This window comes from Leptodactylus fuscus, chromosome 8 (assembly GCF_031893055.1).
Source record: "Leptodactylus fuscus isolate aLepFus1 chromosome 8, aLepFus1.hap2, whole genome shotgun sequence".
In the NCBI taxonomy this organism is placed as follows: domain Eukaryota; kingdom Metazoa; phylum Chordata; class Amphibia; order Anura; family Leptodactylidae; genus Leptodactylus; species Leptodactylus fuscus.
This window is the reverse complement of record NC_134272.1, coordinates 81526054-81598142: the sequence shown is the minus strand read 5'-3', so window position 1 is coordinate 81598142 and position 72089 is coordinate 81526054. Positions and strand designations below refer to the sequence as shown.

General features: G+C 42.0%; 1 protein-coding gene across 1 annotated transcript; it reads left to right on the top strand.

Moving 5' to 3' along the window:
* Positions 1 to 29551: 29551 nt before the first annotated feature.
* LYPD6 (LY6/PLAUR domain containing 6) lies at positions 29552 to 69043 on the top strand. The gene is made up of 6 exons (XM_075284536.1): positions 29552 to 29675; positions 48078 to 48220; positions 51665 to 51832; positions 52952 to 53050; positions 64987 to 65117; positions 66238 to 69043. The coding sequence occupies exons 3-6, from the start codon at positions 51715 to 51717 to the stop codon at positions 66406 to 66408; spliced, it is 519 nt and encodes a 172-aa protein (XP_075140637.1). The 5' UTR covers positions 29552 to 29675; positions 48078 to 48220; positions 51665 to 51714; the 3' UTR covers positions 66409 to 69043.
* Positions 69044 to 72089: the final 3046 nt, after the last annotated feature.

Here is a 72089-nt window from a genome sequence, read left to right as displayed (position 1 = left end):
CAAATTTCACGATCGGGATCAGCTGGAAAATAATCAGAAATCGGATTTTAAAATTGATCCTGAAATCTCAAGATCGGCTCAACCTTAGTCCTGCGCTATACTTGAATGTAAATAACTTAGCTAGTATTCAGCACCCCACATGGGCCCACTACATATATGGCAAGGGCCTAAAGTATACAGCTCACCAAATGCAATATGGTGCAAAATTGAGATTGATGGCCATTATAGGGAGTTTCGTTGGCCTGCTTACTTGCTGTAATGGGGCTCAGGTACGGTGGTGGCCACGTTGCCATAAGAATTGGGTCTCACGTAACAGGTGACTTCATACATGCCTCTTGGATTCCATTGGGGTCATTCAGGCCAGACCTCACCAATCCATTAAAATAGGTAGATATCTACTATTTGGAGAAATATTCTGCTAAGTACTTTGCCTATAATCACTCACATAGCCATCAGCCCGATATCTGCCATTTGTCCGCTCTACAAGCAGTGTTATCTATACGACATAGAGCTGAGAGCCAACAAAATGGTCTGGATATAGAAACCACAAAGGTCATCGTGTTAAACAACTATTTGCTAAATCTGTGCAACACTGGCTAAATCTCGTTCCCATGAAATCCCATTGACTCCTGTAGCATCGTGTTGACACCATTGCTGGTGACTTTGCAGCAATTTGCACCATTTACTTTAACAGGACAACCCACGCTATTGGAAAAATGTAAGCACAAGCCTGCAGTCATGGCAGACCTGGATGATAACAGCTTTAGGTATGTTTCTATGATGAGGAGACACATTATTGATCCACACGTAATTTGTGATTTCCATGACGCCAGGTGCTAGTCCCAGCCTCATCCGGACACCGGAGCGCTGTCTGTCTCCAGCCATTAACCAGGCGTAGCTGCAATTACAGGTGCTAAATCAATTTAGGAAACAGATTTGGAGCGCTGGAGGAGGATCAATAAATCATAAAGATAATGCTAAGGTGCAGCCATATCTTTATATCCACTAGACACTTAAGATCTGTCTCTCCTTCCTCCATCACAGGGAATTTCCACCTTGGTATTTCCTGCTCTTGTCCGGGCCAACAATGTAAAGCTGATTGCACAAAGGACATAAACTATACAATGGTAATGGTAAATATTTATCCAGGGTGGACGTGGGTTTGGAAGGCGCCCCCCCCCCCCCCTTACTAGAATGGCCCCCATTTTCATAATAATGCAGTGCTATCTTTTTTATTTTTTAATGTAATGTAGATTGTGAGCCACATAACATGGGGAGAACATACAAACTCCTTGCAGATGTCGTTCCTGGTGGGATTCAAACCCAGGACTCCAGCGCTGCAAGGCTGCAGTGCCAACCACTGAGCCACCGTGTTGCCCCCATACTGCGCTATCTTGCCTAGTAAAATGCCAGACCCCTATGCTGCATCCCTGCAGATTTAACACGGGACAGCTCCGCACAGTGCAATGCCATCTTAATTGGCCCACACACAGAATAACGCATACTTTAGTGGCCCCCATACAGCATAATGCCCCCTTTACTTGCCCCCATATAGTATAAAGCCCTCTTTATTGGCCCACTCAGCATATTTCCCCCATACTGGACCCCACACAATATATTCTCCCTTCTTATCCCCTCCTCACACAGTATCATGTCCTTTTTATTGGCTTCCACACACTATATTGCCCCATTACTGGCCTATACAATATATTGTCAATTTTTATGCCCCCCACAGTATAATGCCCCCTTTACTGCCTCCAACTCAGTATAATGCCCCCTTTACTGCCTCCAACTCAGTATAATGCCCCCTTTGCTGGCCCCTACACAATATAACACCACCATTGGCAATTTGGGAGGTCCCAATAAATCTGAAACCTTGTAGATCCAAGAGCTCCCAGTCATTTGAGGAGGAATAGTTCTCATTTTGGCCAAATGAACACGAGGAGTTAATGAAACCAACCCTTGAAAAAATGCTCTATATGACCTGGGCAGCTCAGGGGTCAGATCTTAGGTACGAATCCAACCAAGGACAAGGGCTGCAAGGAGTTTGTATGTTCTCCCCGTGTTTGCGTGGGTTTCCTCCGGGTACTCCGGTTTCCTCCCACACGCCAAAGACATACTGATAGGGACTGTAGATTGTGAGCCCTATATGGGAAAGTGACCATCAATGTCTGTAAAGTGCTGCGGAATATGACGGCGCAAAGTAATTGAAATAAATAAATACATAATAATCCTATGGAGAGTGACATATTAGCTCTTCAGACCAGCATTGTATCCCATATATCTCATTATAAGTACTGTACATACATGTATCACATCTACATAAATATGTGGGAAAACGTCTGAGTGCTGATAGATGACCCCGCAGGACTGATGGGAGTCAATCACTTGATATAATTACACTCACATTAAGACTTCTTCTACCCTGCAGCTACTCCTTGTGTTACCTGTATGACGCCGGCCGGTACGTAGTAAGGAACCATACCTGGATGTAACATGATATACATTATAACTACATGCACTGTATGGAACATTATGTACAGTCAGACAAAATCCTCGGCATGTATCACATTCCATCCATTCATGGTTTATTTTTCTGTTAGCAGGATGGCTTAGTGGTTAATGCAGTGACTTGGTGGTTAGCAGGATGACTCGGTGGTTAGCAGGATGGCTCAGTGGATAGCAGGGTGGCTCAGTGGTTAGCAGGATGTCTCAGTGGTTAGGGCGGTTTCTTAGTGGTTAGTAAGATGACTCAGTGGTTAGCAAGATGACTCAGTGGTTAGCAGAGTGGCTCAGTGGTTAACAGGATGACTCAGTGGTTAGCAGGGTGTCTCAGTGGTTAACAGGATGACTCAGTGGTTAGCAGGGTGGCTCAGTGGTTAGCAGAGTGGCTCGGTGGTTAGCAGGGTGGCTTGGTGGTTAGCAGGATGACTCGGTGGTTAGCAGGGTGGCTCAGTGGTTAGCAGAGTGGCTCGGTGGTTAGCAGGGTGGCTTGGTGGTTAGTAGGATGACTCGGTGGTTAGCAGGAGGTCTCAGTGTTTAGCAGGATGGCTCAGTGGTTATCAGGATGGCTCAGTGGTTAGTGTGGTGGCTCAGTGGTTATCAGGATGACTCGGTGGTTATCAGGATGACTCGGTGGTTAGCAGGATGACTCAGTGTTTAGCACAGTGGCTCAGTGGTTAAGTTCTAATCTAGTCAATTAATCACTTAATTGCTTTCACTGACAAAAATCAACTATTATCTATTTATTTACTTCTCTTCCTTATATAGCGCCATCATATCCCGCAGTGCTTTTACAGAGCTATAGTCAACACTGTCCCAAGTAGTGCGCACAATTCCTATTAGTGTGTCTTTGGAGTATTGGAGGAAACCAGAGTACCCGGTGGAAACCCAGGCAAACACGGGGAGAACATACCATTAACCCTTCTATTCCTGCAAGCATTCTTACTGCCTAAACCTTTTGCACCGTTCTGTATTTTCGTGTATAGTCACCTTTAGGGCTAGTTCACACGTGGGCAAAGGGGAGGTTTTTGACAGCGGAATTCGCTTCAAAAACCTCTCCTTTAACATGGTGGTCTATGTAGACCACTAGCTTTTTTTTTCCTCCTAGCGTTTTCCGCCTGAAGAAGCAACATGACCTTTCTTCAGGCGGAAAACGCCTGAAGAATTGCATAGAAGTGAATGGGAGGCGAAAACACCGCGCGGTTTTCGCCTGCAGTTTCTATAGCACATATAGGAAAAAAAAACCCTAGCGAAAACCGCTAGCGAAAACCGCGTCAAAAACCTCGTCAAAAACCGCGTGGAATGCAAAAAACAGCGTCAAAAAAACTCCTTGAGGTTTTTTACCTCGCACAAATAAGCTAGGTGGTTTTCACGTGTGAACTGACCCTTACTCTTGTACTTTTGGGTCACTCAACATTTCTATTAATGTCTTTCGGAACAGGAAATGTGATCTATATTATTACAGCTGGGACAGAACAAGAGGTGACACCGCAGCGATCTCATTACGGTTACGGCTTCCTTAATTACGGGACAAGTTGTAGAAGTTGTAGAACTATAATTACAGCTATCCCCGCCATTGTCTTCATCAACTCAAGTTTTATTCACTTTTTTCAGTTAATTGTTGGACTTTCCGTTCTTTAACTTTATGCCAAGAATCACTAAGGAACAGGAACAAAAGCTGCGACTCCATTCTTATCAAATGGGCGCAGGGAAATACAGAAAATAATAGTTTTTTTTTCTTTCTCTCTACATATATATGTCTGCATATTCAAGATATCATTCAGTGATATAGCTGAATAAATTATCTTCCAGCTCCAAACAGTATTACTCCATGGCTATCTTCTTCTGCTAGAATGTGGTCTTGAATGGTTCCCTTTTTCAATGGCTTTTGATGATTCCCTACCAGTATTCCTCTATGGCTCTCATACAGTACAGTTCTTATCCATTCCCTACCAGTATTCCTTTATGGGTCTCAGCCACTCTCTATCTGTATTTCTCTACCATTGTCTTCCATTCCCTTCCAGTATTCATCTACAACTCTCATCCATTCCCTACCAGTATTCCTCTATGATTTTCATCTATTCACTTCCAGCATTCCTCTATGAACCTTAACCATTCCCTACCAGTATTCCTCTATGAACCTTAACCATTCCCTACCAGTATTCCTCTATGGATCTCATCCATTCCCTACCAGTATTCCTCTATGGCTCTCATCCAATCCCTACCAGTATTCCTCTATGACTGTCATCCATTCCCTACCAATATTCCTCTACCCCTCTCATCCATTCCCTACTAGTATTCCTATACAACTTTCATCCATTCCCTACCAGTATTCCTCTATAATGCTCATCCATTCCCTACCAGCATTCCTCTATCCCTGTCATCCATTCCCTACCAGTATTCCTCTATGGCTCTCATCCATTCCCTATCAGTATTCCTCTACCACTCTCATCCATTCCCTACCAGTATTCCTCTATGACTTTCATCCATTCCCTACCAGTTTTCCTCTATGGCTCTCATCCATTCCCTACCAGTATTCCTCTATGACTCTCATCCATTCCCTACCAGTTTTCCTCTATGGCTCTCATCCATTCCCTACCAGTATTCCTCTATGACTCTCATCCATTCCCTACCAGTATTCCTCTATGGCTCTCATCCATTCCCTATCAGTATTCCTCTACCACTCTCATCCATTCCCTACCAGTATTCCTCTATGACTTTCATCCATTCCCTACCAGTTTTCCTCTATGGCTCTCATCCATTCCCTACCAGTATTCCTCTATGACTCTCATCCATTCCCTTCCAGTATTCCTCTATGACTCTCATCCATTCCCTACCAGTATTCCTCTATGGCTCTCATCCATTCCCTACCAGTATTCCTCTATGGCTCTCATCCATTCCCTACCAGTATTCCTCTATGGCTCTCATCCATTCCCTACCAGTATTCCTCTATGGCTCTCATCCATTCCCTACCAGTATTCCTCTATGACTCTCATCCATTCCCTACCAGTATTCCTCTATGACTCTCATCCATTCCCTTCCAGTATTCCTCTACCATTCTCTTCTATTCCTTACCAGTATTCCTCCCATTAGTCACATGATGGCGCTTTCATTGTGATATGGTTCGGTTAATACTTGCAGATCAAACAGGAAAGTGACAAAGACAAGTATGATTCTATTTCAGATGTAAGAACAAATGCAGGCAGCAAAAGCATCGCAGCAATGATACATTTCTGTAAAATCCTATTTATAAGCCTGTAGTACAAGAACAATATTGACTAAGTTGAAAGAATATACATTGATGTCAATGAGATGAAATATAAGTAACTTGTCCAGGACCACACACCACGGAGGAAGACTATGCCAGGGATGACTATAGGGACGACTATAGGGGAGCACAAATGACTTCAGATCCGGAAGTGTCTTTGTGAACGAAACCTTAAAGCATGATTGTTTTTCTTACACGCATTCACACATGGATCCAGTAATAACAGCCTGTCACATGGCGTAGTCACTGACTAATGTGCTAAATGGTGAGGGTGCAGTATGGGATACACTATTGTCTTCATGTGTCTGCTTCTCTTCAGCTCCTTTTGTTGTTTTGTGTTGTGTTTCTTTGCATTGTTTCACCTTTGCACATCTGTCACCCATCTTCATGATCACAGTCCATATACTCTAGGCATTCCATGTCATCTGATGTACATGGGGGTGTACCCACTCCCCCCTACAGATTATATTGGGGAAATAAGGATTAGACATTTTGAACTTTACATGATTGATCCTGTTGTTGAGATAAGACATCAGCAGCACCACACATTATGTTGATGAATCGGTTGCAAGGATACATAGCCGTAAAGAACAACTTGGTTTTCCTTAAGGAACATTGTGTTGCCACTTTAAATAGATCAGACACTGGTAACTTCTGGTTTCTGTTGAAGTCATTCCTTCTTTTCTTTCCTACTAATTACAGCTAAGTATAAGGCAAGGTGCGGAGATCTGTGATCATAAGGCCATTGTCTAGGTTGGTATATTGAACAGTACTGCCCTTTGTCAGAGGTGGTAGCGAGGCATCCCCTTCCCCAGGCTTAATATGCAGTTTCTTCCCCTCCATCTTTGACACCAATTTTCCCCCAAACCAAGTACATTAAAGTTCCTCCCTCGTGGTAGGGCTGAGGCACGGTCACATGTTCTGGAATCAAATAGTCAGGAGTGATGCTATGCAAGAAAGAAGTAAGAAACTGTGAGGGGCTGTAGGACCCTTAGGCACCTAAAAGGGGTATAACATATCAACCTTTCACAGGTGATAAGAGAATACCTGTCTCTATGGCCGGGATTAGGAAGACAACCTAGCAGTCTGTCATAAAAGGAGTATGTCACCAGAACCAGCATATCACCCCAGCCCTGCAGATAGATAGGTTACTGTCACCAGAACCAGCACATCACTCCAGCCCTGCAGATAGATAGGTTACTGTCACCAGACCCAGCATATCACCCCAGTCCTGCAGATAGATAGGTTAGTGTCACCAGGACCAGCATATCACCCCAGCCCTGCAGATAGATAGGTTAGTGTCACCAGAACCAGCATATCACCCCAGCCCTGCAGATAGATAGGTTACTGTCACCAGAACCAGCATATCTCCCCAGCCCTGCAGATAGATAGGTTAGTGTCACCAGAACCAGCATATCACCCCAGCCCTGCAGATAGATAGGTTACTGTCACCAGAACCAGCATATCACCCCAGCCCTGCAGATAGATAGGTTACTGTCACCAGAACCAGCATATCTCCCCAGCCCTGCAGATAGATAGGTTAGTGTCACCAGAACCAGCATATCACCCCAGCCCTGCAGATAGATAGGTTACTGTCACCAGACCCAGTATATCACCTCAGTCCTGCAGATAGATAGGTTACTGTCACCAGAACCAGCACATCACTCCAGCCCTGCAGATAGATAGGTTACTGTCACCAGAACCAGCATATCACCCCAGCCCTGCAGATAGATAGGTTACTGTCACCAGACCCAGTATATCACCTCAGTCCTGCAGATAGATAGGTTACTGTCACCAGAACCAGCATATCACCTCAGTCCTGCAGATAGATAGGTTACTGTCACCAGAACCAGCATATCACCCCAGCCCTGCAGATAGATAGGTTACTGTCACCAGACCCAGCATATCACCCCAGCCCTGCAGATAGATAGGTTAGTGTCACCTGAATCAAACTGTGTTTTTCCCTTGTAAATTTCTCCGTTGATTAAATATCACTGTTTTTCTCAGTCTGCAAATAAGCTCTGTGGAGCAACATGGGTTTGTAACATTGCTCCAAAGAGATGAATGACGATACCATAATTTTTCAAAAGAACAAAGTTGTATATTGAAAAAGAGAGAGTCTGCAGTGCCCTTCAAACAGCTGATCGACCAGGGGCCCGGGTGTCATCACCCTGCCAATCTTTAATTTGATGACCTAAGTTATAGTGGAATCATTTGTTTCCATAACTCCTTTTCACTTGTATGGGGGTTTACAGAAACAGTGTAAAAAAGACGCTCAGCTAGTTCTGTAATCCGGGTCTTCAAGCGTTCATAGAATAGATATGTACATATCCACCATTAAAGGTTGACATGGTAATACCCCTTTAACTCCCAGGGCAGGACCCGCACCTATTAGAAAATGATGACGTATGGGAATATATAGGAATACCTCTGCCCTGTGACACCCGCAGCAGACTTGTCATGTGTGGCCTTAGCCTAAAAGTGATAAAAACAGGAGTGAAAAGCCAACTTCAATAACAAACTAGTAACAGACAAAACAAGAAAAGCAAAGATACAATAATAGATACAATAATAGATACAATAATGGATACAATAATAGATGCAATAAAGGATACAATAATAGATACAATAATAGATATAATAGTAGATACAATACTAGATATGATAGTAGATCAGTAGTAGATACAATAATAGACACAATATTAGATAGAGTCCTGTTCACATGAACTTCTGATCTAAGAAGCAGAAAAGTCGAATGATTTTGGACGTCCCTGCCTCCTCTTCCAACCTCATCCGCCATGTTACCATAAACATAGTTACAGCCAAATGATTGTTTTACAAAATTCTATCTGTCTCGTTGTCAATCCCTCAACTTTACAGAGAGCCCTATTTGCACCCGGGGCTACATCAGCAATGTCCACAGGGGCGCAGGTTATCTGTGGGGTAACCAGTATAAGCTAAACAAGCTATTATGGGACAAGAGGGTGAAACTGATATGTCAGATCTTTCTACATGTTGCATTTGGGAAGTCTGCACCTGTGTGACCCCTGGGAGACAGATTGTAACAGAGGATGAGTGGAGACTTTGAGCTAGGACTGAATTCTGCCCTCATGCTGATTTTGGAGGGTGTGAAGCAGCAATTTACACTGAGAGGTGAATGGTATCAAAGAATAGTCAGTGAGTGCATGCTGCGTGGCTGGAGTGTCCCCGGCAGGGAATCTGCCAATGGCTGCCCTCATCTATTCAGTGGTCTCACTTTACCTCCAGTGAGTGGCAGGGGGTCCGCCTGTTGAGGCAGAATGTCCATAGACCCCCGCTGGGAGGCGTCTTCTGACACATGTAGACTGGATGCTCATCTTATGTCTCTGCTTTTCTCATTTGTCATGAAAAGAGATTTAGTGCTGATGCACATGGCAGAACGTGTAGGATGGCTCATAAAGTCTGTATGGCTCCGCACCCCACAAAGTCACCAGTCAATATACAGTGGCCTAAAAATTATTGGAGGGTTATCCAGCAATTTATAAAGATTACCGATACATTCCCTGCAATGGTTAAGCTTTATTAATAATAAACATAATATACACCCTGGTTCCTCGAAACCCCATTTATTACCTTTTTAGAAGGCAGCAGGGGAGGCCGAAGTTGGTTATGTGACTGAGAGTAGGAGAGGAACAGGGCATTGTATGGGAGCCAGTAAAGGGGGCATGATACCATGTGGGGGAATCAGTAAAGGGGGCATGATACCATGTGGGGGAATCAGTAAAGGGGGCATGATACCATGTGGGGGAATCAGTAAAGGGGGCGTGATACCATGTGGGGGAATCAGTAAAGGGGGCATGATACCATGTGGGGGAATCAGTAAAGGGGGCATGATACCATGTGGGGGAATCAGTAAAGGGGGCGTGATACCATGTGGGGGAATCAGTAAAGGGGGCGTGATACCATGTGGGGGAATCAGTAAAGGGGCATTATACCATGTGGGGGAATCAGTAAAGGGGGCGTGATACCATGTGGGGGAATCAGTAAAGGGGCATTATACCATGTGGGGGAATCAGTAAAGGGGGCATTATACCATGTGGGGGAATCAGAAAGGGACATTATATTAGCACAGTTTACTAGCCCATTCTCAGCATTAGTTAAAGAGGACCTTTCACCATATCTGGGCACAGGCAGTGTTATATACTGCCAGAAAGCTGACAGTGCGCTGAATTCAGCGCACTGTCGGCTTTCCCGATCTGTGCCCGGTGTAAAGCGCTATCGGTCCCGGTACCGTAGCGCTTTACAGTCAGAAGGGCGTTTCTGACCATTAGCCAGAGACGTCCTTCTGCCTCGCGGCGCCAATCGCGCTGTGCTGTGGAGTCGGGAGGAACGCCCCCTCCCTCTCCTGATAATACTTGTCTACGGACAAGCTGTGTGAGCAGATGGAGGGCGCGTTCCTCCCCGCTCCACAGCACAGCGCGATTGGCGCCGCGAGGCAGAAGGACGTCTCTGGCTAAAGGTCAGAAACGCCCTTCTGACCATAGAAGAGCTACGGTACCGGGCCGTAAGCTCTTCACACCGGGCACAGATCGGGAAAGCTGACAGTGCGCTGAATTCAGCGCACTGTCAGCTTTCTGGCAGTATATAACACTGCCTGTGCCCGGATATGGTGAAAGGTCCTCTTTAAGCTTTATTACTAATACCCTGGGTCCCTGTTTATTACCTTTATGGGGGGCTGCTGGGGAGGCTGGGACGGCTGGGACACTTGTTACTCTGCCTGAGATGCTTCTTTTATTCTCAGTCACATGACCAAGTCCGGCCTCCCCCACTGCCCTCCGCACAGGTAGTAAATGGGGAACCAGGGTGAATATTACTACTAAAGCTTAACCAGTGCAGGGAATGGACTAGGAAACTTTTGTAATCTCCAATTAACCCCTTTAAGACTGCAAGGGATTCTGGGAGATTTAAGCTGATAGCACTAAACAAAACAGATAATGCCGGGCCCACCAGAGTAGCAGTAGCAGTATTTGGTGGGCCCAAGTATCCTCAGCCTGACACTATGTGTTTCCATAACTGTTATTATGAGGACCCAATGGAGTGTCCTACAGTGGTCCTAGAATGAGGACTGAGTACATATCGGAAACTTATAAGGTCATGCATTACCCTACGATACCTTAGACCCTTATATACTGCGGACAGTGGTGATTGTATTTGCAAAAAGACCCCTTTGTGGGTCAATTATACATGTCAGAGTAAAGGCTCCAAAACACTTTATTGAGGAAGATGATGCTTGTTGTAGGCCTTGACCTGTAGACTGGGTCTTTGGTCTTGGACATCATCAGGAAGGAATTTGCGGTGTTGTTTGGTGTCAATTCCTCAAGAACCTTTAGAATATGGTTTCCTTGCTTATCATTAAATAGCCAAGGAGATTTGGGGCAAACGTCTTGGTCTTGTACTTGGAAAACGGGTCTAAGGACTACAAGAGAAAGAACATTTTTGGAATATTCCGTTTACATCAGCACCTGACTCTATGGAGCTTGCAACCCATCGTTGAACCAAGGCCATGCCGAAATACCGAAGGAATCCATGAATACATTTATATAATGACAGTAGATGCACAGAAATGGATCCGACCCTCCTTTTATGCCCATTACACTTTCATCGTGCGCTGCCCTTAAATGATACAAAAAAATGTAAATGGCCCCCGAACTGTTATCTATGGAGGGCTCTGTTACCACCATGTATAGGATTTCACAATTCTGTGTAGTGCTTTTGTGAATCTTCCTTCTGTTGCCATCATCCTTTATCTGAGACGTCCATCATCGAGGACCTTGTTCCCTCTAGACCCGTCCTTTAATTGCTTGTTGTTTCAGTGATAATACTGGGAACATTGTGTGTCCGGAGCATTATGGCCTTGCTACCATTTCCTCCTGAAGACCCATGTGATACTTACCGCAATTATACCGACAAAAAAAGATACAAGAAGAACAATATCTCAAATTCCTGATAAAAAACAATCTGAATGTAAGAGGAGCTGGACAAAAAAATGACACAGTGGGGGATGTCTTGGTAATAATATCGCCATCCTCTGCTATGAGGATTGGAAAGGGAGCAGAATAGTCTTCTGTCCTATCAAGGGGTCATAAGGGGTTCCATTTTGGTTTTTGGGTAACCCTGCAAATCTGTAAAAGCTTCGCTGTTTCTCAACTTTTTGTTTTCTAAAAAGTTTCAATGTTAATCTTTTACACTGGGACACTTGAGAATTTCCGAAGATACTGCCTAGACTGCAGAGACTGAACTGAAGCACATAATCCCATGTATTTCACCCCATATGGCGTGATCATTTGTTTATAATCTAGGACGTAGCACATGGGCTTGGCAGCCTGTTACATATTTTGCATTGGGGCTCAGGAGGTTTAAGTAGTTTTTGGATTGAAACCCTTATGGTTTGGCAGAACCTACAGACTACGAGTGCCCATGTGCCCACTATATTTCATCGGATTTTTTTTGCCTTGGAGTTGTCTTAGGCCAGGGCCCCACGGGACGTAAACGCCGTGATTTGCCCGCTGCGGGAAAAATTGCTGCGTTTTACAGTGCAAACAAAGGGGATGGGATTCATGTGAATCCCATGCCCACTTTGCGGAAAAAAACGCAGTGCGGACATGCTGCGATTTGCAAAGCCGTTGCAGCTTTGCAAATCGCAGCATGTCAATTATATCTACGAAAACGCCGGCGGCTTTCCCGTAGATATAATGGGAAGAGAAAGTCCGTGGAGGAAAACTCTGTGAACGTTCTCTTCAAAGCGCTGCGGAAAGAACCGCAAGGCCAAAAACCGCTCCAGAAAATGCTCCAAAAAATGCTCCAAAAAATGCTCCAAAAAACGCGTCAAGGTCCAAAAACCATTTTTGTGCATAGTATACTTTGATCCCATAGACAGAGACGTAACATAATGCACCGGTGATTTACAAAGCACGTAAATCTCTCCTTCACCAAACATACGTCCACCTGTGATTTGTAGGACCAGGTCTGGAATTTGCTGTCCCGGGGCCGCTGCACCTTCGCTCTGACTGACCAGTCTGTAAACCTGGCAGGTAGAGATGCTGAAGTGACTGAATTATAGGTTGTGAGATCGGCAAGAAAGTCATTCATCATGTAAGTGAGTCGACAATTACAGCAAAGCTCGGACTCCCCACCTGCTGCAATAGTCTGTGTGTGAACAGGACTCTAATTAACTACTTCGCACCTGTATAGTCTGCAATTAGGGAAACCATCAAGGGGCATAAAACAATCATTTGGCTTCAATAAGGAACCGCAGGACAGAAATGGATTTGGCTGGAAGGGGTGATCGGTTGCAATTAAAGGGAAATACCATATACGAAGAGTTTTCAAAAACTTTCTGCACTTTTATATTTTCATTGGTGAGGACGGGACAAGGAGTATTTGGTCGTGTCTGATAGTGTCATGTGACCAGACTGTCCGGCGCGCCGACTGATGTATGTAGAAAAGAAATGACATTTAAAAAAAAAAAAGTGCAGAAACTTTTTGGCGACCCCTCGTAGTCATAATATGATTTATTTGCCAACTTTAATAATGTTTTACAGCTATAATCATAAAAATATATTTAGAATGATTCATGGGAAATTAGAAACAGCGCCACTCAAATCCATAGGCACTGTCTGGTATTGCATCAACTTGAGCCGCAGTGCCAGGTACAACCTATGGACAAGAGTGGCGCTGTTTCTGAAAAAAGAGGGGTTATTTGGATTCCAATGGCTGACTATAGAATACAGGCATTTGTGGGGAGATGGTGTGCCAAGTACATGGATCGTGTATGGCCAGTCCCCCCCGGCTCGGATACCCCCTTGCAATCATCTAAACCATTATAATGTGACTGCAGCCTCGGTGTAGACAAGGATCTGTCTTGTCTCGGCAGGTCAAGGTCCACAAATCATCCAGTGATCTTCTCTCGCACCTTGACAATGACTTATGAATTTTCCTGCACTTGAAAGAAAAATTGTAACCTGAATAACATTGACTTTATTAACCGGGGAAGTGACTGCAAGACAAGGAGTGATAAATGTCTGCTAAGTATTTCTTCCAAGGGTAGCAATTTCCTGATCCGCGGCTCCATGGAGCAGACACAATAAGAAGTAAAGGAAGTTGTTTTTGATATTTTAATTTACGATTTAATTTTTTTTTCTTGCGCATTTTTTATTTATTTATAGGGAACCTGTCAGCTCGACCCCCCCAAAATCACCATCAGTATCTGACGGGGCATCTCCTCTATTGAACAGATCTATAATATAGCTTTGTGCATGAACTCGTAGGGTTAAAAAATATTATGGTCAATTTGATTTTGAAGTGGTTACCTGGAATAGAAAGCCCAATTTCAGGTGCCCCTTTAGGGTTTTTTTCAGTAACTAGAAGGTAAAACCCCCATCTATTAGCTAGCACAACAAAGAGCCTCTTCTTCTAGCTCTGGAGGACCCAACGTGCACTCAAGGACAGTAATGAGTAACAATTCTGTAATACCTCATTTCCCCTGCGGTGGTGCTGTAGGGAAATTGAACACTTGTTACTGGGTCTCTCTATAGCCATTGGCTGAGCAATAAAGCTGAGGAGCACCAGAGATGAGGCCTCTGACACATCTGATACTCACTGAGGATGAGTTAAGACCCAGGTAGGATTGGTCTAAGAATACTGAGCACACTAAACCACCAGCAGGTCTAGTAATACAAGGATTTCACCATAGACTGCAAGACAGTAGTACTGTAGTCTATGGTGTAAGTGATGTAATGATTGTAGGGTTTTTTTGGGGGGGAAGGGGCTAAATAAAAAAGAAGCAATCATTTAAAAAAAAAAAGTTTTAAAGAATTTAGAAAAAAATTAAAAATGTATAAAAGTTCAAAAAAAAAAAAAGAACATGACCACATTAGGCATCCCTTACTCTTAGTTTACATCAGCGTCAGGTGGTTGCTTTTTTGGTCCTTTGGAGGAGAACTACGAAAAGTCCTATTTATGGGAACTGTTGATATTCCCAAGTTCTTAGACCCCGTCCTTACCCATGTGGTTTCTCATCCCACGACTGATCCTGGCCGATCTACGGCATTGTTCACCGCCCTTACTGGGTAATTCCGTAATTTTTCAGGATTTCTGGGGATTATAGTGTAATAGATGGAAAAAATTAATCGAGTAATGCGGTCAGTCCGCCCCATATTCCTGCGAGTCGCCGAACCTGCGCCTCCAGTTTCCCAGTTCATTACAGTTAATTGTGCACCAGATCTGAGTCCATGTTGCTTGCCTTGCCTGGAGCTGAGGATTAGTCAGGAGGGTAAACTTGGAGATCCATCCGATTATGTGGGATTTAGGGGAGTAATTACACCAGTGCCTTTAGTTTGTGAAGAATAGGATAATGACTCGGAGTTTACATGTTATGCTCTAATACATAGGCAGAGATTGTGGTTTACTTAGCTAATGTGAATAGTGCCCTCTGGTCATCCATAATACTCTGAGCTTTATATTCTAATAGACACAATGTGTGTGATCTGCGGTTACTCTATGGCAATCCCTCCTAGTCCCAGGGGAAATGTACCAGGCGGGTTAAGGGTTTGTTTGTAGAGGTCGGGCGTGAAAAATTTTGCAACATCCTAATTTTAACCAATAAATACAAGGGATGTTCCTGTCTTAAGAATTTATGGTATATCCACCGCACCCCCAAAGGGTTCACAAACATCGAGGATTGGGAGTCTTAAATCTAACATTGGTGGCCGACCCTAAGATCTTATCTTGTATCCCCGATTCCCCTCATTGTATTTTATCTTCTTCTGCATGCGTTTAGCTTGCATTATGCCTACAGCTGTATTCACAATATTATAGGCTTCAGAGCTGAAATCTGTGAGCATTTGTTTTATCGGCTCATTGTCTATATACAGCTTGCCCTGGTGGTTTGGATTTTTGGAAATGTGGGTTCCATACATGGCAATGGTCAGTAATCTGATATAATAAAAACTTAGCTCTGGAGTATAATACAGGATAAGTAATGTAATGTATGTACACAGTGACTGCACCAGCAGAATAGTGAGCACAGCTCTGGAGTATAATACAGGATAAGTAATGTAATGTATGTACACAGTGTCTGTACCAGCAGAATAGTGAGCGCAGCTCTGGAGTATAATACAGGATAAGTAATGTAATGACGTACACAGTGTCTGTACCAGCAGAATAGTGAGTGCAGCTCTGGAGTATAATACAGGATAAGTAATGTAATGTATGTACACAATGACTGCCCCCGCAGAATAGTGAGCGCAGCACTGGAGTATAATACAGGATAAGTAATGTAATGTATGTACACAGTGTCTGTACCAGCAGAATAGTGAGTGCAGCTCTGGAGTATAATACAGGATAAGTAATGTAATGTATGTACACAGTGACTGCACCAGCAGAATAGTGAGCGCAGCTCTGGAGTATAATACAGGATAAGTAATGTAATGTATGTACACAGTGACTGCACCAGCAGAATAGTGAGCGCAGCTCTGGAGTATAATATAGGATAAGTAATGTAATGTATGTACACAATGACTGCACCAGCAGAATAGTGAGCGCAGCTCTGGAGTATAATACAGGATAAGTAATGTAATGTATGTACACAGCGACTGCATCATCAGAATAGTGAGCGCTGCTCTGGAGTATAATACAGGATAAGTAATGTAATGTATGTACACAGCGACTGCACCAGCAGAATAGTGAGCGCAGCTCTGGAGTATAATACAGGATAAGTAATGTAATGTATGTACACAGTGACTGCACCAGCAGAATAGTGAGCGCAGCTTTGGAGTATAATACAGGATAAGTAATGTAATGTATGTACACAGTGACTGCACCAGCAGAATAGTGAGCGCAGCTCTGGAGTATAATACAGGATAAGTAATGTAATGTATGTACACAGTGACTGTACCAGCAGAATAGTGAGCGCAGCTCTGGAGTATAATACAGGATAAGTAATGTAATGTATGTACACAGTGACTGTACCAGCAGAATAGTGAGCGCAGCTCTGCAGTATAATACAGGATAAGTAATGTAATGCATGTACACAGTGACTGTACCAGCAGAATAGTGAGTGCAGCTCTGGAGTATAATACAGGATAAGTAATGTAATGTATGTACACAGTGACTGTACCAGCAGAATAGTGAGCGCAGCTGATACAGGATAAGTAATGTAATGACGTACACAGTGTCTGTACCAGCAGAATAGTGAGTGCAGCTCTGGAGTATAATACAGGATAAGTAATGTAATGTATGTACACAGTGACTGCACCAGCAGAATAGTGAGCGCAGCTCTGGAGTATAATACAGGATAAGTAATGTAATGTATGTACACAGCGACTGCACCAGCAGAATAGTGAGCGCTGCTCTGGAGTATAATACAGGATAAGTAATGTAATGTATGTACACAGCGACTGCACCAGCAGAATAGTGAGCGCAGCTCTGGAGTATAATACAGGATAAGTAATGTAATGTATGTACACAGCGACTGCACCAGCAGAATAGTGAGCGCAGCTCTGGAGTATAATACAGGATAAGTAATGTAATGTATGTACACAGTGACTGCACCAGCAGAATAGTGAGCGCAGCTCTGGAGTATAATACAGGATAAGTAATGTAATGTATGTACACAGTGACTGTACCAGCAGAATAGTGAGCGCAGCTCTGGAGTATAATACAGGATAAGTAATGTAATGTATGTACACAGTGACTGTACCAGCAGAATAGTGAGCGCAGCTCTGGGGTATAATACAGGATAAGTAATGTAATGTATGTACACAGTGACTGTACCAGCAGAATAGTGAGCGCAGCTCTGGGGTATAATACAGGATAAGTAATGTAATGTATGTACACAGTGACTGTACCAGCAGAATAGTAAGCGCAGCTCTGGAGTATAATACAGGATAAGTAATGTAATGTATGTACACAGTGACTGTACCAGCAGAATAGTGAGTGCAGCTCTGGAGTATAATACAGGATAAGTAATGTAATGTATGTACACAGTGACTGTACCAGCAGAATAGTGAGCGCAGCTCTGGAGTATAATACAGGATAAGTAATGTAATGTATGTACACAGTGACTGCACCAGCAGAATAGTGAGCGCAGCTCTGGAGAATCAGGATCAGTACAGGATAAGTAATGTAAAGTATTTGCAAAGTCCCTTGCCTGTGTATGTAATATATGATAGATCTGTAGGATTAATTCCCTGGTAAACCGAATATGTTTTCTCTTTTCCCCGGAGTAACGGGTGAGCTGTGTTATTTCCAGGTGACTTCAGTAGATTCCTGGCTGTGATGTTGCTCTCAGGTCTGTCTCATGATGGAATAAATCACCTTATCTGATTTCAGATAAAACTACTTATACTATGACCATATGTGAGGATCACTGAATACACAACCTGTTAGAGATTACCGGGCTAATTTATCAAAGTCTGAACAGAGGCGTAGCAAAGGGAGAGGATAAAGGATTTTTCTATTCTTCCAGTGTCTTGCCCTATAGTAAGTATTACTCCAGGCTGAAATAGCTGATAACAGAGAGCAATACACTGCATTACCTACACCATGATGGCGATTGTACCTGCGAACGTCTTAGAGCAGTTTACAAATAACTTCCCACAAGATGGAAATCCTGGAAGGGAAAACAATAAAAGTCACTTTAGGTAAAGGCTTATTACATAGGATAGTGTGTGATAACATTCGGTAAATTCCAGCCCTGTATGTCAGTAATGTCAGGACGTATGGCAGCCGACGTGTCAGAGCAGGAAGATGATCGACTAGTTAGAGGAGAAATGTAAGGTATGTTAGATTGGTATCTCAGGAGATGGAACCGGCTTCATATCAGATTGTCTAGTATTCTAAGTGGCCAAATCTGGCTAGATATCAGGTCATTGCACCCCAATGCAGATTTCAGGGCAGATTTTTTGCAAGTATATCCTGGTTGTGTGAATGTAGCCTGGTTATCATCTATCCACAAGTGTGTACTTGTTGGGGACTTACCCTCCACCGATCATAAGAACAGGGGCGCCCATTTGAACAGAGTGGTGGACGGCCATGCAAATAACTGCAAGCAACATTAAGTTTTAATGTCTATTGTCTCTGATGGCTTCAGATTTTGCATTCAGTGGGACAGTCAGCTACCATAGAGGAAGACAATAACACCGCTTGGACCGGGACTGCATTGACCCTGCCACTTCCCATTACTGCTGCAAGGTTAAATGTTAAAATCCTGCTTATCTGCAGCTGCCACCAGAGGGCGCTCACTGTATACAGCCCAATATTTACTGTATAAATCCATAATATTGCACCTATGGTCTTCATCACTTCTGGGGTCCCCTTAGAATTTGCCTCTGGATTGTGCAATATAGGCCTCATTTTCATGCTTCAGCCACCGGCAATGTCAAGAACTGCAAACAGTGAGAAGAAGATTAAAAATCACTTACAAATTTTTGGCAGAAAAGGTAAAAGGGTTTGCAAACGTTTAGGAAAATATCAATTGAGAGACACAGAGGCGGCGTGACAGACTGTAAAGCAAACCCAACCTGCTGTGAAATATTATCTGATCCATCAGTGTTGCTGTCAGCTCTAATCTGTGTGGTCTCCTGCAAGGGGGGTGGAATTTTACAAAACCTTTCTGGTCCCTTTAAAAATTTCACATAAATCTCCCAACACAAGATGTTTAATAAGATAAGACTAACAGGAGGTGAAAAATCATTCGAGGTGATAATTTCTGTCTTGTCGGAATCCGGGGAAAAGCAAAAGAAACAACTTCAAATAATCAGACGCTTCTGTTATCTGTCATGGCGGAATGATATGTACATTTTTAAATTTTTTATTTTTTTTAAAGAATTTTTGGTCATGTTGTTATTTTTAATTTTCCATAATATTATTATTATTTTTTTTACAATCTCAAAATCTTGCAATTCCAACTCTTACTACTAAGCCTAAGTCTGTGACTTCCTGTCTCCTGGAGATGGACCATAGGCCATAGCCAGAATGGTCTGGAGCAGACCCTATAGACTTCTATGGGAAAGATTTCTAGGCCTGCTCGAGTGGATAAGATGTGACATCACCTATTGAGACTGGTGGGTTCTTTGTCTTATCTACCTATACATGATCACTGTGATCATCATTGTGCTGTAAGTGAGGTGACTGCTGCAAAGAAATCTCCTACAGAAAACAGGAAGTCTCAGCCTATTATTCAGATTAGCAGTCAGAGTCAGAACTGCAGGATGTTACGAAATTTTTAAAAAATTTAGTTAATAATATGGAAAATTTTTAGAAACCTCCCCCGCAAATTCTTAAGGAAGTAGATATGAAGACCTCACACGTGACAAGTTTCATCGCTCAGAGATTCTTATGTTCACCATCAGACGGGCCACAGACGGGAGAGGGACATCGTCTGTGGGAACTGCATTGCTAGAGGGAGCGTAACGGAGCGGCTGCTGCCTACTGGAAAATCAGGATTTTCTCACTTTGGTAGCAGAATATCCTAGGGATGAAGAAGACAAGACCAGACAGTTTCCAGCCCTAGGGTGTTTGCATATCTTCAAAATTAAAAACCCGGGTAAGATGGTAACCACATGGCAACCAGATGGGGTATTATGGGAACAAATGCAGATATTAGGTGTCTTGTCCCATGATGCATTATGCGCTGCCCTACTGTAAGTCTTGGGGGGTATCTGAGTAGTGGGAGACACAGGGGTTTGCTATAGGTGAAGCCAGGTCTGATGTCTTCTCTCCAGCTCCATCTTTATCAAGAGGACCATAAGTACAAGCAAGATCACGAAAGATGGTGACAGTGGCCGGTTTACCGCTGACCTCTCCAGATTTTTTTAATGTAGATTGCACCCCCATATAGCCCCATATAGGGATCACAATGTACATTTTTTCCTATCAGTATGTCTTTGTAAAATGGGAGGAAATCCAGGCAAACATGGGGAGAACATACAAACTCCTTGCAGATGTTGTTCCTGGCGGGATTCGAAGCCAGGACTCCAGCGCTGCAAGGCTGCAATGCTAACCACTGAGCCACCGTGTTTCCCCCGCTGACCTCTCCAGTTTTGATGCTTTCAGGTTCTTCTCCACATTATTCTTCACAGTTTTCTGTTTTCTATCCCCTATTCTATCACCTTGTTGAATACGATTTACAGCCATCTCTCAGCATTGAACGTGGCTCTCAAGGTAAGAAAGGAGCGGCCCCCTAGACTACGGTATCCTCTGTGTATATAGAACCTATCAGTCCGTCACTGTCAGTCCATTTGTGTAGAAGGTTTCCTGATGTTCTGTAGCAAAATGTTGTAGCAAAATCCTAAGATCTAAGGGTCAATGGTTAGAGGTCACATGATGTGAGAAGAGGATCCCTCCGGCTGGAGTACCGGGAAAGAACTCCAGATATAGGAGAACCTGCTCAGGAGACACAAAATACATATGGCCGCAGTGATACAGTAAAAACTAAGATCCTAGATGAGGAGTAGGCCAAGATTAAAGAGGACCCATCACCAGACCTGAAAAACCCAATAAAATAACCCATTTGATCAGCGCTGTCACCCTAAGCAATTTAATGTTTTGCTTCTCTAAATCTGTTCAGCTATTCCACAGATATAAGCCCTGTTATTGTTGATATAAATCAGGCCGTGTGGGCATGACATACAGCACATAGAGGCCCCACCCTGACCCGCAGTGTTACCTCCCACTTGGCTAATAGACCTTAATCTGCATCAACACTACCAGGACTTATATCTTTGGAATAACTGAACGGATTTAGATACACAAAACACCACAATGCTCAGGATGAGAGTGCCAATCAGGTAATGGAGTTCATTGGGCTTTTCACATCTGGTTTGAGGTCCTGTTTATAGGCTCATGCACATAACTGTAATCCCATCACCTATAGATTACATGCTGTAGACTGGTTATGTCATCTTCGGGTGCCTCGAAATTCATGACATCATTGCAGTATTTGTTTTTTTTGAGGACTTGCACTGGCACAGATCTATTAAAGGTGCATGTGATGATGTCATAATCAGAAGTGACATTGCCTGTAGCGTTCTTTCTTAATTTCACGACAGGTGTTGATGTAATAGGCAATGATGTCATATGACGGTCATGAGGTCACAAGGGTTGCCAGTCCTATTAATAGAGCATTAGAAATGACAGCTATTAGACAGTATGGCGGCTGCACCTGGGAGCATTGGTGGTCCATGACAGTGGTGCATTGGGTCCCTTTTAAGGTTTTATTACAGTTGGGGGCCACAGGAACTCATAATAATAATCATGGTTGTCCGGGATGTGAGCTGTATCATTATAGCACGTCATGATGTCACAGGAACCGCTATGTCATGGGATGTGACATCATAGGGGGGAAGCCATAATAAGAAATATGACAATGCCTGATTTTTGTCCCCTTTAAGGTCCTAGAAGGGAGGTGTTATTACAGGTTGGGGAGGGTGATGACATCAATATAACGTCAATGTAACAATGTAGCTGGTGGGCAGGGGCATAACTAGAGAGGGTGCAGATGCACCTTGGCCCATGATCCTCGGGTCCCCATGAGGGGGAGACAAGTTGTATAAGTCACACATTATAGTTGGGGAGTCTGATAAAGTTTTTGCATTGGGGTGCAGGAGCTTGATGCTACATCCATGTGTGCATCATGCCAAACCTGGAGTTATTGGGGAACCCCAAAAGGAACTTTCTCTGCACCATGAACATCTCAGAATCCTCATTTCCATTATATTTGCTTGATTATCATTGAAACCACTCGATACAATTCACATTGAGGTACTAATGTTTCCGCGTGAGCAGGCCCTTTGTCAGTGACCGGCTATCGGTCCTTTATGTTTTTATGCTTAATCTGTTGATAATGATTCAAAGAAAGCAGCGGCCATAACCCCGGCAGCTGGTGCACCCAATACTGGAGCCGGGATTGTGAGAAACTGGCATCTAGGCCCCAAACAGCCCAGGTTCAGCTACACCCCACAAGTCCCAGGTTCATCTACACCCCATACATCTTAGGTTTATCTAGACTCCATACATCTTAGATTCATCTACACCCCAAACATCTCAGGTTCATCCAAACTCCATACATCTTAGATTCATCTGACTCCATACATCTTAGATTCATCTAGACTCCATACATCTTAGGTTCATTTAGACCCCTTACATCTTAGGTTTATGTTGTGTCATTTTGTGTACCATCAAAAAAACATATAACTATGTCTTGAATTTGGAAAAAAAATTATATTTGATTTATCACTAAAGAAGGGTTCGGTGAATGTGCATATGAAACTGGGGTTCGGTACCTCAAACAAGGTTAAGAACCACTGATCTAGACCCTATGCATCTTAGATTGATCTAGACTCCATACATCTTAGGTTCATCTAGACTCCATACATCTTAGGTTCATCTAGACTCTATACATCTTAGGTTCATCTAGACTCCATACATCTTAGGTTCATCTAGACCCCATACATCTTAGGTTCATCTAGACTCCATACATCTTAGGTTCATCTAGACTCCATACATCTTAGGTTCATCTAGACTCCATACATCTTAGGTTCATCTAGACCCCATACATCTTAGGTTCATCTACACTCTATACGTCTTGCATATAGAAAACATTAAGAAGATTCTGGCAGATTTGTGGTGTTTGGTGCGGGTGTGACATCACTGTCTGTAGTCTTTGCTTATTGACAAGGAGTTGGTGAAACTGAACGGATTGTTTTTCTGCAGTGAACACATTGGCCCAGCCCGTCGCACCTGCCATGGTTCATCTGGCATCAGGAGTGGCCTGTGCTTGTAGTAACCATCTGCTACACATTACCCTCCAAGCACGTCCGCCGCCGCCGCCGCTTCTTGTGTTTGTCAAAGTAAAACATAATTTCTACAATTCGGGGAAACCACATTTCTGAGTGTTTGGCTCTATGATTAAGAATAATGAGCCATGTAATAAATTCTGCAGTGCAAAAATTTTAGGCAGGTTTTGGAAAAAAAATAGAAAATATATTATTTTGGTCAATGAACAAAATGACGTGAAGAAAAGAGAAATGTAAATCCCATCAATATTTGGGGTGACCTTTCCCCTTTGGAGGAGGGGTCCTGGAAGTGATGATACGGCCCCCATAGACATAGCCCTGATCTTATCATTCTCCAGTCTGTCTGGGATGACATAAAGAAACAGATGGATTGGAGCAAGCAACATCCACAGAAGATCTGGGCTTAGTTCTCCAAGATGGCGGCGGGAACAACCTCCCTGCCCAGGTCTGCCAAAAACTGTCTGCAAGTACCGAGAAGAACTGATGGAAGGAAGAAACTAAATATATTTTGCTAATTGCCCAGGATGAAAGCGAATGCCCTTAAGAATGGAGAAAAATTAAGCAATAATTTTTGCAAAATAATGTGAAACTAGTGGGCGCAGAATTACCGGGGGCGTATAATGGCGCTCTGCGCGCCCGCCTCTTACTCTATAAATGACCTGTAATGACATGAATGTCTGCCTTTAATCTATTGTCGTTTATTGCACCGCAGCGCTCAACAACAAGTGCAGGAGGTTTAATAGCACGGTGGCGGCGGCGGCCATGAGCCCCGGCCAGGTCCTGGGATAACATTCACACCCAGCTAGAAGAATGATTTTGGCAGCTAATCCGTGGGCCGGGCAGACTCCTCTGTGATTTTCTGCCTGACTGTGCTGAGAGCCCGGAGCCCCTCTTTAGGACCCTCATTAGCTTCCTCATTACTTGTCACTCCGGTAAATAAACCAATGGACTCCACCAGCAGTTAATAATGAGGCGACAAGTCCCCCTTTCATGTCCGTCATGTCCTCCCTTTGATAAAAAGCAGCTTGTGGAAAAAATTTCAAAATTCTTTCTACTCTTAAATCTTCTGCTAAATCCCCTGCCCGCCCGCCCGCCCTGGGGCTGGAATCCCTTTGTGGTTTGCATTGATCCAGTTGGGCCCAGGCTTAACAAACCTTTACCAGTCATTATCTAAAACACAAGTTCTCTGTATAGGGGGGCCGGCTCTTGCTTCATGGGCATTTGTTATGAGCCCAAATTTTTATGGCATCGTACATGAAAAGGTTAAATGTAGTGCCCATAGCCCATAGCTAAACAGAAAAAAATCAGGTATGATATTGGTTACTGCCACTGTACAAGGAGAACATGGGCTTATGGACTCTAGATTTTAAGGACACGTTGACCCAGGGAAGGAATTTCCCGACTCCAATGGGGCGATTGGCATGAGCCTCATGGGGTTTTTTGCCTTCCCCTGGATCAACACTGTAGGGATTGTAGAGTTATAGGTTGGACTTTGATGGGTTGATGTCTTCATCCAACCTCATCTACTATGTAACTATGTAATACAGGAGCCCTGAAAACAGAGGGTGTAGGGGATAAAGATTGGGTTTAGCTATAGGGGGTGCCGAGGTAGCAATCACTACCGGGCCCTGAAACCTAGGGGGGCCCCAAAGGGTCACATAGAATGTGCCACTATGCTTTATGCCGAGGGCACAATAGTACGTGCAGGAATGTGGGAGAAGGGGGAGGTGTCGGTCAATCGGGGGTCTTCGGGGGGAAAGGGGGTTAGTCGGTCATGGTCTTTGGCGGAAGGGGGGGGGGGGGGGTCCTAATGTCAAAAGTTAGCCATGGAGCCCTGTCATTCCTAGTTATGCCACTGACCTGAAGCACCTGCACATGGTGTGATATACTGTTGTAGCACCATGGCGGGATGTCTGGATGGGGGGTCCTCAAATGATGGAACTCACTTGCAGTGCTACAGTATATAAAAGAGACATCTCATCACTAGGAAATAGACATCAATGACAAGACTCGCGCCATAGTTCGCCCTCAGAGCATCGATCCCCTTACTATCCATATTTTCAGTACAAGTACCTCTTCGACATGTCAGCACCTCCAAATGTCACTTTCTTTTCGGTTCTGCACCCTTCCCCCTCCACACTGACTGGTGTTATTGTCATGAAGCAAAAAGTGACAATAGCTTCACATGTGTGGAGACAGGCGATGTCACGGGTCACTGTGCACAAGTGGATACACCTGCGCAACGTGCAAGATTTACTTGGCTTGCAAAGCAAGATCCAAGACGTAACTTGTATTCTGCTTCTAACTATAGCGATGTGCAAAAAAATTAGGCAGAGTAAAGCCCCATGCGCACGAACAAACTTGTTTCAGGCCTTGTGGTCGTTTTCTTCATCCCCGGGTGAGAGCATTCTCCCCGCAGGCAAACAGTGGGTTAAGTGTGGGACTGAGCCGGCCAGTTTTTGTCATGTCCTTGAATCCTGATTTTCCAGATGATGGGAAAATCCTTTTGTTTTTGTTAATGACTCATTTATCTAATTGCAGAGATTTCATTTCACTCTTTGTTTGGGTCTTTCTTGGGAAATCTTCACTTACCACCAGTTTATCTACCTGTGCTCGGCTGCAGATAAGACGCCCATTCTTAAAGGGACCTGGAGTAATGGAGGACTGTGTGGAGGAGGGATAAGGGGTCTTTATCAGGTAGGAGAAGATAACGTCCATGTTCTCTGAGGCCATTAGTCAGGACATGCTGACACCTGTCCTAGCAATGAAGGAATGCAAAACCATTGATAGTTGGGGAGCAGAGGGAACCCCGGGACAATACCCATATGGGGACCTTACAAGGCGCTACCCAAACCCAAACTCCTTCCGGTCAGCTGTCAAAAAGCTACGTTCCAGTTGTGTGTTCCCTACTTGCGTGAGTTGGGGCCCCACCTATTAGAGGTCCCATTATTGCTGTATAGTAAACTATTGGTCATGTTACAATTTGGGCACCACTTAATACATCTCATCTTGGATTTTCCCTGATATTACAAATGTTGATACTTATGTAATAAGGGGACATGGACTTGTGTGCCGTGTTATTAGGACGTCGCTGTCACATCTGTCACCCTGCACTGGGCATAGAATTATCCATTGCACAGCTGAACCTGAACACATCTGCCCCGGGCCATCACCCCGCTCTCGTCTTCCAGTAAGAACAAGCTATTTTCTCTCTTCGATCATCAGTTCTGACACAATGGTTTTCAGATGACAAATATTCTGTTGTACTTGGCAGGATCCAGCTGTTCTCGCAGGGTGTGCCTCCAAATCTCAAGTGCGGATACAAACCTTACAAGACGTTCCAGCCATAGGTTAATATGACGTGACTTATCTGTAGGGAACAAGTCTGGATTATCTGATGCCAGATTAAAGGAATGTTACTCCTATTCTGTATACATGATCAGAAATTACATATATAACCAATGTATTGCCTTGACGGCTGGTCGTGATGATCTGGGACATTGGTGGCAAAATCATCACTGGGTCTTTGATGGTGATCACATGATCTGGGACGTTGATGGCCTGATCATCAGAGGACTCCCTTTCTCTAGAGCGATGTGGATGCCGGAGGTGGCTGTCCAGGGGAGAGGGGACTATAAGTGATTATTATTACACTGTCCCTAGGCTTCCACTTATTATAGTCCAGGGTCTGAAGAGGAACAATTGTATTATAGGGGTTCATGAGTGGCAAGCCCCAGAAGTTTTGGGTTTGTGCTGAAAATCTGGGACGAATCTGATTTCTCATCTCTAGTATTATGTCGCTTTGGTTCCTGAACAAGTTTTCATGAAATACACAATGACTTGTATGAGGCTACAGCTAATAATAACCCGCCATGTCTGGGTGTGACTGCTAACAATAACCAGATAACAATGCAATAAAGTAAATAACAGCAAGGTAGTGATCCGTGCACGCCGCGCCTGCCGACTGTGCAGTGCATGCTGGGAGCAGAGGTGTACTATGGGTATAGCCAGAGGCCAGTCACTAATATAACAAATGATCATATACACAGTGCACACATCATATACACTGTACACACATAATATACACATCATATCCACAGCGCAAACATCATGTACATCATATACATATCATATACACAGTGCACACATCATATACACATCATACACTGTACACACATAATATACACATCATAAACACAGTGCACACATCATATACACTGTACGCACATAATATACACATCATATACACTGTACGCACATAATATACACATCATATACACTGTACGCACATAATATACACATCATAAACACAGTGCACACATCATATATACTGTACATCATATACACAATATCCCTCCAAGCCATAGAAAACAACAACTTGTAAGTGTCATATTCACACTGACACCAGCACAAACCAGACTCAACAGAGTTTTTACAGAAGACATATTGGATTGTTACTTGAAAGTGTAAGAATTTATGTCTAGGTCACAATAAGAAGATTTATTACCTCCTGTCTGGACCCTCAGTAAGTCGCCTCAATATATCACTGTCATCCCCTGCCGGGACTCGGCTCCATCAATGTCACCTGTCACTGTAGATACTCAGGAGGGAACCAAACCAGGGCTCAGATGGGATACAGATGTGGTGGCCGCCATGTAGGAGACTGGCGTATATAATGGTTATAGCAGTATGAGAGAGACTAGGGAACAGAATGGAATGGAAAGACAGAGATAGATATAATAGATACAGAGATAGATAGATAGATAGATAGATAGATAGATAGATAGATAGATAGATATGATTGATATATAGATACAATATATCAATATTACAGACATGATAAAAGATCAAAATAATATGAACAGAGAGAGAGATATGATAGATATAAAAATAAATATTATTAGTATTAATGTTAATAATAATAATAATAATAATTAATAATAATAGTTACATTTGGGAGGGGTGTATATATTTATATATATAGTACAAATGCAACTATAAGTAAAATAAACACAAAACTAATAAGATGACCAACCTGATACAAGTAGGAAGGAGGTCCCTGCCTGCAATAGATAGTTACATAGTAGAAGATGTTAGATGAAGACATCAGTCCATCAAGTCCAACCTATAACCCTACAATCCCTACAGTGTTGATCCAGGGGAAGGCAAAAAAACCCATGAGGACTATGCCAATTGCATAGACAGACATTAATATTATTTTATCAGTGTCAAATAGATAATAGATAATTATTTACTTATTTCTCTTAGCTGTATAGAGCCGACACATTCTGCAGTGCTTTATATAGAACAAAGTAATATGAACAGATAGAAAGGGATGATAGATAGATAGATAGATAGATAGATAGATAGATAGATAGATAGGAGATAGATAGATAGATAGATGATAGATAGATAGATAGATAGATAGATAGGAGATAGATAGATAGATAGATAGATAGATAGATAGATAGATGATAGATAGATAGATAGATAGATAGATAGATAGATAGATAGGAGATAGATAGATAGATAGGAGATAGATAGATAGATAGATAGATAGATAGATAGATAGATAGATAGGAGATAGATAGATAGATAGATAGATAGATAGATAGATAGATAGATAGATAGATAGATAAATGTTGGATGCAGATAGGACACATAATAGATACACAAGCAGTAAGTATCACCCAGGCGGTGTACATATAATAACAGACAGCGGATAATTCTATGTGTGTTTATCTTTGTGTCTTGTAAACTTTCCATGAGCCGTGTCCTGCAGTTGAACATGAAATTGATCACCCCCCCTCCTCTCGCCTCTCTGCCAGATCACACAGGGAAGGGCAGACAGGCATTGTCACTGAGCCAATGGCCTGGTCCTGTGATCCTGAGCGCCTCCCTGTGGGCGGTGATGCTGGACTCTTCTGAGCAGGTTCCCTTGTTGTGTCTGCACTAATGTATTCAGTGCTCCAGAGCTGCAGAGCGCTGCTCACACATTATACAATACACAGAGTGGGGATTCATTCCTGCTGGATACTGTATCGTGACGGAGCAGCCTATGGAGTAACAAGGTGGGTGAGGGGGGCACAGGAGGGCTCCTAGGTTGGGTATGTCATTGCCTGACTTCGGCGATAATCTCTTTCTAAGTAATTTCTCCTACTTGTTGGTGTCAACGCAGAACTTTCTATGACTGTACGTTACTGTAACCTGTCTGTCCTCGTATAATACACTATGACGTGGTTGTGTACCTGCACTGCCCAGTCTCTGCACCTTCTAAAGTTATACGGACAGGTAGGCCCAAGACATACTGATGAGTCGGACTACATTATCACTTGTCCTCGTAACCTGCTTCTCTGCGATGACAAAAGAATTGTTCAATTCGTTCTTTTGATCTGGAAAGTGTATTGGATTTGCGTAAAACTTCTTCTCCGTCATTGTCGCATTTATTGGAGCGTTTAATCAAAGTTGACTTTGTATTTATCGTGCAAAAAACTTTTAACCCGGTTGATTTGTTCAACAGTCGTAATAGTTGTCCTTGGAGGTTGTTTAGAGATCTCTGCCAAGACTTCCTCGCTCTATGTCAGGGTTGTGGGTGTAGGGCGGTCGCAGAATGGGCACCATGGGTCAATGGACTAAGATTATGTCTAAATCAGAAAGAATTTTAGGGTTATTAAGTAGCAAAGCAGAGAGTTCTAGGGTTGTTAGGTGGCCAGCCTTGTGGGTGTAGGGTGGTGCGTTGAGCGGGCATCATGGGTCAATGTAATAAGATTATTTCTAAATCTAATAGAATTTTAGGGTTTTTATGTATCCGGCCTGGCGGGTGTAGGGTGTTATGTGAATGGGCACCATGGGTCCATGTACTAAGATTATGTCTAGTTATTTAGGGTTATTAGGTGACCTTTACTATGTGACTTCACCTCAATGCCAGGCTGCCGTCCATAAAGGTATTAAAGTGTTGCCTGCGACTTAACCACTGTCAGGACATTCTGGGAGTTTTAGTCCCCTTAAATTGCCGACAACAATTGACCTATTGAGTACTGGAGTGTTAACTATATAATCCCCGCACTTAATTGTATAATTATGTGTTAATAAACTGCAGGGCTTTGCTTTTTAATTACCTTGGATGGTAGTGATGTTAACCCCTTGTACTCTGATGGCCCATTGTATGCCAATGGCAATGTTATATCATAAAGGGCCCCCTAGTCCTGTAATGCACCCCTCTCCTTTATTCTAATGTAGGGGAATCCTTGTAGGGCCCTGATATTCTAATATGTATGTTCTCGTATTCGAATAAATGGCCCCTTGTAGTGAAATGCAGAGGGCCCTATTGTATAGCAAATACTGAGCCCCTATACTCTAATGCAGAGGGCCCTATTGTATAGCAAATACTGAGCCCCTATACTCTAATGCAGAGGGCCCTATTGTATAGCAAATACTGAGCCGCTATACTCTAATGCAGAGGGCCCTATTGTATAGCAAATACTGAGCCGCTATACTCTAATGCAGAGGGCCCTATTGTATAGCAAATACTGAGCCGCTATACTCTAATGCAGAGGGCCCTATTGTATAGCAAATACTGAGCCCCTATACTCTAATGCAGAGGGCCCTATTGTATAGCAAATACTGAGCCGCTATACTCTAATGCAGAGGGCCCTATTGTATAGCAAATACTGAGCCCCTATACTCTAATGCAGAGGGCCCTATTGTATAGCACATACTGAGCCCCTATACTCTAATGCAGAGGGCCCTATTGTATAGCAATATAACAATATATGGACAAAGTTCCTAAATACTGAGCCCCTATACTCTAATGTAGAGGGCCCCTTTGCCTTTCTGGTCCCTTACATTAGGTTGCACCAGGCCCCTTGATTTGCAGCCCAGCCATGACCATGTTAGAATAACATTTACAGACTGTTTATACAATGACCCTGCACTATGATATATAGACAGTATATACCTGTAGGAGATCTCAGAGTCTCTTTCATATACAGTCTGGGGCTAAGTTTTTGGGATTCGATCTTCCCCTTTGTTGCTCCTGTTTAGGTTGGCTGTATATTGTACAAGTACTGAGCACAGCTCACTATAGTGTAGGCGGACGTACAGGACTATTACGGAATAAGGACATGGTGTGTTTTTTTAGGACTCAAAAATTTGCCCGAAGTCAGTGAGAAATCTGATATTGTTTACTAAAGGTTCTTCAATGGAGATTCTCCAAATATCTCTCCTCTGCCTCGTTCTTTATGGGTATACTCTAATACCTATATGGTGAATATTAGAAGATACCAATAATTTTTTAGGGGGTCAGATGGACATTTTAAGGTGATGAAATATTTTTCTTCTAAGCCTTTAGCTGTAGACTTAAAGACAGAATGAGTGAGGGTCGGAGCACCGATGATGTCATCAGAATGATAGTTGGTGTAGTAGTCGTGTACTCTCCTATGGGCCTGGCCCTGCTCATTCTGGAGGACATCAAGGTGATAATCCAGAACTGGAAGGAACCAGAGACTCTATGCCACAACATATATTACGTATTAATATAGAGGATGCCTGGAATGTCCACATTGGCCGGCAAGAGTAGCAAATTTTCACCGAATTTCTAAAAGAAGTCAACAAATGTAGTCAAGGCCAGATGAAAGGTGTGCACCATCAATGGCCGAACAGTTATTCCAAGCAACTCCCACGTACACTTGCCCTCTTGGTGTTCACACTCTGGAGAGAAGAGGAAACCATTGCCAGACATCTTTGGTGGAATCATCTATGATCAGGCATGTTAAAATTCAACATGTGCCACTCCGGAGAGGAGTAAGCCATTGCTAGACATCTTTGTTGGAGGCCTATCTTCCAAAGAAACATCTATGTTAGAATTCAACATGCCCGATCCGTTCTTTGTGTCGGGAAAACCTGATATACATAAGGTAGTCACCTGATCCTGGTTCAACCAACTTTATTCTTATGTAGACGAAGACCTTAACTTCCAAAAACACCAGACCAGGCTCGATACACTAATACTAATACTCTATAGGATATAAATGCCATCAGTAGGAGAACCCTTTCGATACAACAAGGCCCCAAAGGTCCCATTTTTGAAGATGACTTTGAAGCCAACGCTATGTCCACCTCGTGTATGTCGTACAATATCATGGCTGTCGTATATCTGTGATCATCTTGTTCTGTGACTTGTGGTTGCCGTCAGCAGCGACTTCAGTAAATACATTGAAAAGTTATGCAAAGTACGCTGACAACTCACACCAACACTTCTGCTAGACGTCACCAGCCTGACAACCATTCAGTCAGGAGACAACCAGCCCACAGGCCACGTAACAGGAGCAGATCTCATCTTCTTAAGGATTCCTGGCCTGGGTCACTTCAGGTGTGAAAAACATTATTTAACCCCTTCATGACAAAAGCCGTCATGAATTTCAGCAAGTTGTGCCGAGGAGCCTGTTACTTGGGTGTTATTTTTTAGGATATTGATCACATTTATTATAGGTTAGTTTGTGATTTTTGTAATGTTATAGATTTTTGTTGTCATAAATGATGTTTGAGTGTAACAGTCAGAAAGCTAATTTGGAAAATATACTGGAATCTATATGGACCGGTATAGATATCCATAGTGTGGTCGTATTATGGGCCCATTTTAGCGCTGCAATGGTTGTACTATAATAATAGTATATAGTATAATAACTGAGTCATTACAGCTGGTGTCAATCCACTCCTGACCGATTGCTGGAATCTAGAGCTGCGGAAATTTCTATAGATAGATAGATAGATAGATAGGAGATAGATAGATAGATAGATAGATAGGAGATAGATAGATAGATAGATAGATAGATAGATAGATAGATAGATAGATAGATAGGAGAAAGATAGATAGATAGAATAGATAGATGGAGAGATAGATAGATAGATAGATAGATAGATAGATAGATAGATAGATAGATAGGAGATAGATAGATAGATAGATAGATAGATAGATAGATAGGAGATAGATAGATGATAGATAGATAGATAGATAGATAGATAGAAGATAGATAGATTGATTGATTGATAGATAGATAGATAGATAGATAGATGATGGATAGATAGATAGATAGATAGATAGATAGATGATAGATATTTTTCCTATAGCAGAGCATTGGGGGACATATCATCGGGTAGTGGGATGGGCTATTATAGAATATTGCTGTTTATTTTGGGAGAACTGGATAACACCTGCTGCTCCATGAACAGATGAGAGTGCAATGTTTATAGGATGATAATACCCCCCATCCCCCCCGTGTAACTGAGTCGATGACTGTCTTGAATGAGGCTTTGCAGGACTGTGTGAAGACATTTTGGATGAGATCCAATATTAAACTTACTGGAAACTCCCAGACTAGAAAGCGCAGAATAAATTGGAATTCACAAGAACATTAAAGAAAATTGCAATTTATTGAGAATCAATTCATCACATTGTGGAAAGATTACGCCATGGATTTGGGGTTCTGTTCTGTATCAGGATCCTATTTTGCTATTTTGATGTTAGAATGTGTGAAGGTTTAGTATACATCTCATAATACTATATACTGCTATATACTGTGTACAATAAGCATATAGAACGACAGAATAAAAGTAGAATTTCAAACAAAACAAATTAGACAATATAATTGGAAATTGATGTGGAAAGAATTCCATCTAGTGACAGTTTTACGATTTTACTTTTACAAATTTTTAAAGTTTTTTTTCCCCCCTGGGCGAAAAAAATTAAAATATAGGGTGTGTATCATTACAAAGAATGCATTCTATTCAATGTAAATTAGATCTCTGAGGTAGTCTGTGAGAAGAAATCTGATACATTTACACGTATGATAGAAGCAGTAGTTATTTTTTTTATCATTTTATTTATTTTTTTATTAATTTTTTAAATTTTTCATACCCAATTATAATTAGTTTGGGATTGTGGTGAAAAGTATATGATGAATTGGGGCGCTTTCACACATGCAGGTTTCCAAAACAAAGTCGAGTCAGAAAAAGTACTCTATAGATCGCTGTTTTTTAATTTTTTCTTATTTTTTTTTACCCACTTTTTGTTTTTGCACAAAAACATCACACGTGACATGATGTGGTATTAGAGGACTTAACGTATCTAGTGACGTGACCGGGCACCATTGGCGCACAATTCTGAAATTTAAAATTTTATTTGACAAGTGTAACAATAAACAAAACACAAAAACTTCAAAATCAAATCACTTTATTCTTCAGTTAATCTACAGTAAATATTTTATAACGTGGAATAATTTTTTATCTTCGTTTAAGACATCTGTATTACTTTTATAGTCGTAGCTGACAAACTGCCAGATAAAAATAATTTAAAAATTCCAATTTTTTTTTTTTTTTTTTTAAATTGGTACTTGCAAATATTATTTTTTTTAGTTTTTGTTTTTTTGTAGTATAATAATAAGAAAAACAAGTGGTCATCCATAAAAATGGAATTCTTTCAATTTTAGAATTTTCAAAATTTTCTAATAAAATTATTAAAAGCATCAAATTTTTTTTACCCAGAGTTTTACAAAACAAATTAAAATTTGCCCGCACTTTTTTAATTTTTTTTTTTTAAAGGCTTACAAAATAATGAAGGCTGTTTTTGTGTTTGTAAGTCCAGGTTCATCCTACTTATATTAAGCCCATTATATGGGAAAACCACGAGCAACCCATCATATATGGTCATCTTAGTAAATCACAGGTTGCATGCTGCAGATTACAGAGCGGGGCCACTTCAGTCAACATTTCATTCCTGAGGGCTTGGATGGGTTCCCATATATTAAATCTAGTGTTGTGCATGACTGGCTGTCGCACTATGCCTCTTGTCACTAAGCTATAGTCCATCGTCATATAGATGTTATGATAACCACATGGGTGCTCGGTATGTTACCCGTTTCGTGCTTCCTTTTTGGATTTCAAAAATTTTTACATTTCAAGTTTCAGGTTTATTACACTCTTCAGAACTCTCGACAGCCTATGAGAGTGATTGTCTATACATATGCATAGTGCAAGGTTGATTTACGTCTGTTATTCCAATATGTCAAAAAGTTCTATAAAATTTCGGGAGAACAATGGTGAAAAGGCAGCTGAGAATAAAATATCCAGCTCTTAGAGATGATGGGGGCATGAGAGTGTTGAAGTGAGAAATAGTATATCCTGGAATGTGGCCTGAGGTGTTTTCTATTATATAGTAACGGGGTTAAATGGGTAAAAATTTTCTTGTTTTGGCTATTGACTGGGCCCAAGAAAGAAAAAATTGGGTGGTCTGAAATTTTTTTTCTTGAAGTCCCGCAGAGGTGAGAATTTTGTGTCTTCATACCTGGATGTTAATGATGACCTACAGGTGCGTAGTGGTGCTAAGGGTGTTATCAGGTTTGCGCTTCCGTTTTTGTTTTACAAAATGATAGAATTTCAAGTTATTTGCCATGACCTAAACAAATTTATGACAACCCCTCAGGACTCTCTACAGTCTATGAAAGGGATTGTCTATGCACGCGCATAGTGCAAGGTCTGTTATTGCAATATGTCAAAAGTTCTAGAAAATTCCAGGAGATCAAGGGCGAAAGGGCAACTGAGAATAAACCCCCACGTGGCTCTAAACCATAAATCCCCAACTTTTTGAGCAATGTCACAATTTCGACTGGCAACGGCCACATTGAATTAACCCTTCCATGCTGCCTTTTTGTTTTTCACCCCCCCCCCACCTTTCAAAAGCCATAGCTTTTTTATTTTTCTGTTCACGGGGCTTATATTTTATGGGACAGATTGTACTTCATACGGTACCATTTAATATTCTGTACAATGTACTGGAAAGCAGTTAACAAATCAGAATGGGGGGATTTAGATAAAAAATAACTGCATTTACGACAATTTCTTATGTGTTTTTATTTGACCTGCATCCTACAGGTTGTTACCGTTATGGCCATACCAAATTTGAAGAGTTTTTGTAAATCCAAAAATTTACCAAAATTTCTTGGAGTCGGCATATTCCGAAACATGTAATTTTTTTTATATATTTCTGCATACGGGGTTGCTACTTTTTATTAATTCCATTTTGGGGATTGTCTGATGCTTTGTCTGAGTCTATTATCTGTTCAAAAATGTAACTATGGGTCCATTGTTAAGAAAAAAAAAATTCCTATGATTGGAAAAAATTTTGTGTTATTTTTACATTTTGTTTTATAGCCGATATAACATTTTCTCTGAGGTTAATACAAAGCAGCGAGTCAAGTAGTGGTTTATGTCACACCTAATCTAAGCAGGGGATTTACAGCCCATTGTGTACGGTTTGGCAGGTGAGGTGCGAAACAATGGGATCGTAAAGAGGCGATTACCGAAGTTTATCTAATGACAACCTTAGCACTATCTAGAAAGTAATTGCAATATGTGGTTAGTAAATAGCTCAGGCAATTCATCATGAAATAGATAGTCACAGTCAAGATAAAGAGAAACAAGAAGGATATTTTCTTCTGGGTTTCTCATTGTGAAAATCAAAAATTTTCAATTTTTTTTGTTTTTGAAAAATATTATTTTAATGTATGCCACTTTTTGTTCTCTTGTCTTCATGTCTAGTTTAATGGATATCTAAATAGACATAAAGCCATCAATAATCGCATTGTTAAAATCTGTCTCATTAGGATAATAGCCACTCATTAAAGTTCTAAGGGCAAGTAATTAGAGGTCAGAATGGGCAGGTGGGTGGGGCTTACTTTTATATATAAGAACATTAAACTGAGCTCTAAACACTAAAGTACAAAGAAAATTCTAGTGATTTGGGGTCATTGGAAGCTGAATATTTTAAGCACAGGTGTTAATATTTTTTGAATTTTTTTGAATTGGGAATTATTCCTCATTAACAGATTGTGAAATTTGAAAAATTGATTGCACAGAATTTGACACTGAATATAAAAACTTTATTATACAAGCTAAATATTATTTAATATTATTTAAATAATAATAATAATAATAATAATAATAATAATAATATAAATATTATATATATATTTTATTTATTTATTTATTTTTTATTTATTTTTTGCAAAAATTAGAAACCAATAAAACATATGCATTTCTAAAAAAAAAAAAAATTATAAATTTTGGTCAATATGATAAAAATTGTTGAATTGTTGAATGTCATCTGAAGCCACAGAGGCTAACTAATGTGTATTCGGCCTCCTGACTCTTCCTCCATGGCAGATCTCAGGTGAAAGAAGGATCAGATATTTGGGATTTCACTATACCCTATGAATTTGTTCTCAGGCGCATGCGCAGGGAAGTCGAGGTTCACTTTCTCGGCTTCATTGAGTGACTGTGCAAGTGCCAAACACAACATAGATGAGTCTGAGGAGACTCTAGGTAAGGGTCAAGGAATTTTTTCTAATTTGGGCCATTTGGACACTAAACCAATGGTCCATAAGGACTTGTGGGTTGGTTAGTGCCCCAAATAGACCTGAGAGCTTCCCTTTTTCAAATTACGCATGTAGGTTGATCCCGTCATGTGACACACATCTCCTCATGCATGCCAAGTCATAATTTGGAGGGTGTGTATACTTATGCAAACAACATATACCCATTAAAATGTGTCCTATATTTCTGAATAAGGGTTACCTATAAATAGTCCTCCTAAGGAGGGGACGAGGGCGGTTACAGAATAAGCAGTCACACATCAGAGACATCCAGCTTCGGGCCTAGCAGACAGCAGTTTATGTCTACACTTGCTATAATCACATCACATATGTCAAGCAGGATTTTTTTGAAATTTTTTTCTTTTTTTCATTCATCTACATTTTCAAAGTCTGGTTTTGCAAGCGACAACTCCCATCCATTGGAGGTGACCCTTCCCAAAACTGACTGACAGCCACAGACCCCCTGACGTCTAAACAATAACAGCATTGATATACTGATAAGGTTTGGGAACACCTGCCATTGTTAGGCAGAACTCACCGCCTCTCCCACATATGTACACAATTAGCATCCGAAAGCTGAATTTACCTGTCAGGTGACTGTTGTGGGTGAAGGTAGAGAGAGATTATTCAGTGCGTGTCCTTGTCTACGTTGTCGTCATTACATCCGCCGGTGACTTTAAGGATCCTTAAGGGGTGCAAGATCCAATGAATAAGTCCATAACAGAAATCAACAGAAACAATGTAACAAAAATTCCGGGGCAGGTTCTAGTAGTTGCAACCGGTCCTGGTGCCTAAGGGGGGTGTTGAGAAGTAATAGGACATGCGTGTTATAGACATGGGGTGCAATGGGCCCACATTAGTCCAGTTAGAGTGCCTACATAACAGTGATATGTTGCCATTGGAGAGGGAGCCACGGTGCCCAACAATGTTGTTACTCACAGTAATGACAGGAACAGTATGCCTATAGTAGTACCGTCACAATGCCCCATAAAAAATGACCACAGTAAGTCATCAGTATGTCCATAGTAGTCCAAGTTGCAGTGCCCCATCACAGTGACATGTGGTCCTATAGCAGAGCCAGTTATAGTGCCCCATAATGATGCTAGCCACAGTGCCCCTTCAATGATAGCAACAGTAGCCCTATAATGCATCCAGCTAAGGTGCCCCCATAATGATGAGAGGAACAGTATGTTATACTAGTACCACCAAAATACCCCATAACAATGACAGCCCATAACAGTATGTTATACTAGTACCACCAAAATACCCCATAACAATGACAGCCCATAACAGTATGTTATACTAGTACCACCAAAATACCCCATAACAATGACAGCCCATAACAGTATGTTATACTAGTACCACCAAAATACCCCATAACAATGACAGCCCATAACAGTATGTTATACTAGTACCACCAAAATACCCCATAACAATGACAGCCCATAACAGTGCCCTCATAACAGTGACATCCGCTGTCCAATGTCCCACAATGATGCCCTATAAAAGTGACAATAATAGCCCTATAATGCTTCCACCTATACTGTCCCTAAGACAGTGACGTGCGCTCCCATAGCAGAGCCAGCCAATATGCCCCCTAACAATGCCAGCCACAATGCCCCCTAACAATACCAGCCACAGTTCCCACACAGCAAGGCCAGCCGCACCATATAATAAGCATCCTACGTTTGTGATTTCATTTGGAGTTTATAGACACAATCATGTCCTTTTATATATGTATTATGGGTTATAACTTGTGTCATTACAGGCTCCGTCCTGCGCTGTGTTACCAATAAATCCTACAAGCCACCCATTACTCCCCGTCTGTGCCGTCTATCGCTCGTAGCTTGTGATTTCAGACCAATAAAATCCTCCATTAGTGGCGTTCTGCTTTGATTTTTCGTGGCTTGACATTCGCTGCTCTGTCGTTGGCTTTTACGATGTCTGCAGTGAACTTCAGCTTATAGGAAAATACTTAATTGTCATGCGGAGGGCAAGTAGCGACAGGTGACTGGCGAGGAGCTATCATTACGAAACCACAAGAAGACTTTTATCCCTCAAGATTCCTCGCTGAACCTGCTTATATAAGACATTTGTCTTCTCCACCTGTTCTGTGATGGTCCAAGTGTGACACAAGGTTATCATTACCATGTTTATAGTGCCGCACGTAATAGCACAAGCTCAGTGGAAACACCCAAACATCAAGATGGAGCCGCTGTAACTCAGGTGTAACCCTTTGATATCAGGGAGATTTGTGGGTAATACCACAGGATCGGGTCACTGGTTAGGTTGTCCCATTCATAGAGCTTGGGCACACCTATGGAGGTCAACAGAGGGTGAAGATAAGTCTGGTAAGTCTTCAGTAAATCAAGACTGAATCATTGTAGGTAATAAGAGATTTGTATCTACCATTAGTGTAGAACTTGTGGGTCAACTAGGTCCTCTTATCTTCAGGTGTGGTCAGGAGACGGTCCAAGACGACCACTAACTGTGAAGATGTCGTCTTGTTAACATTTTGTGAACTTTCTAGAACTCTTTCCCTTCCAAATTTGTCAGAAAAATAATTAAGACCCCAGGCCCCAAAACTCAAGCCCAGTCCAAAACCCTAAACTCATTCAGAAACCAGATCAGACCCATAAACCATTACAGAACTTGACGCTCAACATGTCAAGGTTCAACCCCCTTATACTTTTACCAGAGAGTTGGGTTCCAATGTCCTTTATTAAGACCCTCATCGATGTCCTGCCGTCTTCTGCTTTCTTGTGGTCCAGCTATACCCGGGGTGGCGTTTCACCATGCCGTGTGGCGTTGCGGTAGTATGTTTACCCCATTGTTGGGTGGGAGGTGGAACCTTTGTTATGTCCAAGGTTGATCCTGTTTATCTTTTTGTTGGATTCGGCCCCATATGACATCATACGTAGCGCATAGGTCCAGCCTCTTATTATAAAGGCAACAACAAAGTAGTCAATATCCACCACCAGTAGAGCAAGGAGACCTGTGTGCACCGACTGGGACCTTAGTGACCATCCTGACCTTGTCCTGTCTCCCAACCTACTGTATGAACAGTGTTGAGAAACTGTTACCTTGCGATGACAGAGACAGACCACAACCAGCCGGTGGGATCACTAGCTCTTATATCAGTCCACACCATAGGCCTGTCACGGTCCTTGGCTCGTCACTTGTCTGTATATCTGTGTACATTTCGCTCTCCGATGCCAGTGAAGTTGTTTGCTAAGAACTTGCCCTTGTTTTGTGACGATTGACAGATCGCTGCTACTGTCTGGTTGTAACAGGGAATTCCAGTTTACCTCAGACTGTCCGCGTGGTTCTTCAATGTCTGCAAGTCACAGCCAGGACGGTGGAGTCTATAGGGCAAATCATTGACTCCAACTCCTAAGCTTTCCCACAGCCCAATTCCGACTCCTTCATAAATGGTTGACAGCCATGGTTAGGCCTGGAAATCAAGCCAGTAATTGGCAATGTCTATGGCCCACCATGGCTAGATTTATCTGCACTTGAGAAAGGTCATTCAGGCCCAGAACGCGTCGTGCTTAATAAAGTCTATTATTGTGTATGGGCGAGCGCTGGTCCTTGGCTATTCCTTTGGAGGCTGGTCCTTTTCTTCCAAGTTCTAGGACCTTGTCAGGCCCAGACTGTAGTTCCATGGTCCGGCACATTTATTGGGGGAGAAACTGCCCTCCCTCCAATACATCTATGTCGACAGGCCTGCAGGAACTAGAATATTAAGATACCTGGTCTGCAATAAGACCACAGTCCACCAGTTGACTATCTATGCTATAGTATCTATAAGTGACAATAAGTGCTGTGATATGGTTCCTTTATATGTCATTGCAATGCATTGCAAAATGGGGAACGCTTGGATAATATGATGTCCAATGGAGCATGGATTGTATATGAATGTAACAGGAAAAACAGGCATGTTGTTAAAGTCAAACACATGACCCCATACTTTGTACAGGACGGCATTATGGCAGTGTGCATGACGCCTAAGTCAGGAGGAGGAAAGCGGTTTGTGCTACTGTTGTGTTTAAAGGGTAAATCCCAATTTTTTTGGTGACCATTTTCATAATATACTTTATTAACCTAACTTCCTTTTTAATAGAAAACAGGCTGTAACATTCTCCTAAGCAACCATCTAACTGAGCTGTTACTAGGCAAAGTACATACACATTTGTATTGTGAATATTCAGAGATGAAGTGCTCACCATAGGGGGAGATGGTCACTTCAAATGACTCTATCTCTGGTTTTATACAACCTAGAAAAATGGTAGCTGAGATTCTGAGATTGAAATGCCAGCTATACCAGACCTGAGATACCTGTGTTTATAACTAGTAACATCTCTAATTTAGGGGCTAGTTGACTTATAACCAGAGATACAGCCGTATGTAGTGACCATCTTCCCCTTTGGTAAATGCTTCAGTTCTACATGCTGCATTCAGTACAGGTGCTGCAATTTTGCACAGCACTGTATAGTATCCTGTGCCCTGGTGACATCACTGTAGTCTCCATATTGTACAGATGTTTTCATCGCCTACCTTTGCTCCAGACTCTCTCCTCTACCCCGCACTGTCTGGACTCGTCTCGTGACTCAGGTTCTGTGATCATTGCCCTTCTGTCGTTGTGGTCGTCTCCATATTAGTCATATGTCAGCTTTGTAAAGTGCAGGCATTCAGCCGTGGAGTCTGAACAAAGAGCGCTGCAACATACCGAGCTCTCCAGAAAATTTCTCAATCTAAATATGAACTTGTACGTGAAAATACAGAAGTGAATCTGTTATACTGGTAGGGTAGACGCTTCCAATGGATAAAGGTCCAGCTGGGCCGGTGGCATTGCCCTATGGGCTCACTTTTTGCCTCATGTATGTTACAGGGCATAACAGTAGTCCTCCGGATGACATTCTACTCCACATGGACATCATAGGAGCAGGGGCATACGTAGAGATCATCAGGTCCCATAACAAAAATCAGAATTGGCCCCCCTTCCAAAAAAGACCCATAGAGGTTCAACCTCATGCCATGGACACTATAGAAACTGTCTATTCTGCCTCCATGTTAGATACGCCATTGCATAGGAGGCATGTGTCATGATAACGAGGGTTGCCCTTGTTATGATGCCCAATTTTTTTGGAGACGGGCCTGGAGGGCCCCATAGCAAATGCCTATCCTGCCTCCATAGTAGGTGCACCATTGCATAATGGCCATATGTAGGGGCTTAAAAAAATAAGATGGCGATTACGCTATTGTCATACACATCCACATATAAGGAGTTTTGCAATTTTTTGAAAAAAAAAAAAGTTTACATAACACAACAAATATTGAAGACGTTTTGGACTTGTACGTGATTATAAAGCAGATGTGACTCAACACCACGAACATGTCGTACTCCATACCAGGCATCTCGTGTCAACATTAAAAATGCCAGGGGCAAAGGTCACGCCTCCGCTCTAAACGCCTGCCCGACCTTACATTTTGGTCAGGATTAAAAACTTTGGAATTTAATCCTTGCTTAAAGGGATACTCTCCATGTAATCTATTTAGCAAATGTAATTTCCAATGGTGGTTCCCCTTTAATGGATTAGCTGGAACAGGGAAGATCACATAGCAATAATAGAATTTATCTTACTACATAATTACAGGTTATTATGATAAACAGCGGCATAAGATGTACGGCCAACACTCCACTGCTCCTTAAAGGGGATGTGTCACCAGAAAAAAAGTTTTCATGTTACACATATTTTTAAGGAAATTTAACATGTTACAATCTATGTTTTTTGTTTTGTTTTTTTTTAAATGGACAAACTCATGCAATTTTCACCATAGCCACTAAGCCTAATAATAAACAGCTATCTGCCAATTCTGTAGAGGTTTCTTTATGTCACAAAGGGGGTGTTATTACTATAAGGGTTGCATAGAGGAATATTATTACCATATGATGCCACCAGATGATATTATTATGTAATTTTTTTTTATTTTTGGGAGGACAAAAAAGGGGCATTTGGATTTTGAGGTGCCAATGCTATTCCCACGCATGGGAGCTGAGCTATACACTGTGTTGTGTCTTCTAAGCCCCATCTATCTCCTAAAAAAAATTGACCCACATGAACTCCACTTTTTGGCCCCATTAGTGCCCAGTTCTGGCAAATTTTATTAGTAATCTCTCCAATGTGTAACTAAGTTGGCTCATCACTTGGGATTAGGAAAGTAGCTTGTATCAATCTGAGTTCATTCTGAATTTTCCAAAAATTTCGGGACCTGTTGAACCCAAGACTTTTGGGGTTTGCACCCACAAATTATTATTATATAATCAGAGGTCACATGGAGGTGCGACACTCACCTTTGCTCACCTGTTTGCGGCAGTGTCCAGTCTATTCGCTGCATCGTCTGGCCTCGTGGGTGACCTCAGGTCCCAGAGGTCAAAGGGTGGTCAACAACATCAAGAAGCTTTGCCATAAGTATCATGAGATCAAACCTTTTTCTCAAGACAAATGTCACGAGGTTCTCCCATCATAGGACCACTCTATACCACTAAATAAACCCTTGGAGTGCCCATTCCCACGAGGAATTGGGTACTTTAAAAAATGATGGGCTCCACCACCACCAGATTTCTCGCCCCCAGGGGCCTCCACCATCCTTAATCCATCTCTGTTGACAATTGAAGATCTTTTTTGTTTTTTTAAAATTCCCCTAAGCTCAGGATTTATGGATTTCCTCCAGAACAGAAGGGAAAATACGCCTGGTTGGACTTTTCCTGGCAAAACGTTGTCATCAGCTAAATAAGCAGAAGTTTAGTATTTTCAAAAACGGTAAAATAATATTTTTCATTGTCAGGTCACGATGGGTTTATTTGGTTTCTTGGTTACGAGATGTATATTGTGTGGCTGATATACTGTGTGTATGTATAGGTCAATGGGAATAAAGCTGAAGACGGGAAAGTCTTGGTACTGGGAATTATGGGACTCTTTTTATTTTGTTTTTGTCTTAGATTTTATAAGATTTTGGAATTTTGGAATTTTTTTTGTTTAGGTTACAGAAAATTAAAAAGATATTTTCAAGGCAATTGAACAAGGTATCAGATTTTTGTTCGTAGATGTCTATTATTTTTGGTGGGATTTGCCAACCATTTTTGTCCATAGTAGACCCTTAAATGAGACATTAAGAGGGACAAACTTTTTGTATTTGCCATAGATAGGTAATAGAGATGAGCGAGTAGTACTCGATCGAGTAGGTATTCGATGGAATACTACGGTACTCGAAATACTCGTACTCGATCGAGTACCACTCGCCATTCGAATGGAAAAATTCGATGCAGAACCAGCGTTGATTGGCCGAATGCTATACAGTCGGCCAATCAACGCTGGTTCTTCTCCTACCTTTAGAAGTCTTCTCCGTGCAGCTTCCCCGCGGCGTCTTCTGGCTCTTCATTCACTCTGCCAGGCATCGGGCCCAGGCAGAGCCGACTGCGCATGTCCTCTTGTAGTGCGGGCATGCGCAGTCGGCTCTACCCAGGCCCGATGCCTGGCAGAGTGAATGAAGAGCTGGAAGACGCCGCGGGGACGCTGCACGGAGAAGACTTCTCGGAGGATCCAGCCCGACCCTCACTCGTGGACTAGGTAAGTATAATTTGGTCGAACGTTGCCTACCCCTGAAACGAGCATTTTCCCCCCATAGACTATAATAGGGTTCGATATTCGATTCGAGTAGTCGAATATTGAGGGGCTACTCGAAACGAATATCGAATCTCGAACATTTTACTGTTCGCTCATCTCTAATAGGTAACAGTAAAATTCTCAACAACTTACTTACCTTATTCTGGGTAAAATCAGATCGGTAAGGTTGGGTTCACGCTTGCACCTGGATTCCGTCCTGGAATCCGCTTGAAACATGCACATTTTTTTGCATTTTTCAGATGGAAATCCAGTGGACCCCATTATATTCTATGGTAACCACTTTTTAAGTGGATTGGGTTTCCATTTTTCGGGTCCCCTAGCGAACGCAGGTGGGAACCTAGCATTAGTGCCAACCAGCAGATTGGTAGAGAAGTAAGTGACCCTCGTCATAAAGATCTGTATACTCCTGATTTTCACGGGGCATTATGTCAATTTTTTTTCTTTTTGAATTTCTTGAAAATAGGAGCACACTCCATCGGACTTCATACAGAATTTTTTGATAGAGATGGAGTCAGTTGGAGTCCGTATTACAGTAGATGGAATCTATATGAACCCCGTTCACTGTCAAACAAGCTGCATGCGCAGGGCTATGGCACGTTCCGTTACGCTACCAAATCATGTAAGGTCAAAGTTGGCCAAACAGAGAAATTTTGCTGGTATCAGCCGACCATTTAATGTCTACAGACCATTTAATGTCTGCAAACGAGAAGAGGAAACTCTACATCCTACTGGGAGAAGAAGAGGCCACTGTGGAGATCGCTGCCCAATACGTGTCCAGCTGTCACCAAACAAGAGGAAGATGAGACTCCACGGACTGTTATACCCCAAACCACCCGCCCCACCACACCTCCCCATACAGCTGTCACCAAACAAGAGGAAGATGAGACTCCACAGACTGTTATACCCCAAACCACCCGCCCCACCCCACCCCACCTCCCCATATAGCGGTCACCAACTAAGAGGAAGATGAGACTCCACGAACTGTTATACCCCAAACCACCCGCCCCAACCCACCCCACCTCCCCATATAGCGGTCACCAACTAAGATAAAGTTGAGACTCCATGGACTGTTATATCCCATATCAGCCACCCCCCCCCCCCATACTCTCCCCCTCGACTCCAACTCCCCCCCCCCACTTTACTAGCTTTGGCAATGCCAAATATCCATTTGGACGTGCCAGTAAAGCCTATTTGATTTAATTTGATATGGAAGAAGACTCTCAAGTCTCATCATAGAACATATGTAACAAAAAACAAAAACATGCATGAAAATTGAAGGTAAAAAAAGCAAACAAACAAAAATATAATAAAAAAAACAAAAATAGTAAATATCACCTTCCCATATTATATTACACTTATAGAAATTCATTAAAATCATCTAAACTTTTCTCATCCCATGGAATCCCATCTTCAGCATGGTAAAAGCCCCAAATATTTTTTACTTTGACCTTCCACCTCCCCTGGGGTGACATGCGGCCTCATTATCTAGTAGAAATCTCCGGTCCCCTGTTCTTGCAGCTGCTCTTCCTAAATTATTTAAATTTCCTTTGATGAGATTTGAAACGTGAGACGTCTGTAGACTGTACGTGACCCCTGGGTGTTATCCACGGGACTACTTTTTGGTTGAGGAGGTGGATATGTTTACAGAACACTTGTGAATTTACTACGTTTGTAACACCAAGATGACAGGTTAGACATGACAAGGAGATCTCCCCATGGCGGTGCTCACATACTTGCCGTGAAGAGGGATTATCTGAAATAGACGAGCGCTAATTATTCTACCCCGGGATGGATAATCCATGATATTTTCTTGTAGGTATTAATGTACTAATTTTAAAGTCATCTTCAAAAACATTTGTCATATTTGTTTATTTTTGCTCATTCCGATATAATGATAGTGTCATTCCAATGGGTTAGTATAATGAATTGGAGCTTTAAACCTACAAGTTAGAGGTTGGGACAGGAGGGCATTTGCCCCCAAACCATAGCAAAATCAAGGGAAACTCAACAATGTCATCTGCAATCAGTTCCTGGGAAAGTTCCTTGCGCTGCCCTTATGGTTAACCCCATGGCGGTCCCACATCTTGAGGTTATGAATATCATTCTAAGCTTTATATTTATAATCATTTTTTTCCACGCTGAGGTCTTCAAGAAGAAAACATCTTAGAAACATGATATATACTAATTTTGTATTGGGGCCAAGGAGCTTCAAGTCTCCTCCATGATGTGATTCTGGGGCTGTTCACAAATGGTTGTGTGTTGACTCCATCTAGGATTGTGACCATGGCCTTGAAGTGTATGACCAGTGCATTGGAAGTTGATAACATGTGACATAACAATCCACATGTTTGTGTTCCAGGCTATGGATAGACATTCAGATTCCGGCTGGAAAGTGAACAATTCGCCATCCAGAGGACTGAAAACGTGAAGCCTATGCGCTAGTGCCGGCGGTGTCACCATCTTGCCCTGCATGGTTCTTGGGATTTCATCTTCATTGGACGGGTAAGTTACATGCACAGATTTGCACAGCCTCGGAGGACTTCTTTAGTTACCCTGAAATTCTGTTCTGGATGTGTAGTCAGCGGGGGATGGGGTGGTATGAAATTTCTAATGTTAGTATATTAGGGGTTATACTTTTTTTTTTTTAACTCAGCCAGACTACGTTGCATAGCCCATTGGCACATAAGAAGCCATTAAATAGTCAATAGCTTAGGCAAATAATTGAGGGGCCCTTTATAAATTTTGTATCGTGGCCTTAAAGGCCAAAGAATAAATCATTAAAGACCCTACATGAAACTTCAGTCCACTGTCCCTTTATGAGATTGATGTCATGGACGTGACAAAGGGATTTTGCTCAGCAAAAACCTCCACCTCTATACAAATAAACAGCAGGAAGGCATTTTGGGCATTTGCTGTTTTGTCAGGACTTTTTAATTTTGGAAAAACATCCTATGAATCGGAGCCAAGTAAAATATCGGCAGAGTCTGCGGCCCCGAGATTACGTGTTATTTTTATTACACATGTTCTGGAGGGATAATGTGCTTATCCTGGCAAATGCTGTAAATGGATTCAATGGATGTCACGGAGTTGATAAGCGGCGCCCTTTCAAGCTCTGATGATGTCACTGATGGCTGAATTGATGGGCTGAGGTAGACAAAATATACTAAATATTTATATGGCGCCCACTTATTCTGTAGCGCTGTATAACTAAACTTATCTGTAAGCTGGAGAACATAGAAACTGTATATAATGTGGCCCTGGTGGATTCCAATTGTTACCTGAAAACTATCAGCAAGTACCGTGGGTTGCTAGCTATCTTATTATTGTTGTCTCCAAGTGTCAATATATACGGTATATATCTCCCTATATTATAAAAATGAATTTCTGTCTGTCTGTCTGTCTGTCTGTCTGTGCTCTGATGCGAACCAAACGACTGGACCGATCTTCACCAAATTTGGTACAGAGATACTTCAGATATCCGGGAAGGTTTAAGACGAGACTCCAACTCACTCAGACGTAGCGTTGCTGAGATACAGCATTCCAAACACAGTGCCCCCCCCTTAGCCAATACAAACCTGCAAGACTTTCACTCATATTTCAACTGCAATACACACGGTCACTCCACATGCACAATACAACACTGATATCCAAACTGAGATACACGCCGGAGGATTAGATATGTGCATCTGCACAAAGTACCACACCAACAAGGATTGGATACTTGCATCTAAACACAGTATTACACGGGGAAGGATTAGATACAGCTTTACTCCAGATATCCATAACAACTAATGACAGGTTTTTCACTGATATGCAAAATGAGATACACATAATCACATGACGCTTATGGACATACACACGAACCACATACAAAATACATCAGTGCAAAACTGGACAATTCTTATGGGGCCACTACACAAACATAAAATGTAATATACCCGTGCGAAGCCGGGTCCTCCCTCTAGTATATATATATATATATATATATATATATATATATATATACAGTGCCTACAAGTAGTATTCAACCCCCTGCAGATTTAGCAGGTTTGATAAGATGCAAATAAGTTAGAGCCTTCAAACTTCAAACAAGAGCAGGATTTATTAACAGATGCATAAATCTTACAAACCAAAAAGTTATGTTGCTCAGTTAAATTTTAATAAATTTTAAACATACAAGTGTGGGTCAATTATTATTCAACCCCTAGGTTTAATATTTGGTGGAATAACCCTTGTTTGCAATTACAGCTAATAATTGTCTTTTATAAGACCTGATCAGGCCGGCACAGGTCTCTGGAGTTATCTTGGCCCACTCCTCCATGCAGATCTTCTCCAAGTTATCTAGGTTCTTTGGGTGTCTCATGTGGACTTTAATCTTGAGCTCCTTCCACAAGTTTTCAATTGGGTTAAGGTCAGGAGACTGACTAGGCCACTGCAACACCTTGATTTTTTCCCTCTTGAACCAGGCCTTGGTTTTCTTGGCTGTGTGCTTTGGGTTGTTGTCTTGTTGGAAGATGAAATGATGACCCATCTTAAGATCCTTGATGGAGGAGCGGAGGTACTTGGCCAAAATCTCCAGGTAGGCCGTGCTATCCATCTTCCCATGGATGCGGACCAGATGGCCAGGCCCCTTGGCTGAGAAGCAGCCCCACAGCATGATGCTGCCACCACCATGCTTGACTGTAGGGATGGTATTCTTGGGGTTGTATGCAGTGCCATCCAGTCTCCAAAGGTCACGTGTGTGGTTGGCACCAAAGATCTCGATCTTGGTCTCATCAGACCAGAGAACCTTGAACCAGTCTGTCTCAGAGTCCTCCAAGTGATCATGAGCAAACTGTAGACGAGCCTTGACATGACGCTTTGAAAGTAAAGGTACCTTACGGGCTCGTCTGGAACGGAGACCTTTGTGGTGGAGTACGTTACTTATGGTATTGACTGAAACCAATGTCCCCACTGCCATGAGATCTTCCCGGAGCTCCTTCCTTGTTGTCCTTGGGTTAGCCTTGACTCTTCGGACAAGCCTGGCCTCGGCACGGGAGGAAACTTTCAAAGGCTGTCCAGGCCGTGGAAGGCTAACAGTAGTTCCATAAGCCTTCCACTTCCGGATGATGCTCCCAACAGTGGAGACAGGTAGGCCCAACTCCTTGGAAAGGGTTTTGTACCCCTTGCCAGCCTTGTGACCCTCCACGATCTTGTCTCTGATGGCCTTGGAATGCTCCTTTGTCTTTCCCATGTTGACCATGTATGAGTGCTGTTCACAAGTTTGGGGAGGGTCTTAAATAGTCAGAAAAGGCTGGAAAAAGAGATAATTAATCCAAACATGTGAAGCTCATTGTTCTTTGTGCCTGAACTACTTCTTAATACTTTAGGGGAACCAAACAGAATTCTGGTGGTTTGAGGGGTTGAATAATAAATGACCCTCTGAATAAACTTTTCACAATTTAAAAAAAAAAATAAACAAAGAAATAACATTCTTTTTTGCTGCAGTGCATTTCACACTTCCAGGCTGATCTACAGTCCAAATGTCACAATGCCAAGTTACTTCAGAATGTGTAAACCTGCTAAATCTGCAAGGGGTTGAATACTACTTGTAGGCACTGTATATATATACATATACAGAGAGGAATATTCACAGATCATAACCAGAATAAAAAGAAAACCATCAGCAGAAGAAAACCTGCTTGCTGACGGTTTCCATTTTAGAAAATCTGGAAAATAAATGAAAGCAGTAATAGCCATGATGATAATATATACAGTATATATATATATATATATATATATATATATATATATATATATATCTCAGACTGTACTTCTACAGACTATGGAACCATTGCTAATCACTTTAAATGCTATGGAAACCATCAGCAAGTAGCGGCTTGTGCAGTAATACAGTACAGGGAATGATATTTAATATTTTCTACTTATTATGGGTTACATCCTCAGGTATTAGGAAGGCTGCCCTGATGGCTGCATGAGTTGGACCTTGTTCTGCGATGGAAACGTGGCCGGCCGTGGCCTGGGTCCTGCTCTTTAGTCACGTCGCTGACTGGTTACAATCGGTTCACGCTCGAGACTTTACAGTGCAAGATATCGTCTTCCTCTATCCATCAAGTAAGTGAGATTATTACACAGATAAATCAACAATACAGACCAGAGAATTCTCTGTGGAGTTTCCCTTTAAAGGGGTCATCCAGGATTAGAAAGCATGGTTCAGCTGAGCATGCATGTACTGTATATGAGGTTTTGGAGGAATAGCTGTTCAACGGATAACTAATATGTGTGACTACCTTTAGTAGTCGTAGTCAGGGAAAGCTGGGTGACACCTGCTGTAGGATCGGGTGGTAGCTGTATGAAGATAACTGCTGATATAGATCCTGATAGGAAACTGCAGGGGTCCAGACACTTAGTAGCAGCTCCCAATTACACGTCATCTACATAACACAGATTCCCCATTAAAACAGGTCTGTCTGGTGACAATGAGATTTCCATCACAGTTCTGTAAGTTGCTCCTTAGCAATAGAGAGCAAACAGATAATAAGTGACAGTCAAGTGGCCAATGTCAGAGACTCATAACTCTTAGGTTGTATTCACATGTGGCAAAACCTGCCACACAATGTGAATACAGTCTTAAAGGGGGTTCCTAGTTCTATGTAAATGATTCTGCAACTTATCAAAGGTATAACACAAACTGCCTACATGGATCAGAAGACATTGATCAGCCAGAGTGGGATTAAAGAATCAGACTTATATAGATACAAACAGGGATTGGCTGGAGGAAGTTAAGCAGGTGCAAACACTAATTCTTAAAGAGACAGGCGCGCACACAGAGAAGTGGCCAGAATGCTAGAAAGCTAGGTCTGTATGCTGGCAAACACAGCGCACATGTGTTACAGTGAAGTGGTTGCACCAGTCAATATTAAAGGGACTGAGCCATATCATGGCTATGTGACCAATGCACATGATGTCATTGACCTCAGAAGGGACCACGACAATGTAACGTACACCAAAGGTCCCAAATGGAAATTTGGTATAAATGCAAAAATTAGGTGGCTGAATGTGTTTGTTTTTTTTTTGCATGCTCTACTCTCCCCGCCACCACTTGCGTCCCTGCAGGTTTTTCTTCTAGGTGCATTAGGTTGTATTCTTGTACCTGTCAGAGTTTAGGCGACTGTAATGAGCACCTTGGTGACATGACGTGTTTCCTAACAGTAGGGTGTACTGTTTTTATAGCAACGCCATACCCCGGGGGATTTAAGTGCTTCACCTGCGAAAAGGCAAAAGATAATTACGAGTGCAATCGCTGGGCCCCAGATGTCTACTGCCCACGAGGTGAGTCCTATCATGCATGAAATCATATTCTCTAATCCTTTAATGACTGTCACACAATGAATTTCTTGCCCTTGTGATGAAAGCACATGGGTAACACTCGTGCACCGTATTGCTTTAGAACTTCGCCTGTCACTTTAAATCTGTGCACCCCCCCGCCCACGCCCGCCCATTCCTGACTTTGTGAACCCGGTTAATTGTAAGAATTTTCTATAAGGAATGTTAATCTGTTATTTAGAAGGTTTTGAAGTTGTGTCTGTTTTAATTTTCGGATGAATAGAAAGTTGGGGAATTCCTTTGCTTGATCCTATTAATACATAATTAACTAAGGGTTAAAAGGAAAAGTACCCAGGAATACCGCACTGTACCGAACCTGTCACCTCTGAGGGCCCCAACACATAACAGTACTCCTAATGGAAGTTCCCGTATGGAGACCTTATTCTGAAATCCCCACCATACTATGGAGCCTCTGTGTACCACCATACAGGTGAAATACGGCCTAATACAAGTCTATGGGGCGCCTATTATGGTCCCCTAAAATACTATGACTATGATGGACTACATTGGGCCTTGGTGCTATGAGCAGTATCGGACTGAGGTTCTTTGGGTCCACCAGATAAAATTACTCTGGCGCCCACCCTACAACCTTCCGTAGGAAACAGACTATAGTACCCCTCAAATTTGGAGGATGCTATATAGAGGATGGGGAAAGCGTTGGGATCATATCTTGGCTGATGGTCTTGCAGGCTCCATGGGCCAATCCAAATTTTAATGCCACCCACGTCATGGTTGATGCTAGAATGAATTGGGTAGAAGTAGGATCTCCCTGGACTGCCACGAGTTTCCCTCCATTTCTCCATTCATTGAAGACAATGGGCAGGGGCCACAAAACAGGCAGGAATAAGACCTGCCCTAAATTTTGCTCCTGGTGACAATACATGGTCGTGATTATGGGGCTGTAGAAATGAACAGGTCAGTGTGCTAGCTGTGAAAAACCCTGTGAACACATGAAAGTGTGCACAAGGGCTTAGTCTGAATTTTTATTTTTTGTGTAGATTGTGAGCTGCATATAGGGATCACAATGTATATTTTTTTTCCTATCAGTATATCTTTGTAGAATGGGAGGAAATCCACACAAACACGGGGAGAACATACAAACTCCTTGCAGATGTTGTTCCTGGCGGGCTTCAAACCCAAGACTCCAGCGTTGCAAGGCTGTAGTGCTAACCACTGAGCCGCCATGTTGCCCCAGTCTGAATTTCAGTATAGACCCTCCATTCTAGCTTCATATCTACGATGATAGACAATGTGGAATCTAATCACAAGATCATCTCCGCCATCCGATATTCTGCCACTTAGTGTCTCAATCAGATAATACATTTCTTAGATTACATGGGATTTACCCAAGGGGCAGCGCCGATGAACTGAGACTGCCACGTCCTATACAGTTATAGTGTATCAATCCTTTAAGTATCTTCATTCAAGACGTCTCACCCCGCAGCGCTCCGCCGCCATCCGTGCAGACTGCGCACAAACACTCGACTCAATAATTTTATTCCCACGGACAGAAGCCAGGAAAAAAAAACAAAAAAACTTTTTGAGTCAACATCAAAAACCCATTAACAGCGCAGAGTCTGCTGCCGGCCTTTGGCTTTCTTTACACAGCACTCTTCACCGAGGAAATCGCCTGGAATTCTGAATTGTTACTCGAGGATTCTACTTAAGATGCAAAGTTTTATAGAATACAGCTCCTGTCAATGGGAATGGCAATTATCAGGAGTGGGGGTCCCTTGATTCCTGGGGGGCAGACAGAGGTGGATGGTAGCAGTGTAGAGAGGTGACTGTACATGCGCTCCACTCTCTTCATTATCTATCGCCAACATTTCACAATGGAAGATTTTTGGCATAAATATTTTAAAAAAATGGACTCGTGCTTTCATCTCTTATATTATAAGGCATGACCTGGCAGATAGTAACGTCACAGACTCTGTTTAGTTATGTTTTGTTGTGTCAGAGCCGAGTTTAGTTTTGCTTTTTATTTCTGTAAGGACAGGAGTCTGATTGCGGCGTAGTGACATGCTGGTTCTGGTGACAGTAACCTATCTATCTGCAGGGCTGGGATGATATGCTCGGTCTGGTGATACTAACCTATCTATCTGCAGGGCTGGGGTGATATGCTGGTTCTGGTGATACTAACCTATCTATCTGCAGGGCTGGGGTGATATGCTGGTTCTGGTGATACTAACCTATCTATCTGCAGGGCTGGGGTGATATGCTGGTCCTGGTGACACTAACCTATCTATCTGCAGGGCTGGGGTGATATGCTGGGTCTGGTGACAGTAACCTATCTATCTGCAGGGCTGGGGTGATATGCTGGTTCTGGTGACAGTAACCTATCTATCTGCAGGACTGGGGTGATATGCTGGTTCTGGTGACACTAACCTATCTATCTGCAGGACTGGGGTGATATGCTGGTTCTGGTGACACTAACCTATCTATCTGCAGGGCTGGGGTGATATGCTGGTTCTGGTGACACTAACCTATCTATCTGCAGGCCTGGGGTGATATGCTGGTTCTGGTGATACTAACCTATCTATCTGCAGGACTGGGGTGATATGCTGGTTCTGGTGACACTAACCTATCTATCTGCAGGGCTGGGGTGATATGCTGGGTCTGGTGACAGTAACCTATCTATCTGCAGGGCTGGGGTGATATGCTGGTTCTGGTGACAGTAACCTATCTATCTGCAGGACTGGGGTGATATGCTGGTTCTGGTGACACTAACCTATCTATCTGCAGGACTGGGGTGATATGCTGGTTCTGGTGACACTAACCTATCTATCTGCAGGGCTGGGGTGATATGCTGGTCCTGGTGACAGTAACCTATCTATCTGCAGGGCTGGGGTGATATGCTGGGTCTGGTGAAAGTAACCTATCTATCTGCAGGGCTGGGGTGATATGCTGGTTCTGGTGACAGTAACCTATCTATCTGCAGGCCTGGGGTGATATGCTGGTTCTGGTGATACTAACCTATCTATCTGCAGGACTGGGGTGATATGCTGGTTCTGGTGACAGTAACCTATCTATCTGCAGGGCTGGGGTGATATGCTGGTTCTGGTGACACTAACCTATCTATCTGCAGGGCTGGGGTGATATGCTGGTTCTGGTGACACTAACCTATCTATCTGCAGGGATGGGGTGATATGAGGGTTCTGGTGACACTAACCTATCTATCTGCAGGGCTGGGGTGATATGCTGGTCCTGGTGACACTAACCTATCTATCTGCAGGACTGGGGTGATATGCTGGTTCTGGTGACACTAACCTATCTATCTGCAGGACTGGGGTGATATGCTGGTTTTGGTAACACTAACCTATCTATCTGCAGGGCTGGGGTGATATGCTGGTACTGGTGACAGTAACCTATCTATCTGCAGGGCTGGGGTGATATGCTGGTTCTGGTGACACTAACCTATCTATCTGCAGGACTGGGGTGATATGCTGGTTTTGGTAACACTAACCTATCTATCTGCAGGGCTGGGGTGATATGCTGGTTCTGGTAACACTAACCTATCTATCTGCAGGGCTGGGGTGATATGCTGGTACTGGTGACAGTAATCTATCTATCTGCAGGGCTGGGGTGATATGCTGGTTCTGGTGACACTAACCTATCTATCTGCAGGGCTGGGGTGATATGCTGGTACTGGTGACAGTAATCTATCTATCTGCAGGGCTGGGGTGATATGCTGGTTCTGGTGACACTAACCTATCTATCTGCAGGGCTGGGGTGATATGCTGGTTCTGGTGACACTAACCTATCTATCTGCAGGACTGGGGTGATATGCTGGTTTTGGTAACACTAACCTATCTATCTGCAGGACTGGGGTGATATGCTGGTTTTGGTAACACTAACCTATCTATCTGCAGGGCTGGGGTGATATGCTGGTTCTGGTGACAGTAACCTATCTATCTGCAGGGCTGGGGTGATATGCTGGTTCTGGTAACACTAACCTATCTATCTGCAGGGCTGGGGTGATATGCTGGTACTGGTGACAGTAATCTATCTATCTGCAGGGCTGGGGTGATATGCTGGTTCTGGTGACACTAACCTATCTATCTGCAGGGCTGGGGTGATATGCTGGTTCTGGTGACACTAACCTATCTATCTGCAGGACTGGGGTGATATGCTGGTTTTGGTAACACTAACCTATCTATCTGCAGGACTGGGGTGATATGCTGGTTTTGGTAACACTAACCTATCTATCTGCAGGGCTGGGGTGATATGCTGGTTCTGGTGACAGTAACCTATCTATCTGCAGGGCTGGGTGATATGCTGGTTCTGGTGACACTAACCTATCTATCTGCAGGGCTGGGGTGATATGCTGGTTCTGGTGACACTAACCTATCTATCTGCAGGGCTGGGGTGATATGCTGGTTCTGGTGACACTAACCTATCTATCTGCAGGGCTGGGGTGATGACACACTCCCTTTAAGTTACACCTCTGTGACCCAATAATAGCAGCCATATAAGACTCTCCCCAGCTCACTAACCATGTACAGTATCTGATTTGTTACTATCCTTACAGGACACCTGTCCGCGTTGCGTGCACATATTTACAGCTGAGTGTGTCAGGTAACTGGATACACATGGAGTTTTTCTGGCTTGAGGCGATAGTGAGGAGTCTATGCCGCATAATTAAACCCAAATAATCGTCGCCATTTTAATTTCTGGTATTTCAGTGAAAGTTCAAGGACAGACTTTACTGCTGGCCCGAGGCACAAAACCCTCTAGAGCCGAAATAGCTGCGAATCTGCTGTAAGAAGTGATAGGAAAGTGCAGCGATGGGGAGATAGGTGGCCGGACAAGGGTGGGAAACAATTAGCTTACCTTCAGATATTCTGTTTTATGCTATTAGTAAAATATGGCCAACAATTCTTGGCAATCTTATCAGTCAGAAACGGAACCATGATGTCCTTACTGTGGTCGGGTTATCTTCTCATACATGTACTGTCCCCTCCTGATAACCAGCCATGATGTCCTTATTGTGGTCAGGTTATCTTCTCATACAGTGGGGCAAAAAAGTATTTAGTCAGTCACCAATAGTGCAAGTTCCACCACTTACAAAGATGAGAGGCGTCTGTAATTTACATCATAGGTAGTCCTCAACTATGAGAGACAAAATGAGAAAACAAATCCAGAAAATCACATTGTCTGATTTTGTAAGAATTTATTTGCAAATTATGGTGGAAAATAAGTATTTGGTCAGTAACAAAATTTCATCTCAATACTTTGTTCTCTCTCCTTTGTTGGCAATGACAGAGGTCAGACGTTTTCTGTAAGTCTTCACAAGGTTGGCACACACTGTTGTTGGTATGTTGGCCCATTCTTCCATGCAGATCTCCTCTAGAGCAGTGATGTTTTGGGGCTGTAGCTTGACAACACGGACTTTCAACTCCCTCCAAAGGTTTTCTATAGGGTTGAGATCTGGAGACTGGCTAGGCCACTCCAGGACCTTGAAATGCTTCTTACAAAGCCACTCCTTCGTTGCCCTGGCGGTGTGCTTTGGATCATTGTCATGTTGAAAGACCCAGCCACGTTTCATCTTCAGTGCCCTTGCTGATGGAAGGAGGTTTGCACTCAAAGTCTCACGATACATGGCCCCATTCATTCTTTCATGTACCCGGATCAGTCGTTCTGGCCCCTTTGCAGAGAAACAGCCCCAAAGCATGATGTTTCCACCCCCATGCTTTACAGTAGGTATGGTGTTTGATGGATGCAACTCAGTATTCTTTTTCCTCCAAACACGTAAAGTTGTGTTTCTACCAAACAGTTCCAGTTTGGTTTCATCAGACCATAGGACATTCTCCCAATACTCTTCTGGATCATCCAAATGCTCTCTAGCAAACTTCAGACGGGCCCGGACATGTACTGGCTTAAGCAGTGGGACACGTCTGGCACTGCAGGATCTGAGTCCCTGGCGGCGTAGTGTGTTACTGATGGTAGGCTTTGTTACATTGGTCCCAGCTCTCTGCAGTTCATTCACTAGGTCCCCCCGCGTGGTTCTGGGATTTTTGCTCACCGTTCTTGTGATCATTTTGACCCCACGGGGTGAGATTTTGCGTGGAGCCCCAGATCGAGGGAGATTATCAGTGGTCTTGTATGTCTTCCATTTTCTAATTATTGCTCCCACAGTTGATTTCTTCAATCCAAGCTGGTTGCCTATTGCAGGTTCAGTCTTCCCAGCCTGGTGCAGGGCTACAATTTTGTTCCTGGTGTCCTTTGACAGCTCTTTGGTCTTCACCATAGTGGAGTTTGGAGTCTGACTGTTTGAGGGTGTGCACAGGTGTCTTTTTATACTGATAACAAGTTTAAACAGGAGCCATTACTACAGGTAATGAGTGGAGGAAAGAGGAGACTCTTAAAGAAGAAGTTACAGGTCTGTGAGAGCCAGAAATCTGGATTGTTTGTAGGTGACCAAATACTTATTTTCCACCATAATTTGCAAATAAATTCTTACAAAATCTCACAAAATGTGATTTTCTGGATTTGTTTTCTCATTTTGTCTCTCATAGTTGAGGTCTACCTATGATGTAAATTACAGATGCCTCTCATCTTTTTAAGTGGTGGAACTTGCACTATTGGTGACTGACTAAATACTTTTTTGCCCCACTATACATGTAGTGTCCTCCCGATAACCAGCCATGATGTCCTTATTGTGGTCCGGTTATCTTCTCATACATGTAATGTCCTCCTGATAACCAGCCATGATGTCCTTATTGTGGTCCGGTTATCTTCTCATACATGTAATGTCCTCCTGATAACCAGCCATGATGTCCTTATTGTGTTCAGGTTATCTTCTCATACATGTAGTGTCCTCCTGATAACCAGCCATGATGTCCTTGTTGTGGTCAGGTTATCTTCTCATACATGTAGTGTCCTCCTGATAACCAGCCATGATGTCCTTGTTGTGGTCAGGTTATCTTCTCATACATGTAGTGTCCTCCTGATAACCAGCCATGATGTCCTTATTGTGGTCAGGTTATCTTCTCATACATGTAGTGTCCCTCCTGATAACCAGCCATGATGTCCTTGTTGTGGTCAGGTTATCTTCTCATTCATGTAGTGTCCTCCTGATAACCAGCCATGATGTCCTTATTGTGGTCAGGTTATCTTCTCATACATGTAGTGTCCTCCTGATAACCAGCCATGATGTCCTTATTGTGGTCAGGTTATCTTCTTATACATGTAGTGTCCCTCCTGATAACTAGCCATGATGTCCTTGTTGTGGTCAGGTTATCTTCTCATTCATGTAGTGTCCTCCTGATAACCAGCCATGATGTCCTTGTTGTGGTCAGGTTATCTTCTCATACATGTAGTGTCCTCCTGATAACCAGCCATGATGTCTTTATTGTGGTCAGATTACTTAGAATCCCATCCACTTTGAAGATACTGTAAAACTTTTTCGGCATTTCTACAGCAGCCAAATCGCTGCATTTTCGGAACTTGGGGCCCTGGTCTTAGATACATTTTGAGTGTGATATGTCACCAGTAGTCACCCTGTAAGATGTTTTTGACCTAATTTTGGTGTCCTGAACTTGACCCATTATGGATGCTCCAGTTTGTTGTGGTCACATGAACGTTTCCACTTTCCCCTGATAGTCATTGTGTGCTGCAGCCATGTTTGCGTCCCCTCCTGACAGCTCCCATGATTTATATGTTACCTGCTGCGTATCACTCGGCACCTCACCTGGCGTCTTCGTATTGCGAGGAGACAACGTTTCAGCATGCCCTCAAAGTTTTCTTTATTTTTGGGAGGAAAGTGGCTTTTCTATTTAACAAACATCAACGTCCGCAAAGAATGAGTTTTCTCCTCATGATAAAATGCGTCTGGAAAGCGCACACAGTAATTAATCAGCGCACAATGGCGGTCTGTCCGGGCGGATTAAACCTGTAGCTTATCATAATGCTCACTTGTTTCATTTTAAGTGACTCTGACAGGAGATTAGAACCAGAGAGTCGAGAGGAAAACGGGAACAGAAGGTAATGACCCCCAAACACGGAAGCTTCAAAAAGTAATTAAAGGGAACGTGTAGAAAAATTATTAAGAATCTTTAATGATTTTTAATTTTTCCATGTCAGTTTAAATAAAATAAAATAAATAAATATTCTGTAGTTTTTACTCTGACCACTAAGTATAATAATAGAAGGACAGTGGCCAATTCTGTATGAGTTTTCTTTGCAGCAGTCACCTAATTTACATCTCAGATAGTATTACAATAGAAGATAAACTCTCTATAGATAACACCTTGTCATCTCTCATATATATATATATATATATATATATATATATATATATATAATGAGTTTCTGTCTATCTATGTTCTTTATACGTGACCAAATGACTAGACCGATTCTCACCAAATTTGGCACACAGGTACATCAGGTATTCGGGAAGGTTTTAGACTGGGTCTCAACTCTCTGGGACGTACCATTCCTGAGATACAGTATTGCCAAAAAATGACCTGCATTAGCCAATAAGCCATAAGTCTGCAAGTCTTTGACTCATATTTCAACTGCCATACACACGGTCACATGTCCCTTATCAGCCAATAGAAGCTCATAGGCTGCACATGCACACAGCTTTACTCCAGGTTTCCATAACAACCCAGCCATTTTTCCTTACTGCTATAGGTCAGTTTTAAAGGGGCAGGGCGTTGTGGATGACACTGTTACACAAGGTCACATACACACAGCTTTATTCCAGTTTTCCATAACAACTGATCACAGGATTTTCACTGATATCCAAACTGAGATACACATGATCACATGAGGCTTATGGAACAATGGAAACTCGCAGGTTCTTCAGTCTTCACATACACACAGCTTTACTCTAGGTTTCCATACCTATTCTTATGGGGCCACTACACGAACAAAAAATGAAATGTACCAAGTCCTTCTGCTAGTTACTTATATATTTTTTAAAATAATAAAAAAAAATCCTAAAAATCCATCAGTTTTGACTCTGGTTACACTAAGCCAGATAATATATTCTGACTTCCTTTTTTCTGTAGGAGATCTTTGCAGTAGTCGCCTCACTTACAGCACACTGATGATCATGGTGATCACAGCGATCACATAAATATGTAGATAAGACACAGAGTCCACCAGTAACAATAGGTGATGTCACATCTTATCTACTCCCCTCTACTTATACCGGTAGGTCACAGAGCTGGCCTAGAAATCTCTCCCATAGACCATTGTGTCTATGGACCATGGTTCAGTAACTCACAAACAATTTTAGGCTTCGTGGTAAGAGTTGGAGTTACAAGATTTTTTTAATTTTTTTTTTTTTTTAAATCTAAAAATTCATAAGAAAATTTATGTAACATAAAAATGTGATTTAAACAATAGGTCATTTCCTGGCGGGACTTTCTCTTTAAATTCCACCATTTTACCCTCTTCAGACAGCTACGGTCCTACAGGGTTTCCTCCAGTTTACCCTCCTTAGTTTCCAAAACTGCATTGGCAAGTTATTTTACCCAAAGTCTTCTTGTGACAGAGGAACTAGAACGAGGACTCCCAGGGGTGCCAGGGACTAATGTGACAGTTCTAAGGTTTTTCTTGTGCTGCACCAGTTATCTTGAATGCGCTACTCAAGGTATTCAGGTTGATTCCCAATATCCACAGTTTAGGTGTGCCCTAAAAACACATGTGCTAAGGTAGCACTCCTATTAAAGTAATAAAAGCCTGTTACAATTTCCCTGTATAGTGGATGAGGCTGCTGCATTGCTCCTATGACATGACCTGCATGCGCTCCCCATCCATTAGCAGCTTCTGACCCCTGGAGGCCACAGCACCAGCTAATCTGTGCGGGATCCAGCTATTGGACCCCACATTGGTAAACCCGATTTGGGGCCGGAAAATTCCTTTTAACTGATGTTTTGCAAATCACTTATCAGATCTGTCATCTGACAGATATTTTACATTTTTTTTGCTGGATAAATATTACTCTTTGGGTTGTGGATTTACGTTTTGGCAATGGAGATGAGAGATTTGTCAGAGACTTGTAAAAACACGGTGGCGGCTTCTGTCGGGAAGGTTCTGTTATCGCCTTGTTTTGTTTCAGGCTGAGATCATGGCTTCTTTGTGAAAAGAAAAGTTGCACATGGATTTAACCATTGAAGGGAGAGTTCTATGGCGATTTTTGGTCATGTGACGGTTACGTAAAATCACATGACCATCACACAACCCAAGTTTCGATATAGGGAAAAGGTCAACTTTCTCATTTTGGAAGTTCCATAGAGAAACTCTAAAGGGAAGGTGACACCGTGAAATGGCCAAGTTTTGAAATCAAGTTTTATGTTAAAGATATTTCTAAAAAATTTGTTTTTTTTTTCAAAAATTTCCATGTTATCATCTATCTATCTATCTATCTATCTATCTATCTATCTATCTATCTATCTATCTATCTATCCATCCATCCATCCATCCATCCATCCATCCATCCATCCATCCATCCATCTATCTATCTATCTATCTATCTATCTATCTATCTATCTATCTATCTCCTATCTATCTCCTCTATCTATCTATCTATCTATCTATCTATCTATCTATCTATCTATCTATCTATCTATCTATCTATCTCATCTATCTATCTATCTATCTATCTATCTATCTCCTATCTATCTATCTATCTATCTATCTATCTATCTATCTATCTATCTATCTATCTATCTATCTATCTCCTATCTATCTCCTCTATCTATCTATCTATCTATCTATCTATCTATCTATCTATCTATCTATCTATCTATCTATCTATCTATCTATCTATCTCCTCTATCTATCTATCTATCTATCTATCTATCTATCTATCTATCTATCTCCTATCTATCTATCTATCTATCTATCTATCTATCTCCTTCCTATCTATCTATCTATCTATCTATCTATCTATCTCCTATCTATCTATCTATCTATCTATCTATCTATCTATCTATCTCCTATCTATCTATCTATCTATCTATCTATCTATCTATCTATCTATCTATCTCCTATATCTCTATCTCCTCTATCTATCTATCTATCTATCTATCTATCTATCTATCTATCTATCTATCTATCTATCTCCTATCTATCTATCTATCTATCTATCTATCTATCTATCTCCTATCTATCTCATCTATCTATCTATCTATCTATCTATCTATCTATCTATCTATCTATCTATCTATAAGAATCCTAAATATTCTGCAGCCCGTGTAAGGATTTGTAACAGCCAAGTGACAAGTTATATTCATAAATTTCTATGAGGAACGGCACAAAGCAAAGCAAAAAGTTCTAAAATTATCTGAAATACGGTTATTTACCAAACCAGACAGGTTGGGCGAGGCGAAGGGAAGTCTTTCTAGATTAAAGGGATTAATGTGAATAATCAGAATATAATGAAAAATTCTGCAATTTTCCAATCTGCTTTGTTAGGATTATACAACGGATAAAAAGAACGCGTTGTCAATTTTTTTTATTTCTAAAACTAGATAAAATCTATCACTTTGTCTATCTTGTTTCTATTTCCTGATTGTAGATTTTTTATTCTATTTTCTGTCCATGATCTCTGAGCTTCTCCTCTGCTCTGTTAACAGCATTTAGTGATCTGCTTTACAGCAGTCTCATGGCCAAAGCCAGCAATAGTCCGGAGCCGACTCATGGGAGAGTTAGACAGGCTCTGTGCAGGGAGGGGGAGGAGATAAGATGTGACATCATCTTTTGCCAGTAGTGATGTAATGATGGGTCAGTGGTGTTATCTATTGAGGTGTTATCTTGTATTGTAATCCTGACTATGATGTAAATAAAGTAACTGTTGCAAAAAAAAAAAAAACGCTACAGAATTGGAGTGTGGAGATGTGTAATGTAATCACAATGTATTTCTTTCCCAGATACCAGATATTGTTACTCTCAGCACATTATGGATGCATTGGGGGAAAGCTTGTCAGTGACTAAGAGTTGTGCGTCGCTGGAGCAGTGCCTAAATACAGGGTGCAGAGAGTCCAGTCCTCAGGGTTACAAGGTATGAAATGACATTTTCCTATGGTCTGTGATAATATAAGATACTCTGTAATATATCAGAGTTAAACGCTTTTGTCTCCTGTTAGAAACTCCTCTCCTGCCTGCTAAACTGCTCAATTCACTGCTCAGTCCCATTCAGGACAGGCTGCAGTTTATAGATGTCTGTGAGGAGGGGAAGGAGGAGTGAATAAACAAGTCAGAAGCAAAGAGATAGGCACAGACCTCCTGCAGCATATACAGTAAAAATTTCTCCTTCTATTCACATCTATACTGTTCAGTCTTGCTAAAACGTGCCGAAAAACTGCTAGAGATCTGATATAAAAGTGATTAAAACCTGCTAATCTATTACTGGGGTGTGTCTGTTGTTTCTCTCCCACCTGGCTCCACCTCCTTTCCTCTCCATAGACGTCTATGTTAACTGATCTGCCCGTGAGTCTTCAGTGTACATGGATCTGGTAGTGAATGGGGCAGTTTAGCAGACAGGAGAGGATCTGATATCAGCAGATAGAAGCACTTCCCTCTGATAGGACATATTACAAAGTTTATTGCATTCACCTGAACCCTGCATTTATAAAGCAAAAAGTGGATAAACAGTTAAGGTGTAAAAGGGTTGTTAGGATCGACCATCAGTATCAGACGAGAGGAAAGGATATCTTCAGGCCCCAGAGTATAAGTGGAGCCCCAGAGGTGGTGCGGAAACATAAACACTGACAACTTCTTTACCTCTCCCGGGCTCCATTTTGGCATCCAGTGCTTCCTTGTGGTCCTTGTCTGACCTCTTCTGGCCTTCGGGGTGACCTCACAGTCTCTGAAGGACCATTAACGTTTGTGATTGGGTCTTGTTATGTATCTTTAACATGAGCGTCATGATATTGGTACACTCCAAGTGATCACTCATCAGTCGTCAGGGCCTGTAATGTCACCCAGGAGGCCCCAAAAATTTGGGTCAACCCCAAAACTTTTGGAATATTCTAGAATATTGACTTCCCTGTAGTTTTCCTCCTGTAGTAATCCCAGTACTAGCGCATAGAAGACAATCGCTTACCCATACAATTCCCTTATCGTCCATGGTTGTACGTTGTATCCGGATATTATTAACCTTTTTCCTCTTGTTCCTTTAGATCTGCACTTCATGTTGTGAAGGAAATATCTGTAACATGGCCGTACCCAGGAACGAAACAGATTCCATTTTTGTAACAACGTCCCCCCTGAATCACTCCCAGAGACATTGCCCCCACAGCGCCACCTACCTGCTATGCTTAGTATTCACTATATGGCTATTGTTAACGTAGGCTGGATCCGCACCACAGATGTGTACATAGGTTTTATTTATGTGACCTCCGCAGCTCTGTAAGTTTGTATATATATGTATATTGTATATAGTTATTTTATATGCTTTGATACGCCAGAACAAATTTATTATGATGCGGTTATATAATATATATCGGGGTTAAACGCTTTTTTCTTGCTGGAGACCTGGATGGTTCGGGCTCATGTAGGACCTTTAAATGTACATTCACTGACTGCTGGCAGAGATGGTAAGTGATTAAAGGGGTTGTCCAGAACTATGATATTGAGCTGTACGTCATCTTCTCAGACCAGTGACATTGGTCATATGGACATGCCGTAGCTCAGTCCTATTCAAATCAATGGGGCTGCGCTGCAATACCAAGCATAGCCAATATACAACGTATGGTAATGAGTATCATAATTCTAGACTCTCCCTTTAAGTGGCCTCTGTGTAGCTCTGTCCCATTTCAATAAATGGGGCTGAGCTGTCATACCTACCACAGCCACTATACAATGGATGGCGCTGTGCTCGGTAGGTAGCGAAGAAGCTTTACTGCATAAATGTTTTATTATTGAGGTTAATGTATACACTGAAAGCTCTTAAGCTCCCCCTAGTGGAGGTTATTCACAGAATGGAATATTAAAACGGTTAAATATTGAAGATCTGTGCTTAGGATAGGTCATCAGTATCTGATTGCTGGGTTCCATTACCCAGGACCCCTAGATTGGATTGGGCGCTGCCACCTCCTCATTCAATACCAAGCACAGCGCCATACATTGCCTAGTGGCTGTGTTTGGTATTGCAGCTCAGCCACATTTACCTGAATGATGAGTCATCAATATTTAACTCTTGGAAAACCCCTTTAACCCTCGGCCAATGGTGGGGATTTGTAACTGTGTATCAGAAAATGAAGCACTAATTGTTATAAAGATGTCTTAAGCCGTATGTCAGCATAGAACATGGTGTTAAAAGGTGGGCTTCCCCTTTAAGTATTGCTATTTAATAAGAATTGTTATAGATGGAAGTTATAGATAAACTTCCCAGTTTGACGTGCCAAGTACACTTATATATTAGTATTCCTCATTCTTTGAAGCCCAATTATCCAACCAATATTTTATGCATATAGAAATGAGCTCCACTTTACACCGGGACCTCGGCCCATTGCACTACACCCCTATTAAAGCTAATATACACCTCTCTGATTTTAGGCTCAGATGAATTTACTTCTCTCACTGTATAGGGGAGCTTCAATTCTCTGACTTGATAAATAATAATTCCTGCTGCCACCACTAGGGGAGCTCACAGCACACAGAGCTGCCCAGCTTGCATTGAACTGAATGTGTATGCAGTGAGCTTCCCCTAGTGTTGGCTGTTGGTTGCCACTATACGGCAAGTAGGAATGAGCGAACTAGTTAATAAAGGACTGGGTTTGTTAGAAATTTTCGGGTTTGGCTGAATGTGAAGTTTTTGGGGTTTGCCACCCATGAACCATTTTTATACTGTGGGCTACATCTCGTCCTGTGTTCAGTATAGGCTTATCTGGTCTGATATAATGGAGTTAGTGGACTCATCAATTACTCATAAAATGGCTGCAAAGAGTGTCTCTTGCTCTGGAGGATCCAGCATGTGTGGCATGACATGGACAGACCATTGGTTTCACAAATAAACTGTGTAATTCTTCACTTCCCCAGTGGTGGCGCTGCAGGAGAATTGATCACTTGCTGTTACATTCTCCTATAGATTGCAGCTGATCACTGGGGGTCTCTGCAGTGCGGCCGGAGGCAGTGGCGGATCCAGGCTTTGCGGGGACCTGGGCAAATGACTTTGGCGGGGCCCTACTTACTGGGTGGTCTTGGGGGTAGGCAAAAGACCCCTGAGTATAATAATAGCGGCAGTGGGATTGTGGCCTGGCCCAGGCCTATTCACTGCTGGCCTCCGAGGCCTATAGTACAAGGGGAAGTGGGAGCGGCAGAGATCAGGTCCGGGGAGGTTGGTAAATAGGTCGCTACCTGCTGGAGATACTGGAGATACTCCAGCTGGTAGCGGCCTATTATAAAACAAAAAAAATGTTATTATACTTACCGATCGCGCTGCTGCTGCTCCCGCTGCCTCCGCGATCCTCTTCTCTCTGCAGATGTCTATGTATCAGCGTAGGCGGCGTGATGCAGTTGCTCGGCTCACCTGGCCCTGGATCCGCCCCTCGCCGGAGGACCTTTCTAATACAATTTGTGTGCCTAAACCAGGCAACCGTCTTGTCCACTACGACCGCACTCCGCCAGCCTAGAGCAGTCATAGCCGCAGAATATACAATATACTGTACACATATGTGCACATATGTACACATAGACTCTCTCTATATACCACTCCTATACATTGTATTATGGGCTTCCGTATATTGTGGCTATCCATACACGGTATTATTTTTACTCTCATGTAGAGATATTTATTGATGTATAACTGTATATATTGTATAGCTTTGTACTTTTGTTACATCTCCTGTGTGTAAACTAGTGGCTGCAATGTAATATATATCATAAGATATCATCTATGTTTAATGTAGATGCTTTATGGTAAACCAAGCACTGGACATGAGACATATTGTATACTTCTATGTGGGCAATAAAACATAGTGCTGAACCCCCGCCCTAGCCTGCACCTTATTATATTGTTCTGATGATAATGAATTTGTATATAATGGCATATATGTTATAGTGGATGACACAGATACAGTATATTATCTATCTATCTATCTATCTATCTATCTATCTATCTATCTATCTATCTATCTATCTATCTATCACCTATCTATCTATCTATCTATCACATATCTATCTATTATCTATCTATCTATCTATCTATCTTATCTATCTATCTATCTATCTATCTATCTATCACATATCTATCTATCTATCTATCTATCTATCTATCTATCTATCTATCACATATCTATCTATTATCTATCTATCTATCTATCTATCCTATCTATCTATCTATCTATCTATCTATCTATCTATCTATCTATTATCTATCTTATCTATCTATCTATCTATCTATCTATCTATCTATCTATCTATCTATCTATCTATCACATATCTATCTATCTATCTATCACATATCTATCTATCTTCTATCTATCTATCTATCTATTATCTATCTTATCTATCTATCTATCTATCTATCTATCTATCTATCTATCTATCACATATCTATCTATCTATCACATATCTATCTATCTATCTATCTATCTATCACATATCTATCTATCTATCTATCTATCTATCTATCTATCTATCTATCACATATCTATCTATCTATCTATCTATCACATTATCTATCTATCTATCTATCTATCTATCTATCTATCTCCTATCTATCTATCTATCTATCTATCTATCACATATCTATCTATCTATCTATCTATCTATCTATCTATCTATCTATCTATCACATATCTATCTATCTATCTATCTATCTATCTATCTATCTATCTATCTATCACATATCTATCTATCTATCTATCTATCACATTATCTATCTATCTATCTATCTATCTATCTATCTATCTATCTATCTATCACATATCTATCTATCTATCTATCTATCTATCTATCTATCACATATCTATCTATCTATCTATCTATCACATTATCTATCTATCTATCTATCTATCTATCTCCTATCTATCTATCTATCTATCTATCTATCTATCTATCTATCTATCTACAGTCCTATGAAAAAGTTTGGGCACCCCTATTAATCTTAATCATTTTTAGTTCTAAATATTTTGGTGTTTGCAACAGCCATTTCAGTTTGATATATCTAATAACTGATGGACACAGTAATATTTCAGGATTGAAATGAGGTTTATTGTACTAACAGAAAATGTGCAATATGCATTAAACCAAAATTTGACCGGTGCAAAAGTATGGGCACCTCAACAGAAAAGTGACATTAATATTTAGTAGATCCTCCTTTTGCAAAGATAACAGCCTCTAGTCGCTTCCTGTAGCTTTTAATCAGTTCCTGGATCCTGGATAAAGGTATTTTGGACAAACAATTCAAGTTCAGTTAAGTTAGATGGTCGCCGAGCATGGACAGCCCGCTTCAAATCATCCCACAGATGTTCAATGATATTCAGGTCTGGGGACTGGGATGGCCATTCCAGAACATTGTAATTGTTCCTCTGCATGAATGCCTGAGGATTTGGAGCGGTGTTTTGGATCATTGTCTTGCTGAAATATCCATCCCCGGCGTAACTTCAACTTCGTCACTGATTCTTGAACATTATTCTCAAGAATCTGCTGATACTGAGTGGAATCCATGCGACTCTCAACTTTAACAAGATTCCCGGTGCCGGCATTGGCCACACAGCCCCAAAGCATGATGGAACCTCCACCAAATTTTACAGTGGGTAGCATGTGTTTTTCTTGGAATGCTGTTTCTTTTTGGACGCCATGCATAACGCCTTTTTTTTATAACCAAACAACTCAATTTTTGTTTCCAAAATGAAGCTGCCTTGTCCAAATGTGCTTTTTCATACCTCAGGCAACTCTATTTGTGGCGTACGTGCAGAAACGGCTTCTTTCTCATCACTCTCCCATACAGCTTCTATTTGTGCAAAGTGCGCTGTATAGCTGACCGATGCACAGTGACACCATCTGCAGCAAGATGATGCTGCAGCTCTTTGGAGGTGGTCTGTGGATTGTCCTTGACTGTTCTCACCATTCTTCTTCTCTGCCTTTCTGATATTTTTCTTGGCCTGCCACTTCTGGGCTTAACAAGAACTGTCCCTGTGGACTTCCATTTCCTTACTATGGTCCTCACAGTGGAAACTGACAGGTTAAATCTCTGAGACAACGTTTTGTATCCTTCCCCTGAACAACTATGTTGAACAATCTTTGTTTTCAGATCATTTGAGAGCGGGCTGTCCATGTTCGGCGACATCAAACTTAACTGAACTTGAATTGTTTTGTAGAAAGAAATGGTCCAAAATACTTTCATCCAGGATCCAGGAACTGATTAAAAGCTACAGGAAGCGACTAGAGGCTGTTATCTTTGCAAAAGGAGGATGTACTAAATATTAATGTCACTTTTCTGTTGAGGTGCCCATATTTTTGCACCGGTCAAATTTTGGTTTAATGCATATTGCGCATTTTCTGTTAGTACAATAAACCTTATTTCAATCCTGAAATATTACTGTGTCCATCAGTTATTAGATATATCAAACTGAAATGGCTGTTGCAAACACCAAAATATTTAGAACTAAAAATGATTAAGATTAATAGGGGTGCCCAAACTTTTTCATAGGACTGTATCTATCTATCTATCTATCTATCTATCTATCTATCTATCTATCTATCTATCTATCTCCTATCTATCTATCTATCTACAAGGCTATTATATATATAACCAGCCGCTGACATTGCTGATGATATCACTTTAAGAAACCTTTTCTTACGTCTCAGTTTTGTCTATGAAGGAGATTATGAAATGTTCATTGTTGGCGAGAACCAGAAATTCTTCTTTGACTTCAGAAGTCTAACAATAAGTGACAGCTAAAAGGCTGCGCGCTGGAAGTCACCGATTATTGGATTAATGGCAGGTTATTTCCAGGATCTTAAAGTCACTATTTCCTAAAGTGAAGCTTTTGATCCGAATCCACAAGATGTAAAATAACACCGG

Bases quoted from the DNA above. Each gene is read 5' to 3' on its own strand.
- LYPD6 (XM_075284536.1), top strand. From the start codon at position 51,715: ATGGAAACGTGGCCGGCCGTGGCCTGGGTCCTGCTCTTTAGTCACGTC. The intron at 51,833-52,951 runs GTAAGTGAGATT...CTGTTTTTATAG, and splicing joins CGTCTTCCTCTATCCATCAA to CAACGCCATACCCCGGGGGA. The intron at 65,118-66,237 runs GTATGAAATGAC...TTGTTCCTTTAG, and splicing joins CCAGTCCTCAGGGTTACAAG to ATCTGCACTTCATGTTGTGA.